The sequence below is a fragment of the Martes martes genome (genome assembly GCF_963455335.1).
Source record: "Martes martes genome assembly, chromosome: 14".
Lineage (NCBI taxonomy): Eukaryota > Metazoa > Chordata > Mammalia > Carnivora > Mustelidae > Martes > Martes martes.
In genome coordinates, this window is record NC_137902.1 from 71,257,311 (window position 1) to 71,329,399 (window position 72,089).

At 38.6% G+C, this 72,089-nt stretch overlaps 1 pseudogene across 1 annotated transcript; it reads left to right on the plus strand.

The window, feature by feature from the left end:
* Positions 1-36,353: 36,353 nt before the first annotated feature.
* On the plus strand, positions 36,354-37,262 carry LOC308355117 (ribosome biogenesis protein NSA2 homolog; annotated as a pseudogene). The gene is made up of 2 exons: positions 36,354-36,553; positions 36,703-37,262. The product of its transcript is annotated as a ribosome biogenesis protein NSA2 homolog (transcript).
* Positions 37,263-72,089: the final 34,827 nt, after the last annotated feature.

Here is a 72,089-nt window from a genome sequence, read left to right on the forward strand (position 1 = left end):
AGAGGGGGAAGCACGGTACAGGGCATTCAAGTAGGACCCAGAGTTAGGGATCTACTTTGTGATCAAGAAATTCTGGAAGCTGCAAAGGGAAGAGATTTTTATATATGTTGTTTGATGTATCCTTCAGTATCAAACACATAGTACGTGTAGATACAAAATGAGAATTAATGTAATGAATGAATAAATAAGCAAAGCATCTGAAAGACAGTTAAGAATATAAATATGAAGAACATTATTAATTTTAGCATAGCTGATATTCCCTGTTTTTAAACAAGGGGAACACATTTTTTTTGTTTTATTAAGCCATGGAGTTGTTAGGGATTTGGTTTTCTTGATGAGAGGGCTCTCTTGTTTCATGAATGTTAATCCTCGGTATCCAAAATGCCACTCTAAAGAAATACTTAGCACCACAACAATAAGACAAAAGCCCAAGTAAAGTAAACATTCCAGAGGCCTCCAGAGGTTAAATAGGAATCTGGAAATAATTATCCTATTGCTAAAAAATAAATAACATATGGAAAATACAAGCAGTGGGGGAGGACTTCCTCTTCGTAAGCAGGGTTTTATCCTTAAAAATTTTTTTTGACACAATAATATTTGACTGATATAGCCTAAAAAGTAAAACAATACTATAATGATTGTTTGGTGTTAAGATTATTGTTTTCACAATCTATCTTTTATTGTCGAAAAGTATTCCCTGTGTAATAAATGACAGTATTTATATGTCCCACTTTTTATTATGTAAAATTGTTCACATTGTTATATAAAATGATTTAATTTAATCTACAGAAGAAGATAGATTCACAAATATATAACCCATCACCCAGTCAAGAAAATATAGAAAAACTAGGTTTATTCTATAGCCTCATTTTCTGTCTTTCGCTCACTTTTATTATTTTCTGAGCTTCTTGAAGAAGGCGTCTAGACTATTACCACTTCCTCCCTTTGCCCTCCTCCCACAGCAGTCTGGTTTCTGTCCACACCACCCTACCAAAACCGCGCTCACCCAGAAATTGTTCTGGTCGTTAAATCAGAGGGAAAATTCTTAGTTCTTAATTTACTTGGCCACTAAGAGCATTTAGCACCACTGACCACTTCTTGAAACTCTACAATCTTGGTGCTCCCCACACTACTTTTGTTCCAAATTTCTTCCTAATTATTTGGCCCTATTGTCCCTATCTCTTTTTCTCTTCCTTCCTCCATTATCTTTCCAGGTCGTTAATGTTACGATGCTTTCATCCAGTTGCCCGAGTAAGAACACTGGGCCTCACCTTTGCCTGATGATTTCCCTTCTGCCCTCATATTCGACTAATTCCAAATATATCTCCACTCTATCCTCACATCCTTTCCCACCACTGCTATCTTAGTAAACACTCTCATTATCTCTCAGCAAGTGATTGTAAGAGTTTCCTAATTAGTCCCCCGCTTCCAGCCAGACCCCCCACATTCCATCCTTCATAACTGCCACCAGCACAATGGTACCCTATCCCTTCCCATTAACAACCTCTCTGTGGTTTCCCATTAATTGCAAGATAAAGCCCAAGTTCTTTGGGATAGCTGACAGACCAGATTTCCCTTTCTGAAGTCCTTTCCTTTCCCCTGTGAACTGGCAGGTCTCGTTCATGGGCCACGGTTCCACAAAGCTGGCTCTTCTGGACTCTTTCCAACTTGCTCTGAATAATCTTCTGCTCCCATTGCTTTTAGATCTCCACCTCAAACCTCTCTTCTGAATGTTAAAACGCTATATTTGACTTCTTATTGGACATCAGTAGGTATCCCGTATGTGTAAAACTTAGTCGTCTTTCTCCCCAGACCTACTCCAGTCTTTGTTATTTAGGTGAATGGCACCATCTGATTGTCCTCTGCAGAAACTGGAGCCCTCCCTGTGTCCTCCTCTTTCTTATTTTCTGTTCAGCACAGCTGATTCTACTATCAGATATAATTGAAACTGATTCCCCCGCAAGCATCTACACTGTTGGTGCCCTAAGTCAGGTGGGCACCATTCTCAGCCAGGTCCATATTCCACTTTGTTGCCTCTGCCTCCATCATATCGTGTGACTTCCTCAATCCACTACCCCTTCTCCTGCAGACAGAATTTTATTTCTAACCTCAAAACTTAAACACATTTTTCCTCTGCTCAAAACCCTTCAACAGCTCCCCATGGTCAACAAGTAGTATCTAAATTTATTTGCATGACCTTCACAAGCTTCTTCATGAGTTCTTGACTTACTTTACGACTTCTACCACAAAAGTGGGAATGGTTACACCTCTGCTCCTCTCTTCAGAAACCCATATTAATGGGGCTTTAGAAAGTTAACTGTTTCAAAATTGGCCAGTGACTAGCATTTTTGTTTGTGTCAACTGAATATGTAATAACATGAAACTTGGAAAAAAAATAGTGAGACCAGAAAATAATAGGGCTTTATATTTTGACTTATATGAAGAAAAGCTAGCAAACGGCCAGTAGCCCTTTCTACATAGCTACTTAAAACAGGAAAAAAAAATATTAAAGCCTCATAAATGTGGGTTAATAAATTTAAGAGCTACTGAAGTCTACTACTTTGCAATATAATTCAGGTCAAAAAGGACAATGGTCAAGTTTGTTTGTTTGTTTGTTTGTTTCCCTCAGTTAATTGTAAATTATTCCCCTAGAGTGAAAAATCTAAAATTGCATATAGGGTTTTTTTTTGTTTTTTTTGTTTTTTGTTTTTTTTAGTTTTGGGTTTTTTTGTTGTTGTTGTCAGGTTTTTGTTTTGTTTTGTTTTTGCACTAAGGATCCTCGAATTTTAACAGTTAAATTCTTTCCTCTTTTGCATTATCCTGTCTTCACTGGACATCATTTGAAACAAATTGCTATTTTTGAATCTTGGCAATATTCCAGGGAGAACATTACCAGCAATGAAATTTCTTCCAAAAATCCAGAGAATGCAATGAAAGCCTAATCTGGGCTCAGTTAATTACATGTTTGTAAAACACTCGGCTGGGTGTTTTTTCCCCTCACGTATTTATTTTTAACACAAACATATACACTCTGCTGACTGCAGTGCAACCACAGTCACATCCTCTACAGGCCATGAGAGTTTATCTCCTGCGTTTATTTATCAGCATTAAACAAGTGTTTACTGAACACCTGCATGACAGACCTGATTCCTACCCTCATGGAGTTTACATCTAGTTTACGGCATTTACTAAACTACGTTCTGAACTTTCGTTGTGTTAAATGTTCTCCTTGTATCACCTCCTTTAAACCTTCAAGTTCACCATAAGGAAGTGACTATCATTATTGCCTTTATCATTGTTATTATTATTATGCAGACAAGAAGACAAAAATTTCAGATGATGAACAACTGACTAGCGTCTCAAGGGAGGAAGTGGTGTGTATAGCTCAGAACACAAAAACAGTCTTCCTTGCAAGCAGTGTTGGCTACATACACAGCCCTGGCCAATGAACTGCAAGAAGTTTTTAGGTGATGTTTCTGGAAAGCTGGTTAAATAGTGCATGCATTAGCTGGCAAATGCCCTCCCATTTCCTTGGGCTTCTGTGTTCCTTCTGCTGAGACTGGACAAAAGCCTGGCGTTTGGAGCTCAGAGTGACCACAGAGAAAAACTAAAGGAATGGTAAGAGGGTGACAATTTCAGACTGCCCCCCTCTTTTCAAGCGCACACCAGGTCATAACACCCCCTCCTGCAGTGTAGTTCCACATTGCCCTGGAAGAGAGATCCAAAGACTCCTACTATACGAAGCCCAACATGAATGGTTTCCTGTCTCCTGCCTGTGTCTCTGGACTCATCTCAACTGGCTTCTTCTCTGCCTCTAATAACCAAGACAAGGAGAGCATTCTTTCTGCTCTAGAACACACCAATTATGCTCCTCAGGGCCTTCATACCACTTGCTGCTCAGGACACTGAGGTCTTCTGCTTCTCTGCTGACTGACCTTTCTTGTCAGGCAGATCTCAGCTTCTTGTCACTACTTCAGAGAGCTCCCCAATCACCTACTCTAAAGCAGCTGCCGGGAATTCACACTCATATCCAGCTTGATTCTTTGTGCAGGACTTTTGACTATCCTATTTTTCTGTGTTTTTTACTGACTTGTGTGTTGTCTGTATCACCTACCCTACTTTCACCAAAATATGAACTTTCATTTGTACTAAACACCTCTGGCACCTAAATAATGCCTAAATAATAATGACTGCATAGTCAAACCCACCAAATATTTATCAGTGAATGAATAATATAATAAACCTCCTCCTAAAAGATAAAAAACATTCTAATCTGAAATCTCTAAATTTGTCTCATGCAGGTTGTATAATTTATATTAAAAACCAGTATATTTCATCATATAAACTACGATTCCATATTTTTATCTCTTCAATTATCCTTCATTCTGATGATGTTGATGCCAGAATAATGAGAAGAAGAGAACTCAGAGCTAGACCAAGAGTAATAATGAAATGAAAGACATGATGAAAGACAAATACATGTCAGACACATGGAAAAATAAATTTTAATGTTTTTTTAAAGATTTTATTATGGGAGGAATCTCTACATTCTCATCTAATCTATATGATTCCCAACTGAAACTGTAACATTTGGGTAACTGAGGAATATAGAGTTTAAACCTTTTCTCCTAAGCGTCTCCTCCGTGCCTTGGGTTGAATGAAGAATATGCAGCAAGTTCTAAGTTTACTGGGGAGCTCTCTGATAGACACACATCAGGAGTCTGAACTGTTGAACACGCTATGTTGTCATCTTATAATTCCTTTTCAACATAGTGAGATGACATAGTATAGTGGTTAAGAGCCCAGGCTGTCAGTCCAAACTGTCTGGATTTGAATTCAGGTCCTGCCACTTACTAGCCATATGGACTTAAATATAGTACATAGCCTCCCTGTATTTAGTTTCCTCATCTGTGAAATGGATCAAAATAATATTTACCTCAAAAAATAATATTTACCTCATAGGTTGGTGTGGGGATTAAAAGAAGTAATTCAGGTGTTATGGACTGAATGTTTGTATACCCTCCAAATTTGAATGAAGCCCTAACCCCCAATATGATGGTATTTGAAGATGTCTTTAGGAGGTAATTAGAGTTAGATGAGGTAATGAAGGTAGAGTCCCTAATGATGATATTAGTGGCTTAGAGAAGAGGAAGATCTCCCTTCAAAGGGGTCATTTCAGGGACGCCTGGGTGGCTCAGTCAGTGAAGCACCCGCCTTTGGCTCAGGTCATGATCTCAGAGTCCTGGGATCAAGACCCACACCGGGCTCCTTGCTCAGCACGAAGTCTTCTTCTCCCTCTTCCCCTGCCTGCTGCTCACTCTGCTTGTGCTGTCAAATATATACATAAAATCTTTTTAAAAAGAAAACATAAAATAAAATAAAATAAAATAAAATACAGGAGTCATTTCAGAGACAAAAAAACAAATAAAATGGAGGTACGCATATTGGGGATATAGTAGAACTGGCCAGTGCAGGTTCATGAAAGAAAATGAAACTTGACCTTATCTAATGTTAGCTGCAGAAATTTACAGCTCTTCTCAAAAATCAACAGGGAGTGCCAACTAATGCCCAAATGCCAAGTCTGTTCTTGCCGACTCTGGGCTTCCTTGTTCCCCTCATATAGCTGCTCTGTTCCAAATAAGAAAGAAGACCAATAGCAACCAAACTGCTGAAAAAGCCAAATACTTCCATATTTGCCCCATAAAAACTCTTTAGTCTATAAGCAACACAGAAGTAACTGCTCCTGTAGACCTGAGTTTCCCATCTTACAGACCGAAACATTTGCAATAAACTCCTCTTTCTCTTTTTTTCTTGGTGGACAGAATTTGGTTTTTGACAGAGAGAAGATGCCTTAAATGAAGTAATGACATCACAATTTTTGTGAATCAATGGCTGTTACTTTATTTTTATTTCATGATAGTGTATTTTTAAAAGGCTGAAATGTCTTAAAAGTGGGACAAATGAAAACCTTAACTTCCTCCATCACGTCAACCAACTGTATACCTAAATTACATACTTTTTACTTTCCTTAATTTAGTTCATATTTATCCTTACTAAAATCTTACATTTTCTCCTGATTTAATAACAAAAAATGCCTTTATAATAGCTCAACACTTTGTCAGCCATATGTAATAAATCAATATTGTAGAATTTAGTTTCTACTGGCATTCTTTCAATTATAGCTTGCTTTTCTCATTATTGTGTACTTAGTAGTACCTTCAAAACCCTTAACCCTTAAAAATATAAAATCTGACAACCAAAATTATTAGTACTATTTTCTCATCTACTCTTTTCTCATTATTCTACCACAACCATCTGTCTACGGCATCTTTGTCTGTTAGAAATATGTGAGCCTCAAATGTGAACCACATATGCAATTTTAGATTTTCTAAGAGTAAAAAAAAAAAAGATGAAGTTAATCTTCATCTTTTATTTAACTCAGTATAATCAAAATGTTATCATTTTAACATACAATAAAATTATTAATGAGATATTTTACATTCTTTGTTTCATACCAGATCTTTCAAATCTGTTATGCACTTCACACTTACAGTACATCTCAATAGGCCTAGACACATTTCAAGTGCTCACCAGCCACATGTGGCCAGTGGCTACTGTAATGGATGGCACAGGTCTATCTTATATTTTCAACTCTTATATATCTTATATTTTCAACAGAAAGCAAGCACAAAAAACAACAGTGTTCTAGCACCTGACATTGCTGTATTAGTAGTGGCAAAGCCCCTGGCATGAACCAGGCACACAGAGTCCCTGTGCTACCAAACTAAGAAGCACCGAATGGTATTCTAAGAATTCTAAAATACACTGTATTCTGTGTGGGTGGTATGATCTGCAGCACAATTCCAGATACGACTCTATGCACAGGCCCAACTTCCAACCAATTTTTCTGAGCCAAAATTCTGAGTATATAGAAGTATCTCTGGAGGTAGTAAAAGTCGTAAGGCAGTTACATCCCTCCAGAATTTCCCACTTTTGTCTTTAACACAGCCAAGTTCAAATTTTCGGTCATTAGCAGGTTGTCTTTCACTCAAAAGCATCTCTGTAATAGATAGTACCCAATTATTTTATTATTAGTTCCTAACCATAGATGATTCACACCTTGCTATTCATAACATAGCACAGGAACTACTGCCTCACTTGGTAACCAGGTACTGTGTTCTGTGGGGGTCTGTGTATTAGAGGCTCAGCTGTGTGGCACCAACGTGCTTGTCATCTGATCCATCCATTTGTCAGTCATAAGGCTCTTTCAACCAGCTCAGGTTAAGTGAGTTTGCACAAATTATTGTCTTTTTCAAAAAACAACAGACTTTGCTTCTTTGAGATAAATACCTGATACTATCTGGTTCAATAGTTTTTACATATACTATACCCCCAGAACCAAACTTGCTATTAAGAAAACAAACAAAAAAAACCAACTATAAATGCTTATATACAACAATTTCTACAAACCACATTAGTTTCAGCAAATGGGAAACAAACTCTCATGGTTCCCAGTTTGAAGAATGATTCTCATGTGCAGAGAAGCAGACCCTTGGATGCCAAGTCCTCAGCCCACCTCTGTGTGTCCTGAGGGGAGGAACATGGGCTCTGACACAAGGAAACGAACTTGTACTTTTAGTGTTCAGAATAATTCATATGAAAGTCTAACATCTTTATGTTAAATCACACTTATTGAAACTCATACTGAGTCATCTTTATGGAAAATAATTAGAGAGCGTCCCATATAATACAACACAAATCAGTGTCTGCTCATGTACTGAGTACCTCCTTCCTATGACAGGAAACACTAGGTCTTGAAGACACAAAGCACCTGAAGATGGACATTGTTTAATATCCCTGGTGGCCTGAAGACTATCCATGGGTGTTTGGACAAGCTCAGTGTCTGCCACTAGTAGGCTATGAACACGTTTACTGAAATACTTCTTTAATTTACCCATACATTGTATTGCTGTTTTTGCTGTGTTCCTCTGCACAAGAAAATAAAAGAAGGCTGGGTAGAAATATCCTGTAAGATAGATTAAGGTACAGAAATGAGGAGAAAAAACTGCAAAACCAGAATTCAACTCTGCAAGGCAATACAACCAAAATAGTGCAAGATGAAACACCCCCAGGTTTGGAATAAATGCTAAGTCTCGCTACATAATTATATTTTTTGCAAGTCTGGGCATGCATGTAGGTGTCTTGCAATTTAAAATGATGATGTAAAATGTAGCAGAATCAGATATTTTTAAAAGAGAAAACTGGAAAGGTTTTTACTTAGCTGGTCTGACTTACTCTGAGCTCTAGAATCTTCAAAGTCTAATTTGTTGAACACACCTAATCTGGTAGGTTCTTTAATTCAGATATTATGCAGACAGTGAGGGATTTCTCGAGAAGGGTGGGATCAGAACTTGAGAATGAGACATCCATGGATGTTTGGCTGAGTCTTCTACCCTTAAATTCAAAGCCTTCCCCATATTTTCTCTAAATTCCTATGTTAGTCTCTAAAAAATTACAATTTTCCACTTCTGCATCTGCTGCCTCATTTCCACTGTTCTGATTTCCATAAAACACATCTGTTGGAGAGAAGGATCTTGTTAATTCATTCTACTGAAGATTCACTTGGTTCTCTTGAGAGGAGTCACATCACATAAATCAAAGTATCTCCACCATTTTTGTGACTTCACTGTCATGCTCCAGTGCCTCCCCAAAACCATCCCAACAAGCGACCCTGGGACCAAAGGGAAAATCGCCTGGGAAATGGTGCCTTTATCCCCTGAATTCTATTGAATACAATACAGTCAGCGTGAGTGTGTGTTCTTTACCCTAGGGTCTGAAGACAATTTTTCTTTTCTCTGTACTAAAGAAATCATGAAAACTATGACTAAGAAAATGTAACTGTAGTTAAGATTTACATTTCTCCTCATCCATCTTCTAATCTTCCAAGACCCATACTGTTCTGTTCAGGAGAATCTGTGCTTAACCTGCATCAGCCTCGCATCAGGGCCTCTTGACCATGCAAGGATTATCTATCTCTGTGAACAAAATTTCTCAGAATTCGCTTTCTGTTCCATATTAGTAAATGATTCTGTAAGGCTTTGCTTCTCTCTAGGATGCTGAACAAAATGCTGACAGCTGTTGTACTTGTCACCAAAGGAGACATTTCTGTCTGCTGCTCTGCCCTGTGGCTCTCTGTCTACAACCCTGCTCTCTTATGTGACAGCAGTCTGTACCCTGTTGTGGGGTCTCTTATGCTGAAGCAAAGGGGAGCATTACATTTGTTCTCTTTTTTGCCTAAGAGTCAAAATAAAAAATAGACTCCTCCCATCCTGGCACTAGTATTTCTTCACAACACCACTAAGTATCTCTGCACAGCAGGTTTTCAGATACAGTACTATCTAACCACTTAAACCTCCTACTTACATAGATTCCCTTAATTCACAATAGTTTCTGTGTCGAATCCCACTTCAACATAAGGTCTGAAATTCAGTATAGATAAAACACACATTCCCATTATAGGTGTCCTGTAACTTGCATTGCAAATATTTTTATCCTTGATAGAAATAACAATGCCATTTTATTTATTTATTTTCAAAGATTTTTTATTTATTTAAAAAATTAATAAGATTTATTTATTTTTATTTATATTTATATATTATAATATATAATATATTTTAAATATTATATATAATTTATTTATATTTATATATTATATATTTATATTTATTTAAATATTTATATAAATATATTTATATTTATTTATATATAAATAAAGAGAGACAGCAAGAGAGGGAACACAAGCAGGGGGAGTGGAAGAGGGAGAAGCAGGCTTCCCGCTGAGCAGGGAGCCCAATGAGGGGCTCGATCCCAGGACCCTGGGTTCATGACCTAAGCTGAAGGCAGACGCTCAAGGACTGAGCAACCCAGGAGCCCCTACAATGCAGTTTTAAAGTGAAAAGGAATATTCTCTGCGGAGTCTATGATTACTTTCAGAGACCCAAAATTGAGGATATATTGTAATCTCAATATGATGAGCCAAATGTATTCTGTAATGACACAGTAAAAGACTAGGTGAAATGATCAATCTTATAGCACAAGATGAAAAACCTTATGAAGTCTCACTTGAGAAAATTCAAAGAATTGACACTTATGATATTTGCACACATGTATCTTCCTCTTTTACTTTATGGTAAAACCCTCTGTCACAGACATTCTTCCCTTTGAACCCCTGCCTGAGCATAATGCCTTACAGACACTGACTGACCGGAAACATGGTACTGAATGAATGAATGTGCACATTATTTTTATCATGGACCTGGGGATAAAAGTGAGAGACCTATTTGTTTATGGACCTGATACTGTGGAATGGACCAAAATTAAAAATCATACCATAAGGCAAATACATCCTCTTATTGAACCTAGCATTGGGCAAATATTGACCCTACTTTTGGGAATGTATGTTAGAGAGGTCACAACTTTATCTTTTAATTTTAATTTTGTGGTTTTAGTGGTAAGAAAAAAACCGAGAAAATAATAGTCTGCCCATAGCAGAAGAGTACATGTTGGTAGAGAAGTAGTTCATGGTACTGCAATTAGTGAAAAAGAACATGATAAGCCACAGACTAATTGTTGTCTTAACTAACCGTTGAGGTTGCTTTTAACCTCAACCAGTGAGTCCTTGAGACCATAACTTCATACAAAATGATGATGATAACAAAACTAATAATACCTTTCTATATATTCAGAGATTCTTAATTAAAAACTAATACACTTCCACCATTCTTATGTTCTTCCAAAATCATAACGTACCCTATTTTATAAAGTTATGTTATTAAACAAAAGATTGCCAAACATTTTAGGTTTTATTTTTGTTGTTGCTGTTGTTGGTTTTTTTGGAGAAAAGTTATTTTTTTTCTCATCCATTGATTCCACAGCTCACTACACTTAGAATTACCATAATAGTAGGATGTGGTGGTAGAAATATATGACTTCATCCTTTATAATCACCAGCATGGCATTTCCCGGAACAACACTACAGGATATCAGTGGGGCTGAGTCTCTCTTCTCGGATCTAATGTTTTTGTGCATCCCAGTCTGAAAATGCTGACTGCACCATAACCCTGGCTGCCAACATTAAGCTTGTAAAACAACAGAAGAGCAACAATAAAGCTGCTATTTGTGTTTTATGGAACTGCATAAAACCAAGAAAATAGCAGAGTATCCAAGGGTTGGGTTTTTAAATACTTCCCCATAGTCCTAGTCTCTGTCCCAACTCATATGGCAAAACCTCCAAATTTGTTTTCTTTCTTAAGCTGGCTCTATTTCGAATACAATGAAATACTGATTGAAATCTGTCTATGCACATTCAAAACTTTGATCACTTGTCTAAATGGATGTCGTTCTTTTGATGATTCCCATGTTATACTATCATAATAGTTTATATGATACTGTGGGAAATAGTAATAGGAAATGTTTTAGAAATTCAGCAGATGGCTTAACTAAGTAAGCATTCTCAATTCTTAATTAGTACAATTTTTAGCTGTAATGTTTTCCAGTACCTACGCTTAGCTTTATTTATACTCCTCATTGCTGCACAATACTGTAATGATATAGCTAAGCACTTCATTAACTTTTAAATGTTCACTTGTTTGAGGAAATAGTAAATAAAGTTAGAAATTTAATCCCCATCTCCCAAAATATCTCAAGGACTTTTAGTAACAGTCATTCTAATACTAATTTCTGCCATGGTAGATTAAAGATAGCTATACACAATCTTTACTGCTCCTCTCACTTAGTCTGATTCTCTTCCCCTTGAAGCAGAGTCTGATTCTCTTCCCCTTGAATGCAGTGTGATCTTAGTAACTTGCTTCACAGTGTTACCTCCTGAGCCTCTGAGGCTGATAGCAAGAAAGCCTGCAACATCCTCAGGCTTCTTGAAACTCATTCTGGGTTCCTGAGCTACTGTGTAAGGAATCTAGCTACACTGAGACCATGTGCTGGTGAGACCACTGTGCATGTCACAGCTAACAATCCAGCTGGTTCTAACCTTTCATCCATTCTCCTCAAGTGGCCAAAGTCTAAAGAGGCCAGGCCAGTCTAAGTACCAGCTGGATACCCCCAGGAATCTTGGTTGATAACTTACAGAAAAAGAAGAATCATCCAACTGAGCCCTGTCCAAATTTCTGACCCACAGGTGTGAGGCAGAATAAAACAGTGGTTGTTTCAAGCTTCTTAAGGAAAACTGATCTCTACTCAACATTTCTGACACCAAATGTGTGTTTTATTTATATTTTTACCACACCAACCAATTTTCCAACACTCCAGATACCAATTCAATTAAATTCTTACACCAGCTATCCAGAATTAACACGGACCCCTCAGGTTAGGAGCACAAGACTGCCCCTCACTTTAGATGCCAATCACAAGTGCTGGGCCTCCTGTACTTCTAACTCAATGGCTTTAAGTTGAGGCTTCCCACAACTTCGTTCTTAGACTAAATAATTTGTGTAAACATTCACAGAACTCAGGGAAATACTTGGATTTACCAGTTTATGAAGGTTCATCATGTAGTCATGATTCATTACTAATTCAATCTCCAGCCCTTTTCCCCTCCCTGGTGGATGGGGAGTGGGGCTGAACTGTCAAGCTTCTAATCATGGTTTGGTCCTTTTAGTGACCAGTCCCCACCCAGGAGCTTACCATAAGTTGTCCCATTAGAACAAAAGATGCTCCTAACATCAAGAAACTTCCAGGGAGTTAGGAGCTCTGTATAAGACACTTCTATTACTCCCATTAGTTAGGAAATTACAAGGGTTTTTAGGAGGTCTGTGTCAGGAATCAAGGGCAGAGACCAAATAAATATTTACTATGTCACAGCTGCTAAAGTGTTGGCACTTATTAGCAGAAATAAATAACTGTAACCCATGTATTGTTGTATTGTCACTTACAGTCTTATAAACTCGATTGAATTTTATTGGAATTAGTATGAAACTCTATTTTAATCCTTTTTGTGTTAAGAAATTTCATTATTTTTGCTTTTGTTTCGCATCCAGCCTCTCTTTCTAAATGCAGCCCACACTTTCTTTTGGGAAATCCATCATTAAGAACAGTCTTGGGAAAAGGTAATTGCCTCCAGCAAAGGATTGGGTCTTTCTTCTACCTACCCTAAGTAGCCAGAAGAAAGCATTTAAGTCCTTTCAAATCAGATCAAATCTAAATTCCTAACTGTGTAGAAAGTACCTTTATGGACTGTTCCTAGTTTCACTCTCCCACCTCATCCCCAGTGGCTCCCGCACTAACCATTCTGAACTACTTACAGGATGAACTATGTCTGCCTAAAAAGCTATGTTGAAGTCCTAAAGCTTAACATATCAGAATGTGACCTTATGGAAACTGGCAAAGATTAATCAAGTTGAAATGAGGTCATTGGGACAGGCCCTCATCCCCCATGTCTGGCCTCATTATAGAATGGGGAAATGCAGGGGCACCTAGGTGGCTTAGTCAGTTAAGCATTGCCTTTGGCTCAGGTCATGATCCCAGGGTCCTGGGATCAAGCCCGGTGGCAGGGTGTCGCTCAGCGGGGAGCCTGCTTCTCCCTCTCCCTCAGCCTGCCTCTCTGTCTTCTTGTGTGCCCGCTCCCTCTCTCTCTCTCTGTCAAAATAAATAAATAAATAAATAAATAAATAAATAACTAACATATCTTTAAAAAAATAGTAAGATGGGGAAATGCGGACAGGGGAGACATGCAGAGGGAAGACTGTGACAACACTCAGAGAGAATGCCAAGTGAAGACAGAGTATTTTAGAGATGCCTCTACCTGTCAAGCTACGCCCGTGGCTACCAGAAGCTAGGAGAGTGGTGTAGAGCAGTTACCTCCATAGTGCCTTCAGAGAAAGTGTGCTCCACTAACACCATTACCTCAGACTTCCTGCCTCAAGACCTCTGAGACAATATACTCTGTTATCTTAATCCACCCAGCTTTTGGTACTTTTGCTCTGGCCGCCCTAGGAAACCAATACAACTGCCTACTGCTTCCTAAGAGTATCATACTTGTCCTCAAAAGAAATAAGTAAATATAAGAAAGGTTTATGTCAAACATCCCAAGATTTTGGAAAGAATAGGTAGAAACAACCAGGGACTATTTCATGAGAAAGAACGTATTTGACCTAGGCATTACAGTTCACGTGGGTTTCAGCAGGCACAGATGGGGGATAGCATTTCTAACTTGGTGAATACTTGAGTGCAGGCATCATGTTTAAAAGAAAAAAGAGGTTGTGTCTTTGCTTTTTGTATTGGTTGTGTACAGTGGATTCAAGAACTATTACTGTCAATGGCTAAGTTTAATTAAACTACTAGAAGCAAACACACAGAAAAATAATTCTAATGGTTCCTTTGGTATCCTTTATTAGTATTTCCTCCAAAAAAATCTCCTAATTACTTTAGGTTATTCTCTAGACAGAAGTCCCCAGACTTGCAGAATTTACCAAGTAGTAAAAAATGTAAAGGATGGACAGCATCGTAAGGATGTCAGCATCTTGTCCTGGGGCATAAGAGTACTTGATAGTATTCTCATCTTTCATTACCATAAGTTTATTAAAGGAATATTTTTTCACGATTTTTTATTTTATTTATTTGAGAGAGAGAGAGAGAGACAGAACACCAGCACAGGGCAGGGCAGACAAGGAGGTAAAAGCAGACTCCGTGTTGAGCAAGGAGCCAGATGTGGGGCTCCCAGGACCCCAGGATAATGACCTTGGATGAAGGCAGACACTTAACCCACTGAGCCACCCAGGCACCCCTAAAGGACTATTTTGACATAAAAAAAGAAATATCTTTTCAGAGTAAACTATCCTTTAAAATGAGAAAAAAGACAGTTTTTTTAAAAACTTTTCACACTGTCATTCTCATTTTCCCAAACCAGAGAAAACAGCGTGTTATCTTGGGGTGAGGAATTACCTCTTTAAAATTAAACACAACCAGGGGTTTCCATCAGGCATTCACTAAAAGGGGAGCTGAAGGTGCTGGGGATCATGGATTTTATTCAAAAGGTTTCCTTGTAGAGGGACCTGAGAAACAAAAGAAAATGACAATAGCCCCAAAGAGGTTCCTGAGGTTCCACCAAAAAATGGACTAGTTGTTCTTTTTAGAAGAAATGTTGGTTCACCTATTTCTACACAGGGTCTGTTGGTCTTTCCCAGAGACGTGATTTGTTTGCCAAAGGAACCACACAGGTCTGCAAGGTTAAAGTTGTCTGTCCTGAACTAACCAGAAGAAAAGTATACACAGAGACTCCCTATGGTCAAACATCCCCTATCTCCTCTCTTTGACCCTTTGTACACTCCTCATTTAAAAGATCATAGGCATGGTTTTAAAGGGAGTAAAAACAATTAATGAAAGGAAATACAACTGGATACGCACACTAAGACCTAAAGTAGATTAGTTTTAAAATCACCACAGTTTAAAATAAAAAGATTACTAGCGGTGTCTGGGTGGCTCAGTCAGTGAAGCATGTGCCTTCAGCTCAGGTTATGGTCCCAGGGTCCTGGGATCAAGCTCCACAATGGGTTTACTGCTCAGAGGGGGTCCTTCTTCTCCCTTTCCCTCTTCCTACTGCTCCCCTTGCTTATGCTCTCACCCTCTGTCAAATAAATAAATAAAATCTTTAAAAAAATAAATAAAATAAAAAGATTACTAAGCAAGTAAGAGTATTTATTACAATAAAAGTTAACAAATGTTCTCTGTGCAGTTACTTCATGGGAAAAACTTCATAGCAGTGGGCTCACAGCTAGGACTCATCATAAGCTGTCTACCTTCCTATCACGGCCGCAGCCTTACTCTGGAGACATGGACAGCATGCTCCAGTTCCCGTGAATTCTTCAATTCCTCAAACATTCCATGACTTCAGTGCCTGAGCCTGGCAAATACTGTGCCTCTTGGTCTGTCCTTTCTCTTCCTTTGCAGCAGGCAAACATCTATTTATGCTGCTCAGAAAGAATCACCTCCCTTGCTCACTATTCCTCCAGACATCATTTTAAGTACTCTACTCACATCAGTTCCCTGGATTTAGCACTCCAGCCTCTGATGCAGGCTGCCTGATCACTGAGCCTCCATCTTATAGATGAGGAAATCTAGGGAAAGAGAGATTCTTCACTTACTCAAGTTCTAGTAAGAGCACAAGCTAGCAGGAAACCTGTCAATGGAGTCTAAGCTCCTAGGCAGTACACTGTGCTCTAGAGCCCTCTGCAGAGACCTCATGATTCCCTCAGAACTCACCAGTCTTACGCACTCACCAAAGCATTTCTAGAGGTTACATTTATGTAGTCCTACATACACTAAATCTTAAGCTTCTTGAAAAAAGGAGCTGCATTTTGTTTTATTTTTCTTTCCACATGCAATTCTACTACAAATAATTTACAAAAATCCATTAGAAAATACATACAAAGTGAATTAAGTGAAAATAATTCTGTAAAACTCAGAATATATCAATCACCTTTTTTCTTGACTAAGACATTTCTCTGTTTCCTTTTTAAAAAGTTGTCAAGGGACTATTCTTTTTCTCAACTTGGGTTAACTTCTTAAAGAATGATGCTCTATTTTTTAATGACTTTTGGAGCCTACCTCTGTAAGTGGTATATTGAAAGAATAAATGAAGCATTGTTTCAATTCATTTGTTTAGTCATTCATTTACTAGTCATTCATTTATTTAAAAAAAAAAACAAATACTTCTTGAATACCTACATATGCTAGCTATTACGTTAGATAAGAGACAGAATTCCTGGTCTCTAAGAAGTCACAGAAACACCAATGAACAGTTGATCTACAAGAATATATACCATATCTTGGCAGAAAAGGACACAGAAGATGATGGAAAAACTGTAATGGTTTCATGGACAACAGGTAATTGTGCATCTTTTATTCTGGGAAACAGTAATTCTCATGGCCAACTGAAATTCCATTAAAGGTTGATGATTTGCTACAGGGCTATTGGTATGCAATTCCAATATGGAAAGAACAGTAAATACTTGTCTTTCTGCGCTGCCCAGTTTCTCCCTGTCTTTGTGGAAGACTGACAGAGAAAGGTGTGAACAGGTGGCACAGAGCCATTCAAAGGCTGCATTCCCTGAAATGTGTAGTTCCCCACAAACAAGACATATCTGGCCTAATAGAAATTTTACATGAGTCAAGATAAGCCTTAAAAAAAAGTACATAAGCCTTGGTGGATCCGAGTTCCAGTGGTGCCTTATAATTACCAAGATTGATCTGCCCAGTTTTCATTTCTAAAACTCATTGCTTAGTGTTTTCTCCCCACTCTGAGGGCACAGTGTCTCCAAATGAGAGCTTTTGGGAGAGCAGCATAAATGACTGGGAAAGTTATCTTGCATTTGTAAACACTGAGGAGACCACACATGAAATGGAGACACCAAATAATTAGTAAGACAGATCCTTTATTCAGACCTTGTTTAATATAACATTGATTCCATCTTCTGGCTCTCTAGTGTATTGAAATGGGGGGAAAAAAATCCAGAAGGCACTCACTTTGAATATCATGGAAAGTTTTAAAGTGAAGAAAGAAAAACTTTGTGTAATGCTATTTGGTTCTCTTATAACTTATATTCATGAACTGGTTCCGCAAATGCAGCCATGGCATAAATCATCTGTGAATTAAAAGTCAACAAAACAATGAATGAAAACCCCCAGTGGATGCTCTGCTCTTTTCATAAGGCACAAGAAAAAGAAAAGTATAAGGCATGAAAGAAGTTAGGCTTATAGATGTTTGGGGTTTTCCAATCACTTTATATTTTTGTGAAAGCAAATCTTCCTGATGGCTAGTTCCTGCCTCATGCTGACAGTTTACAAATAAGAATAGCAAGGTTCCATTTCAGAGCAGACAGTGTGGAGCCCTCCTCAAAAGCATTTTTAAATTAAGAGTGACAGAGCTTCACAAGCATTCCTGGCAGTAAAGGATGAATATTAATGCTTGAAGAAAACAATAAACTAGATCTGGATCTATAGTCTTTTGCCTCCCCAACCCCCACTGTAAGAAGATAGGCCTCCTGCAGTTGGATGTTTTGTCTTTTTGATTTTTACACTCCGTAAGTGGAAAAGGCACAGTAAGGTAAACCTATTGTTCTATTGATATACTGCTTCATTCGAGAACATTATCCTCTGGATTCCTCCAAATCCAGACACATACACATACATACATAATGTACGTTGAATAGGAAACCTTTTTATTCCAAATGTTATGGAAATGAGGAATTCCAGGTGAGATAAGATGGCATAGCTTGAAGACATTCTGGCCTACTTTGTAGGACAGTTGTTTGTTTGTTTTATTGAAGTCTAATTAACATACAGTGTTATGTTACATTCAGGTGTACAATATACTGATTCAACAATTCTGGAGGTTGCTCACTGCTCATCAGGATAAGTCTACTCTTAATCCCTTCTATCTATTTCACCCGAGCCCCCACCCACCAGTTTGTTCTCTGTATTGAGTCAGTTTTTTGTCTCTTTTTTGTCTGTTCATTTGTTTTGTTTCTTAAATTCCACATATGAGTGAAATCATACTGTATTTGTTTTTCTCTATGTGGCTTGCTTCATTTAGCATTATACCCTCTAGGTCCATCCATGTTATTATAAATGGCAAGATTTCATTCTTTGTTATGACAAAATAATACTGTTATACACACACACATACATATTCTTTACCCAGTTGTTTTTAATTCCTCAAAGAATTTGGTTGCAACATGAGTGTTATCAGGAGCTGATTCCCCCATCCAATACATTATGTTGAATTTGCTTTTTTATATCAGGGAGATCTTCAACTAGATGGAAACCAAAAGATTTGTGTTCTAGATTTAAAGTTGTTTGTCTTTGGAATGTTTCTCTTTCCCTCTGGATATATAATTTCATTTTAGCTTCAGGGAGAAGGCTCTAAAAAAGTTCCCATCAGGCTCTGAATATCCCCTTCAAATTTGTCCAACTTCTGGCTCTAGAGCTACCTAAGTCTTTTCAACTATCTTGTCAGGTTTTAGCCATAACAAACAGTAAACATTCCCAGAAGGACTGAATAACCTCATTGATGAAAGAGGCATCCCCAAAGAAGATTCAAAAGATATTATCCTCCCTATATCCAGAGCCACTCCCAAAGATACACAAAGAAAGAAAGAAAGACCTAGACAACCTCCTGGGAGGTGGAAACACTCAGCGGAATCTTAGCTACAAATGGGGGTGCAAGCCATATTTCTGTGGAGCCATACTTAGCCACAAATGGAGTGCAATGTACATTTCTGTCCGGTTATATATGGGTTCCCCAACCTCTCAGCTGAGCTGCCTACACATGTAAGAACAGATAACCCAGTGCCCCAGGCAGACAGAAAGCCAAGCCAAGTTCCCAGAGCACAAAACAAAACAAGAAAGAACGTGATGAGCACTGAGTGTTATGTACAGTTAATGAATCATTGAACACTATATCAAAAACTAATGATGTAGCACATGTTGGTTAATTGAATTTAAGTTAAAAGAAAAAAAAAGAAAGAAATCCTTGTACCTGGGAGAAAATGATCGACAACCAATGGGTATCTCAAAATCAACTTAACAAGAGTCTGGATTTGAAAAGGAATCAGCCAACATGAAATGTCATCCTCCTCTCTTGACAGAAGAGATGTGAGACAGCTGATGCTGGTAAGAATTCTCAACCTTTGCTGGCTTCTGTTAGTTTTCTCAGGATCCCACCTGCAGGCTCCCAAACAAGTGGGGTTTTTGGTGTATCTACCAGAATTTGGCGAGGTCTTCTGCCATTAGTGTTAATTTCAGTTTCTGCTGGGCTGTTAAAGGGAATAACTGGTAGTGATTTACCAGAGAATCCCTCAGAGTCTTGCCAGTGCTGGGAAGCACCTACGTAGGGCCCACTTTCCAGGGTACATATGGGATCATCTGAGTTGGAGTGAAAGGATTTGACAAAATATTTGAGGACATTCCGACTGCAAATGAGACATCAATTTCTGGTCTAGCATATTAACGATGGACCCCCAGAAGGGTACAGTGCAGGGGGCCCAGATGTCTTAGGTTTCTGGCTCTGGAGCTGTTGCAGTTGTAAGGAAACTCTGATGACAGACTTTTGTTTATAGTTTATAGTCTTTTCAGAGTGGACTGAGTACTCTGGTAAAAGAAGGTAAAGGGGAGTAGTAGGAGCCACATCAGTGCTTTGTTTGAGGTAGCTCTTGTTTCCTTAATTTTTCATTAAGCTTTTGCAATGCATCTTTCAGTAAAGCTATTTAGCTTCTGAGATTCCCATTAATAACAGAGCCTATGATTCCCTCATGAGAAGATTTCTTATGGCTTTTAATAATCTAATTGAGATTTAGATTTAGATTTGATGGTCAAAACTGTACAACTTCTTGTCTTAATTATTTCTCAAAGTCCCCAAGCTGAGGCTAAGCAACTTCCCCCATTACAGAATTGCAGTTTCTGGTTTTTTAGTCCTTTTAAGGCTGCCACCTGCTGTGGACCCTAACATAACTATTCCAGAGCCTTTTCAGGACCCCAGAATTTTCTGGGGATTTTTTTTTAAAGATTTTATTTATTTGAGAGAGAGAGAGAGAGAAAGTGCACGCAAGCATGAGCAGGGGAAGAGGCAGAGGGAGAGCAGACTCCCCGCTGAGCAGGGGAGCCTGATGCGGGGCTCCATCCCAGGACTCTGAGATGATGACCTGAGTGGAATGCAGAGGCTTAGCTTAACTGACTGAGCCACCCAGGCACTCCTTTTCTGGGGATTTGAATAAACCTCAGAACCTTTCTGGAGTCTTGAGAAACTTTCTGGGAATTTTAACAAATTCCAGAACCTTTTCAGGAGACAGAACCATCATAGAAACTTTAACAAACCCCAGAAAGGGGTCCCAGAACCTTTCTGGGAACTATATATGTATACACACACACACATATACATATGTATATGGTTATATATCACTCATATTGTTATACATATATGTTGTCATATGTATACACACGTATATTTTAAATAACGTCAGTTTGGATCAGGGAGCTGCACACAAGGGAGCAGAGCTCCAGTCTGAGAGGGACTTACCCATGGCCTCTGGTAAGGACAAGGAATGCTTATCTCGAGGGTTTTAGCAGGTGCCTCACCTGTGCGTCTCCTTGTCCCAGAGCCTGCTCGCAGTCAGCTTCAGATCTCATTCTTCATCACCAAAAACTGTTAAAAGAATGATGAAGACAATTTAGTTGATGTAAACTTTATTTAACACTCCAGGAAGTGGGAAGTCTCTGTTTTCAGGGGTCCTAGGAACAGCAAATGGGGCTAAGACAAGAAGTTGGGTTTTTTTTTTTTGTTTGTTTGTTTTTTTTGTTTGTTTTTGACAGAGAGAGAGAGAGATCACAAGTAGCCAGGGAGGCAGGCAGAGAGAGGAGGAAGCAGGTTCTCCACGGAGCAGAGAGCCCGATGCGGGGCTCGATCCCAGGACCCTGGGATCATGACCCCAGCCGAAGGCAGAGGCTTTAACCCACTGAGCCAACCAAGCGCCCCAAGAAGTTTTTTTAAGATAGGGAATAAAGACAGGAGACAAATGGAGAGTATCTGATTGGCTTGGGCCACAAACTCAACTTTGTTTGAGTGAGCAGACCCAGAATTGCCCTGCTGTTTAGAGAATGACTGACGGCATACACCACAGATTTACTGTGTAAATGTAGGACATTTACAGGGTCTCAAAATCATCTAAGTTGTTGGTTTGCTGACACAGCACCCTGAGCAGGAGGAGCACCATCTCGGGCCTAGAAAGTTATTTCAGAACCTGTTAAAAGATAAACTTTGGCATACAAAAAATTTAAGCTTATTTAAGCAAGACCAGGAGTGGTTAGATGTGCGGGGGAAAGGCATACATGGAGAAAGTGCAAAAGCAGAGAAAGAAATCATTTGATTGGCTAGAGCCTAAAGCCCGGTTATCTTTTCATGACTGATTGCCCTTAGTGTTTTGCTTTTGTAACATAAAGGCATTTACAGGCTTAGAGTGTAGCCTGCTCACGTGGGCTCCCCCCGCATGAGCGACAGCTCAATCCGATGGCCTCCTGGTATAGCTAATCTAACAGGCATAAGCAGGAACAGGCACCTGAAAATAGCAGGCTCTTGGGGAAGAGTAGCTATTTTTACTGTCACTTTGCTAATGTTAGTGTCATCATCAATAGCGGTAGCATCTTCCTGGAGGTAAACCAAGTTTTTTTTCTCTACCTGTGCATTAAACACGGTGAACAGCAGGAGGAGGGTTGCTTCAGAAAGCCTCAGACAACCCAGCTCCTAACCCGGCTCTGCCATTATTTGTATGGCCCAGGAAAGTGGCTTAATCCTTCAAATCTCCTATTTAAAATGAGGGTAATAGCTGTATTTATTCTATAGGATTTGGGGAAGTTTATAAAGAAGACTTTAGGTACAGTTCTTAATATCATTGCTGGTTCATAATAAAGGGCTCAAATAGTGTTAACAATTATCAACATCATGACATTTTATCATTTAGTCCCAATGAAGGACCATCCTGGCAAGAGAATCCTAAATGTCTGATCCATTAAAGAGGGGGAAATTATATATTTAAAAAGGTCATTTTAAATCTATTACCAAAAAACCCAAAAGCAATAAAATATGAATGGGTGGGCAGAAAAAGACACAAACATGCTCTGAAAATATTGAGAGGTAAGAGGAAAGACTTAAGAACGAATGTCCTTATTTTATTTAACAACTTTTTATTATACTCACTAAGGGCCAGGCACTATTGTAAGCACTTCACAGATATTAATATATATAACCCTAATAATCCTACAAGGGAGGTACTATTTGTGTCCCAAGTTTACAGATAAGGAAGGCCAAAGTTAAGCAGTGTATCCCCAGTCACACAACCAGCCAGTAGCAGAGCCAAGGCATGAAGCCAGATAAGTGCTCCAGCGTCTGTGCATTTACTCCCTTTACTATTCAAAGAAGCGTCTATTCCATACCGATTTTTGAAAGACCAGTGCGGGGTGCCTGGCTGGCTCCGTTAGTGCAGGGATGCCTGGCTGGCTCTGTTAGTAGGGCATGTGACTCTTGATCTTGGGGTCATGAGTTTGAGCATCACATTGGGTATGGAGCCTACTTTAAAAAAAATAAAATATGAAAAAAAAAAGGAAAAAGAAAAGAAAAAAAAATCAGCACAAAATCACTGCAAGGGGGACTTAGGAAAAAGACAACACTGAAGTCTTGTATCAGTCACTGACTTTGGGGAAGGTATGGGCACTAGGGTTAATAGTAGGCCAAGAACCCAATAAACAAGACTTGAATAATTCCAGTGTGAGAATGACAAAAGTGTATCATCTTACTAGTAAAACATGAAATAAATGCAGGAAGTTAACTGGAGATTTAAGTCACGTAATAAAGGCCTAAAGAGGTAGTAAGATTCTATTTTCTCCCCATATACCATTTTGGCCCTAGGAATCCAAGAGTATCAGAGTTGGCACACGCTCAAAGATGATGACTAAACATGTCATTTTGGAGAAGAAGCACACCCTGCCTCCATTCTGGGGTGATGATGGGGTAGATTTTACCAGTTGTTGATAGCAAGGAGCCCGTGTTTGCAAAACACGCTGACCCTACCTTCCTAACACACCAACATCAAATTATGCATGTATTCCATTTTGAGCTCTCCATCCCTGCTACTGTCACAATTTGACCTTGACTATTTACTGAAGGAAACAAGTAAGACAACAATGCAGAATGTAACCATTTTTCCTCAAGACTTTCCTGTAAACATTTTACAACTTCATGCAGCTGTTGACTAAAGAAGACTTATTTGGGTCTTGGCCAAGATAAATCCCTGGGGCATGATGACTTATTCACTAGCTATCATGTTAAGTTCAGAACCACTGAAATTGTCACCAGTTAGACCCCAGGACCTCACCTTGACTGCCCACCTGCTTACACTCACCAACCTTTGTCCCACATTCTTTCCTGAGCTCTTCTCTCCAGCTTATCTCTTAACTCAGACAAATGGAAAGCAAAATCTCCCCTCACGTGAGCAACTGCCCTGACAAGACCTTCAGCTAGTCCAGACCACCCTGACCAGTTTGAGCTTAATCTCTGACTCATGCCTGTGCAGATGGACCACAGCGTGACCTCTAGAGTGACTGATGACATTTACCTCATTATAATACTAAAATCTCTGCCCAAGGAAGAGCACACATACAATGCATGTGCAGGCACGTTTCCTTAAGACATGCATGATCTTATGCCCGCCTCTACATACAATGACAAGGCTCCCCTAACCCTAAACAAAGGAACCCAACCACCCTTGCTCAAAGAGTCAGGGCTTTAGAACTTGCCCCCATGATCTCCTTACTTGCTGCAAATAAATTTTATTTGTGTGACACCCCCACCTGGTGTACCCGTGTCTCACCAAGGAGCAAATTCATGTTGATTTCTTTACAAAATGTACCTCTATCACCTTCCATGAGATGAGCTCCAAAAGTAACAGTTAAATACAACTCCTGTTGTATTATGCTTATGTGAGATTATTCTTCTGGTAAAAATTCAGTGGATAGACATGAGATAAATATTAATATAGATGGTAGATTTGGCAATGTGCATCTAAAAGACTTAAATTTTTGCTTATAATTTGATCTAGAATTCTCAACTTCATAACAATTTTAAGGATGTACACAAAATTTTGTGTAAGGATCTTTACTGTATGAGTGTTCATGAAAATTCATGGCATCAAAAATAAATTAAGTAGCCAATGACAAGAGACAGTAATTTATAATGTAGTCACCAAATGTAATAGAATGCCCTCATTAATAAGATATTATTAAGGAATGTTTAAGAACAATGACATGCAGAATGGTTCTTAGTGTATTGCATTTATCAAGTAAAAGTACATAGAAAAGAGAAGTATAGTCTAAAACATAAGGGATAACCGATTTTAATTTTTACACTTTTATTTATTTTCATTTTCTAAATTTGTTTCAGTGAACTTTTACAAGAAAAGAAAAGAAAAGAAAAGAAAAGAAAAATTTCACTTTTTTTTTTTTTTTTAATATAAAAATTTTTTCCCAGTCCTGGGAGTTCCAAAAGGTTGAGCTCAGAATCACCAGAACTTAATGCTGGTAAGCAGAGATTGGGCTGAACAGGGGACGTGCTGAGGACCTCTCTTACCCTACAGCTTTCCCTTTAAACAAGTAGATTTGGTTTTCGCTGTGGTGTAACAACACATGATGTTCCCCAACCAAATGCATATTATATTCAAGAACTCTCTTAAAGCCCTGGGGCCATGCTCACTTTCTTACTTGTGATCTGGGATGGATCCTGTAATGAAAAAAACCTTAAAGACATCCTTTGCTTTTTATTCCTTAAATGTTCTAGTCTACAGAAGCACTGCCCAATACAACTGTCACTATTAATGGCAATGTTCTGTATTTACACTGTACCTTATGGTAGCCACTAGATACATGTGGCTATTGCATGTTTGAAATATGGCTAGTGAGGCTGAGAAACTGAATTTCTAATTTAATTGGGATTTCATTAATTAAATGTGAATAGCCATGTGTGGCTGGAAGTTGCTCTAGTAGACAGTGCAGCAGAATTGGTCAGGAATGGTTGGCTGGCATTTCCTTTCCTGAATTCCACTCTGGAATGTCAGTGTTGGAGTGTCTGGGTTCAAACCCTGAGATTCCCACTATGGTCAAATTACTGAGCTCCCCCTAAGCTTCATTTTCTTCATCTGTAAAATGGAGATAAAACCTGCTTTGTGTGGATAATGCAAACATTGAAGATAAAGTGTGAACAGGGCCTTGCACTGTGCCTACTTGTTAACAAGCATTTAATGCATTCTAGATTGATCTGGGAAATAGTTTTTGAGGGATTATTTATTGCTAACTTCAAATACATAGACAAAGCTTTCTATCGTAGCCTTGGAAAGTAGCTCTTCTCCAACACAGGACAATTAGTAAGCTCTCACATGGTGTGAAGAGCGAGGTAGATGGCATATGGCTTTCTCATTGCTGGTTGGCTAAGGCCAAAAGAGCACCAAGCGGTGAATCTTTCTCTGGAGAGAAAATGGTGGGCAATGCAATCTTACATAATCCTACTAAAGTTACAAGCTAGCTGGGCTTTTCTGTGTCTTCCGTGGTGTCTCTATGTATCTCAAACCTGGAGAAAAGATAACTCCAGATCGTCAATGCTGAGCCTGAGGCATTGATGGTCAACCGGTGAGATGGCACCACCATCTCCACTTCATGAGTCCTGAGAGATAACATGAGAGGGTGCTGATGGCCTGGCACCCTGTTCCTCAGGAGTGAGGGTGATCCTCAGGAGTGAGGGTGGGAATGATGCACAGGCCCCCATACTCCTTCCTACAATGCTGTGCTACACGAATATTCTCTCTGCCCTGGAACACCACTTGCCTGTTGTTAGCAGCTACTAGTGAAGACACTCATGTTAACCACATCTCCCTTGCCATCATATTTACCATGAAATGATGTGATGCTGCACTTTCAGGCTCTTCACATGAAGTGTATTAGCACTGGATGTCACTGTTGTTCCATGCAAACGGAGCACAAATGTGCCTCTCCCTCAGTGACTTTCAGAATGGCTGGGAGCCTCAGGGAAGAGTTCCTCACATCCTCTGGAAGAACCACACAATACTCCTCAGCAGCCTAGCACTGATATTGCTATTTCCAGATTCTAAATCTAGTCTATCCCAAGCGCAAGAGTCCAGGGAAAAAGGCCAAAAAACCTCTGAGGCACAGAATTTATATAGACTTAGCCTCCACTGAGATTACTGGAAAAGTCTATTTGTGAGCAAGAAATTCTGTGTTTGCTGTACCTTTCCTGAAAACAGCCACACTTAATACCCTAAATACATATCTGAATCAGAACAAATGACGTCATCAACCTATGGAAGAGTTCCAGAAGTATTTCTTCGATAAATGAGACACAAATATTAACTATTGCTTCTTACTCCGGTTACTTCATCACCAAGTAACAGCCAGTAATCAAGGCTATCAAAGCACCCAGGCTGACCTTTTAAACTGCTCTTGGACATACGCAAGCACAGCAGGCAATGCATTTTAGGGCAATTACAGGCATAACTCAAGTATTTACAAGACACAGCATTGTAAGAGAACAATCTTTCTGGTATTTCTGAGGTAACAGTTAGATCCTGCCACAGTGGTGGCCATCAGTGGTGGGAAAAGAGCAACTGCTCCTGAGGGTGGAAAATAATTTTGTAGTTCAAGCTAGTGAGGGATGGCATTTCTTCTTCCACTACATGCAAAGTTGAATGAGAGTGCTACAGCATTTTTTTTTTCCATCATTTCCCTCACGACAATGTTGTGGTTACTCTAGCAGGGGGTGGAAAACAGATAAGTGTAATTGCTGAATCACAGGATGTATAAGATGTAAATGTTTGCAGGGCAATTAAAAACTATTTGCCTCTTTTCCTTCTTAAAAGGTACAACTCAACAGCAAATGAATGTTTTTTTTTTTTTAAAGCAGACAATATTTTAAGTGGCAAGAATATGAAATGGTTTATTGAACGTTGATTTTGTGGTCTGATGTAATGTAGGAGGAAAAAAGCACAGTATTGTGGATTAGAAAAAATGTGTCATCAAATAACTAAAAATAACTTTCAAGAGAACACCCCCGGGTTATAAATGATCATAGTGTGTGGTGCTGTCAATTATCTTCCCAAGCAGGGGCATCATCATTTGGGGGGATGTCTAACTTCCAAGTTTCTATTGTAATAAGCCATGGGGTTTGCTTCATTCACACCACCTGTAGGATGGGAGTTAAAATAGCCATGTCAGTAAACTCGCATCCAATATTGCCAGTTTTTCTGTATGAATAGTTTTTCTTTTCCACTCTATTCTGGTCCACATGTAAAGATGTCCTGTGTCTCAATCTATATTCTAAGTAACATTTTGATTACATTTAACTCATCAGCTGAATTTCTAACATTCTGATCTTTACTACCAGCAGAGATGGAGAAAGATTACACATTCTATATATGTAGAGCTTGTTGGGCTTGCATGAGGGAGGAAAGAGGAGGATTAAACAGTACTCTGATACTCCTACAGCAAGGTTAAAATTTACACACTACAATTTAGATGTACAAAAATAGTCATTTATTATGTTCTAAGACGGACCTCATTTTGTCCTTGATCCTCTATTTCTCTAATTAAAAGTAAATATTATATATATGTATATCCCAGGCAAACAAAAAACCCTTAAATCTGAAGATAAACAGTAACTTTTCTCTTGTGGTTATAAAGGCTCTCAGGTTAATTCAGTCTCTTATGAGTAAATAATCATTTTGGAGTTCTTAACTTTGTGTACCCCTAGGAGAGTACCTAAGGGCATGCAATCTCATGAGCATAAGGAAGAGAACTCTCTAGCTCTGCTAGCCATGCTGACTCTGGCCAAGGAATAACCAGTAAGTCTTAGCATTGGTCTTTGTCCTTCCAGAGTAGATTTGTTGACCTGTCCAGAGATGATGGCGCTAAAGTCTACGTTCTCAAGGTAGGCAAGAGTGATTGTTCCCATGAAGCTCAATAAACTCCTTGTGCTAGTTAGGCTCCACGTTTTAATTTTTGCTGGCAGCATGGCTTTTCTGAGACTTCACGGCCTTTACTTGGGCTCTTTGTCTTTGCACAGGTTTCCTCACTCTGAACCATGGTAACTCTTTGGCAGTTAAGCCTAATTTTATTTAGTTATGCTTACTTTCCCCCCCTCCAAGATTTGTTTGTTTGTTTTAGAGAGGCAGAGAGTGGAGCAATGTTGAACGAAGAAGCTCCATCCCAGGACCATGAGATCATGACCTGACCCAAAACCAAGAGTGGATGCTTAACAAAGAGTCCACCCCAGTGCCCCACAGTTATGCTTACTCTTAATTCTCACCCACCTACTTCTTCCTTCACACAGTCATGCTTGGACACCCAGACATTTTCCATGGCATGCATGGGCTATAGACCAGGCATTTGCTGCCCCAAGGTTGCTATGCTTCTAGACCTTCCCTCTGCCTGTAGTGATCTAACACTCCGATGTTACGTTGCATGAAGCCAAGGGAAGCAGAGAAGAAGCTTGGATGTTCTTTGATTTGCCTTCAATCGGTCAAGAATCCCAATCAGAGTTTATCAGATTGCCTTTCCTTCTCCCCAACCCTCACCTAAGTGTCCCTGGGCAGCATGCTCATCCTTACCTAAGTCACCTGATTTTTACAGCTCCTCATTTCCTAATATCAGAGATGGAAGAGCTTTCTAATCCTATCTCTACCTGAAAAGAAACAGGCTCTTATATACATATTTCACACACACACACACACACACACACACACACAAAATTGGAGAGCAAGGCTCTCTGCCTTGATTCCAAATTCCATTCTTGATATCAAAAGGAAGCTTTAGGATGTAGAAATCCTTTTCTTGTTTCCTCACAAAATCCTGACTTGGTAGGTATTATCTTGCTCTGAACCAGAACCAAAACCAAAACCAAAACCAGAAGAAAACCAAAAAAAACCTTGAATTTGGAACTTCAAAGTGAACATGACTTCATTCTTTATTATACCCACTGAAGCAATACAAGCACTTGATTCTTACTTTGACAGTTATGAGGCAACAAAATTTGAGGAAAATCTTTTTATTTTCATTTATTATTTAAGATTTTATGTACTTGGGAGAGAGAGAGAGAGAGAGAGAGCGCGCAAGAACACCAGGTGGGGAGATGATGAAAGGGAGAGACAGAATCCTCAAGCAGACTCCCTGCAGAGCAGGGAGACTGATGCGGGGCTCTATCCCAGGACTCTGAGATCATGACCTGAAGGGAAGGCAGACACTTAACCGACTGAGCCACCCAGGCACTCCGGGGGGGGGGGCAGGGGGGAGTCTTTTATAAATCAGTTTATTAGCTACTTTTCAGTCACTGTTTCTTATGCAATGCGTTTTGCAGCACATTGACTTTTAGGGGTATGTTTTTGTTTTTTGCATTGACTCTTTGAAGTTCAAGCTCTAGGTTTCTTGAAAGATGTAAGGTCTTTACATTTACTGTAGTGTCTCCTCATAGAATAAATGTCAAGCTTAGCTTTGAAAAAAAAATCAGTTTAATGTTGTAGTTTAACATCATCGGTTTAATATCATTTCAGTTACATTTCTTAGTCAAAAAATCTCAGTAGTTGCCAATGTTTTTTGAACATGTATAAAGCTCCAGGACACTAAAGGCCTATAGGATCCTTCCAGGCTTCCCTCTCATTTCTGTGTGGGAGAAGAGGAGACTTAATGATTCTAAGCTAAGACACAGTCAATGAAGAGAAATTGCCAAAAGGTAGATTTTGCCCAGTTCTAGCAGAATTAGGTTCTGAAATTAACACTTAAGGTAAATACTACATTTATAAACATCATCTGTGAAACTCCTTAAGTTACCTAGAAGTACATGTCAGTCTCTGAAAAAGTAAAAATATATATTATCTTTTGGTTACCTCAATAACCAGGTTTTACTCCCCAATAACCAGGTTTTATTCCTGAAAGATAACCAGGTTGTATGAAAAAGATCTCTCTTCTTGGTGATACTCACATTATAAACATGGGACCAATGGATCAATAAAACTATTCCTTCTCCTTTCCCCAAAGGTTGCAGAGTTCAAGCTGTCTACGATAAATCTGATTATGGTGTAAGGTCACTATGTGAAGGGACATGTCCTGATAAATACTGCAATTTGATACTGATATGGATGAGTGTGCTGATAGTGATGAGGTAATGATAATAAGAATGAATGACAATAACACTATTTGTTTATCTCTGTGCTAGGCGGGTCATCTCATTTAATCCTTGTCACACCCCCAGGAGGTAGATACTATTATCATCCCTATTTGAAGAAAAGAAAACTGAGAGGTTTTCTCAGAGAGATTGAAAGGGCCAGAGATTGATATCTTACAGCCTTAAGTAATCAGCCTAGAGGAGAGGCTAAATATGTTTTTTAAAGTACCGGTAATCCTAGACCTATCATTTTCTGATTTTTTTTTTTTTTAAGATTTTAGTTATTTACGTGACAGAGAGAAATCACAAGTAGGAAGAGAGGCAGGCAGAGAGAGAGGGGGAAGCAGGCTCCCTGCTGAGCAGAGAGCCCAATGCTTGATCCCAGGATCCTGAGATCATGACCTGAGCTGAAAGCAGAGGCTTAACCCACTGAGCCACCCAGGCGCCCCTCATTTTCTGATTTAAAAAAAAAATCACAAAAAGGACAAATTACCCTAAATAGCATAACATAAACATGAATATTTACATGAAAACTATTGCAAAAATACTTATTTCTGCTAGGAAAGAAAAAGAGAGAAACTAATTCTAGGATTAGAATTTGCAGTTACTAAAAAGTTGTATTATTCCCTTGCTTGAAATTCTAATATAAAATAATTCATAAAATTCCTGGGTGCATTCAGAATTGAATAGGTATACTTTCTACTTGATGGGTTTCTATTGTTTCCACATGTACACACCAATTAAAACAATTTCAGACTTAATTTGTTATAACATAACATTATTTCTAGTTTTGCAGAGCATGTTTTTAACATTAGACTTTTTCCCGCTATGCATGTTAATCTTCAAAAACACTTTCTAAATCACCCCTTGCCTGATAAATGTCCATTTGCTTTAGCTTTTTGACTCATGTTCCATAATAATTTTGATTTTTTTTTTTTCTGAGCCATAAATTGGAGGCAAGGGAAGAATGAACCCCATGGGTTTTCTTTCTTCTTTGTAAGTTTATACGAAGGTGAGGAGACATGTCTTTCATTAAGTAGATAGTAACTCCTTAAAGTTTTTGGAACCAGATGGACGAAATGATAACCTCTCTGTTGATTAGAATGTCTGATTCCTTCTAAGAGACCCTAAAGGAAGCCAATTAGCATCAGCAGATGTGTGTGCAGTAGAGAAGAGGAAGGAGAAGAGGGTAATGGTAGCTTTTTGGGGGGACTCAGATGGATAAAAGACAGGATTACTGGAGGAGGGCAAGGCTAAGGTTTTAGTTACGAAGTCAAAGGACACAGTGCAGGGTGGGGGGCAGTGGAGGGGAAGAAAGGGGAAGGATGGTCCCAGATTTGAGGGACAGCTGCTTAGTATGGGTTTAATGGGGATACTGTATGCCCAAGGTGTCTGTCAGGGAATTTATCCTCAAGAGGTATGAGAAACCAGGAAAGCCCTCGGCTAGCACACTGTCTTTTGTTCTGAGACTGTACTCTGTAACCAAGCATTGTAAGGATGTTAGGTCAAAATAGGGCTCCAATATTCCTCAGGGCTAAGCCCAACTCCCCCAGGTAATCCTGAGCACAGCCCAGACCAGCACTGCTCAACACAAGGATAATGAGAGCCAGAAAGATAAAGTTTTATAGTAACTAATAAAGAAAAAAAAGGGGGGGATTAGTTTTAGTATTATACTTTAGCTCAATGGCTAAAATATATTATCATTTCAACAATCAATATTTTAAAATGTAAATTATCTATTTTACATTATTTTTCTTGTACTAAGTTCTCGGAAGTTAGTGTGCATATTACACTTAGAGACTACAGCACATACTGTGTGGGAGCTAAATTTTTACTAGGAATATATGATCTGTACTTAGATTTCAGAAAAGTTACAGCTGAAAAAGCAGATTCACCTACCGATTTTCCAAACATCTTTAAGTGCTTTCCAATAACTAAGGCAAGTAACAAAAAATCATTTTCTATTAATATTCACATCCACACTGACAAAACTAATTCATCATTCTTTAGAATGAACACCTTGTCTTTGAAACAAAACTACATAAGTTTCTATGTCTACCCAAATTAAGTAAATTTGTTAACTCTTGTTTCAGCTCAATATTATTAACATCAAATTCAAAGAAATTCATAAATTGAAAAGCAATTCTAAAAGTTTATCGATATCAACAGCATTCCTCAGATTTTTCTCCTTCTTTTTGCAGCCATTTGCATAATACTGGCAATTACAATTAAAATTCTCTTGTATATTGGTTCACATTAAAAATGTTCAAAATAATTATTACTGAATTGAACCATGAACAGTTTCAATTTTGACAAATTCTTGTACCTGTCTAGCTAGGTTGCAAATACTTCCTTTTCTTAGAGCTTCAAATATCACTTGTGTGTGTGTGTGTGTGTGTGTGTGTGTGTGTGTGTTTATACAGTGTGATATAAGTGAGAAAACATAAATCCCATTGCCATTTTTCATCATTATCGTTTTTGTTTCAAAAAACCTTGATATGGAGGTAATAATACATCTTTATAAAATTCTCCCATGATTCACCTAATGAGCACTAGCAAAGAACACAAGATTTAATGACTCTGTTGTCTTTTATTTCAATAGTTCCCTAACTAGCAATAGTTCATGAGCTGTGAATATATGTATATCTATGGCCTTTACATTTAAATTTGAATAATTTTAACAGTTGCATTCATGATACTTCTAAGGTTCATGTAGTGAAGTAATAAGGAAAGCATGAGTCTCCTGTTTTTAAAATTCCAGTGTATTTGAATTTTTGACATAATGTAACTAGAGTCTTTTGTAACAGAAAGAGATTTTTTTGGAGACATATTTGAAATTCTTCTTAACTGAAGTAAGAATTTACAATATCTACAACACAACTTAATTTTCTAGGTCATAAGCTGCTAACAGTTTTTTTATGAACTTGGAAGGCCTTCTGAGACAAATGTAACTAAGGTATTAATTGAGCAACATCTCATACTGCATGACTCATCTTAAATCCTAAAGAAAATATTTCAGTTTCTTGAACTTTCAATCAATTGATCCCTAATATTTTTAGAAAGACTTTTTGTCTTACTGGTAACTGACAGTTTCACTGAAGACCTTTAATTTTTTATAAAATTTTTTATAAAATGCATTTTTTAATCTTTTTCATGTAATTATCTAACAAAATTGCCATAATTTAAATAATGACTTATTTTATCATCTATCTAAAAGTGATTTTCTTTTTTTTGTGCAAGTATCCAAGCCATTTTATAGCATGTCAAGATTATAAGCCCAGGTCCTATTAAAAAACTTTCAAATGTGTTAGATGTTTACTTATCAAATTTACTCTGCATTTGCTAAAAATATCTCTGAACATCGCCCACTTTATTATCTTTAAAAAAGTTTTTCGGGGTGCCTCAGGTCATGATCCTAGCCAGGGTCCTGGGATACAGTCTGGAATTGGGCTCCCTGCTCAGAGGGCAGCCGGCTTCTCCCTCCGGAGACGGCTGCTCCCCCTGCTTGTGTTCTTGCTCACTCTCTCATACGTGTTCTCTCTGCAGCAAATAAATAAAATCTAAAAAAAAAGAAGTTTTTACACAGCAAACAAGGAGCCTTTTTGATTTGCCCTACAAAGCGTAATTGCCTCTTATCATTACATTTTCACATATATTCTTCCAGTTTCTTTTTTTCTTTACTGTTCCCATCAAAATACCAGACTCTTCCTTTTCAACTGGCTGCATCAGACGTATGCCTTTATTATAAATTTGAAAATTTGCCCACGCTAATATTAATGCCAAAAATAAGTATATTATTGGGGCGCCTGGGTGGCTCAGTGGGTTAAAGCCTCTGCCTTCGGCTCAGGTCATGATCCCAGCGTCCTGGGATTGAGCCCTGCATCGGGCTCTCTGCTCCGCGGGGAGCCTGCTTCCCCCCCCACCTCTGCCTGCCTCTCTGCCTACTTGTGATCTCTGTCAAATAAATAAATAAAATCTTAAAAAAAAAGTATATTATTATTTAAGTGTTTCAATTTAATTACCAATTACAATTTATACAAATAGCACTATAACTTAGTCTGTCTAAATAAAAAAATCACATAAACATATTACAAAAATCACCCCAACTGAACCTATCCTTTGAAACTGATACAACTGGTAGTGTACATATTTTATCTGTAAGACCAAGAAGGAAGGGCTATTCATCACACCCATTACAATGCAACAGTACCTATCTAATGCAATACTAAGGTTAAAGAGAAATGAGTCCTACCAAAACAATAAAACTATGCTTAACAGAAAAATATTTTATACTGTTTGTTTTTAAGCTGAAATTAATTAAAACCAAATCAAATCAAACATTCAGTTTCGGAGTCTCACCAGTTTCTCAATAATACTTCCAAGTGCTCACTAGCTCCTGTGGGCTGATGGCTTCAACTGTGTAGCACAGCCCTACAAACCAGATTTAATGCATCTGTTGTCTTTTATTTCAATAGTTCCCTAAACTAGCAATAGTTAATGCACACTGTTATCTTTATTTGTCTGTATGGTGGAGATGATTCTCAATTCTCCCCCTACCTCCCACAGTGTGGAGCAGTTATCTTGATAGGACTGGCTTCCAAAATAGTGGTTAGGCCATGTCTGCTAATCTTTGATGGCTGGGCACCAAGAGTTCTCATGGTTCGTGTGGCTTTCTCTCTTGGACTTTTCCCCTGTGTTTTCTGCTCTTCTGCTTCCAGAATAAAGTGACCCAGGACCCAGCTCCTTAACGCAGACCAGCCATCCTGAGCTCTCAGCTGTTCAAATAGCCTGGGGAGAATTTCGACTTAAAAATAAACTTACTTCTTTCATCATGCAAACCATTTGGCAGTAAGAAGAGGGCGCTAAAAGAAGGAAGAAGCTCCACTTAGTGCTTGAGCTCAGATCATCTGTGAATGTTGCCTTCCAGTAAGTTCCAAATGGGGCAGTTAGTAGGTAGTCAACCCCCAAAGAAGGAGGAACTAGTTCATCATGTTTGCCTCTCCTTCTCAAGAACTTTATAGGCTAGAGTGGTTAGGCTCAGCAATCCTAGATTTCCTAGCTAAATACCACTTGATTATAGCCCAATGCTACACGTATTTCTTTTTTTTTCTTTTTTTAAAGATTTTATTTATTTATTTGACAGACAGAGACCACAAGCAGGCAGAGAGGCAGGCAGAGAGAGAGAGGGAGGAAGCAGGCTCCCCGCCGAGCAGAGAGCCCAACGAGGGGCTCCATCCCAGGACCCCGAGATCATGACCCAAGCCGAAGGCAGAGGCTTTAACCCACTGAGCCACCCAGGTGTCCCAATACATGTATTTCTAATAATTACCATTTTACTTTAATCTTGAGTTACACTGTCATCTTTGTGATAATGACCCTGGAGAAAAAGGTTGGAGTCTTTTTATCAACTGATAAATACATGATACTTGGTGCAGGATTGTGTCCTTATCAAAACAGTGATACTGGTCTCTTTCCTGTCATGGCTTGCAAGGAGTCAGCTCATGGATCTGGGAGACCCAAAAATTGAGAGCTTCTTTGCACCCTGGCAGCTGTACCCAATGGCTCTGCGGCCATCATCATGTCACAAAATGAATATACTGAGTTACACCAGAAGCGCTATGGCTATTGTTTGGATTACCATGAGAAAAAGAGAAAGAAAGAAGTTTGAGAGAGGCTCATGAACATTCAAAGAAGGCAAAAAAGATGAGTGGTCTGAAAGCTAAGCTCTACCATGAACAGCGCCATGCTGAGAAAATACAAATGAAAACAACAATCAAGATGCATGAAATGAAAAAAAAAAAAAAGATATAATAAGGGATTAGTAATGTTTCAGAATACAAAGTTAACATTAAGCTAAGTTATATTTCCATATATTAACAAAATATTAAAGCTGAAATTTAAAGATACTGTTTAAAAAAAAAAAAAAGATGCATGAAAAGAGAAACACCAAACAAAAGAATGATGAAAAGACTCCAAAAGGAGCAGTACCTGCCTATCTACTGGACAGGGAGGGAGAGTCGCAACCTAAAGTATTTTCCAATATAATTAAACAAAAATGAAAAGAGAAAGAGGGAAAATGGGAAGTTCCTTTACCCAAAGTTCGTGCCCAGGGAGAAACAGAAGTATTAAAAGTTATTCAAACAGGAAGGAGAAAGAAGAAAGCATGGAAGAGGATGGTCACTAAAGTCTGCTTTGTTGGAGACGTGAAAGATCCATTAGGCCGATAGGCTTATGTTTCAAAAAGGCCCATGGAACACATCCTGAATTTAAAGCCACCTTTTGCCTGCCAATACTTGGTGTAAAAGAGAATCCTTCATCCCCACCATATGCAACTTTGGGTGTTACTACCAAAAGTACTGTAATTGAGGTGAATGTGAGTGAGTTGGGCCTGGTGACACAAGGAGGCGAAGTTATTTGGGAAAAATATGCCCAGGTTACCAACAATGCTGAAAATGATGGATGCATAAATGCAGTCCTGCTGGTTTGATAGCAGTTTCAAATAAGTAATTCCTTGTAATTACTGAAGCCTACACACCAATCAGGAAGAGTACCATTACTGTGGTAGTTCTGAATACTAGCAAACAGCCTTACATATCTGCCAGTCATCAGGAGAAATATTTATTTTATTGTGAAAAACATTAAAATAGACATTTATTAAAATAAAAAAAAGACAATGATATTAATTGTAGTGACCAATTTAAGGTTGATAGAAAGAATTAATGAGAATGTAAATAGATAATATTTCAAGCTTAAGCCAGAGTCAAAGAGGTCCCTTTAGGGGTCACATTTGATTTACGAATATCTCATAACATTGAATGAGGTTGTACAGTTCCTCATTCCACATCACCCTAAGGCCTATGGTTTAACCCTCTGGATCCCAAAATTAAGGTGTCCTGGGACACCACTGCCACCTAGTGGTAATTAAAGGAACAGGTTAATCTAGTATTGATTCCTTATCATACCATTTCTTGTATACATTCCACTCTCTGCTGTCTTTCCATTCCCCCCCGCCTTAGTTAATGTCCTCTATGCTAATTTTTACTACATACACTGAAGGAGGAAATCTGATATGGTGTCTGGCAGTTCACATCTAGAGCTAGACTTTCAAGGTTCACCTCTCTGCTTCACCCCCTCCAACACTAAGTCCTTGGACAAGCTGCTTAGTGTTTTTGTCCCTCAATTGCCTCATTTGTAAAATGGAGTAATAATAACACCAACCTCTTAAGAGTTGTTTTGAATACTTAATTATGTAATTTATGTGAAGTGCTAAAATTAAGAGCTGGAATACAGAAAGTGATCAATAAATGTCAACTCCTACCTACACATATCCTTATAGTCCCTTCATATTTCCCCTTTCTCTTCCTATTTTCGTTCTTTTTCCAACCCTCTCAAATCAATCTAAATCACATCTGATATATTGTTATAATAAATGATTAGAGATATTACCATGTAAAAGGAAAATAAAGTATTTTGAGATGAAATTAGACGTGACTAACCCAACTTGTAATTTCTTGGCAATACTCAGAAGATCCTTTTAGAGTCTCAGTTAAAATTTTCATTTGCTTCCTATTTTATTCGGTTCGAGCTGCTTTAACAAAGTACCGCAGACTGCTGGTATATAAGCAACAGAAATTTATTTCTCACAGTCCAAGGTTAAGGAGCTGGGAGATTCAGTGTTGGGGGAGAGCCTGCACCCTGTTTCATATGCTGCTGTCCTCCTGCTATGCCCTCAGTGATGACAGGGATGAGAGAGCCCTGTGGGCTCTCTTTTTTATAGGGGCACCAATACTACTCATTGAAGACCCCACTCTCATGATCTCAATACCTCTCACTGAGGCTCCACCTCCATATGTCATCACATTGGGCGTTAGGATTTCAATATATGAATTTGGGGGTAACACTTTTTAAACTTCCTCTTTTTAAAAATCATCAGCTGTCAAGAAAAAATTTTAAAGTATTTTATTACAATTTCTATTTTTTAAAGTCAAATCAATGATTTAAAATTATTTGAATAACACAAAACATTAAATGAATACTTTCTTGTAAAACCTTTAAACCAGAGAGTATTCAAAACTTTTCCTTGGCTCCCACCTCCTCCAATTCTACAAAGGGCCCCAGACATAAAGACCACCCCTTTCATTTCTTCCTGTAGGTCTTTCCCAAACATTTTTCCATTGCCTCAAATATTTAGAAAACTCCTAACTGACTCTGGACCCTTGAGTTCTGGTCATGGTATCCAATTCTCCAACCCTGTGCTGGGGGGCTTACAAATGTCAACCCCGGGAATGGATGGCAGGGATCTGTTGTCTACACTAACAAAAGAGCAGCCCAAGGCCCCTCTACCTTACTCCCTGTTCCTATCAAGAAGCTTCCTCTTCTCCAGTAAGGACCCTGGTCTATCTGCTCCTTTCTCTTTGGACCTGTTTTCACTAGTCTTATGAAGAGAAAAATTGTCTCTTGATGTTTTGGACACTGAAGCAAAATCTTTCCATCTTAGACTTAGGTCAGGACTTTCTTTAAATTTCTGCTTCTGCTTCCCCATGGACTAAGCGTGACCTCAGGGTTCAAACTAAGAGAAAAGAGAAATATAGAGAAACCAAAAAATTAATATGTTGACATGTTAATCTGTCACATATTTATTTATGCATATAAATATATATGATTTTATCTTGACTTACCATTTTCCCCACAAATACAACCACTGTGTAGATATCATTTTTAGACTTTTTTAAAATTTAACAATCCTCTTGACATAAATTTAAAAAATATATATATATATTTAAAGATTTTATTTATTTATTTGACAGAGAGAGAAATCACAAGTAGGCAGAGAGGAGGCAGGCAGAGATGGGGGAAGCAGGCTCCCTGCTGAGCAGAGAGCCTGATGTGGGGGCCTGATCCCAGGACTCTGAGATCATGACTAGTGCCGAAGACAGAGGCTCAACCCACTGAGCCACCCAGGTGCCCAAATTTAAAAATATTTATGGAGCACTACTACATCGAATAACTAATGAGTTCATGACTTAGGAAATAAATACTCTAATGGTACTTTAAGAATATCTTTTTCACTGTTTTGTAGTTCTAATGTGCCAAACTTAGCAAATTTTTTCAACTTTGCTATCTCTAAGCATGTGCACTTTCAAAGTATTAACTTGCAAATGAACTTTATCAAAATAGTCTACTTCTAAAGAGGCGGCCTGTATTTATATTAGAATTTTTCTTAAACCTAGCTATATTTACTTATTCCCTCAAGAAATTAATTGCTTCTAAAACTTCTCTTGTGGTATGGTCCTAAAACAACAACCACAACAAAAAGACACTTAGAATATCCAATCATATTTTAAATCTTTCCTAAGTGCCTTAAAATATAATTTGATCTTTCTACACAAAAATTTATATTATAAATTTTTGAAAGTGTTTTGCCATTTTCTCTTGTGGTAAACTCTATGTAAAGATTTTTCTCATGCAGAATCATTTGCAAATCAAAGGACTATTTGTCTAAACAAAAGTGGAATTAAAAGTGAAACCATATCATAGTTAATGAATCAATTAGGATATATATTTAATTCTTACTTCCTGTGCTCAGTGCTATGCACAGAGCAAGTAGCTGAAGAAAACTCATTATCATAGACAAATAGTAAGAGGCAAATTTTGTTAAGTTCTAAACAACATAAAAAGCTCACTATAATACTGTGTGTCTTTTGGCTAATTCACAGACACATTTTTCTTTTGCCTAAAATAATTCCCACTTTTTTATTCACAATGTATACCTATGTGACTACTATTGATAGCTCTACAACCCTTGGATAAATCCTTTTGGAATAGTATTTTAAATGACATACAAGTGCCTATTCCAAGGGTGAACTTTTGCCAAACCAAAAAGTAAAAAGCTTTAGAAAATTTAACTCAACTGTATTTTAAAATATTTAAATATTTTTTATAGAAAAGAGAAGTATAAATCAAGTCATACTTTAAGTTGTACTGGGTTTGTAAAGATGGAGTCAGGGAAGGAGATTTTAGGGTAGCAATTGCTATGCTGATAACAATAAGTAAGTTGTGTTCTTCTTCTTATTAACTTATCAGTAAGTACTTCACTATTCATTAGTTTTCTAATAAACTCAATGCTACACTCAAATTACAAAGTATAGTTAAAAGTTTGGATCCCTTGCATTTCACAAAAGTCTTTGATCATCAACCTGAAAAATATTTGTATAGAACCGACTCACCAAAAACCTTACATACACAGCCCTCGTCTTTGCTACAGACATGTCTTTGGCCTCGGAGCAGTGGAAGAGAAGAATGAATGAAAGAAAACGAGAAATATGGTTTTCTGTTGCTTGGTCTTTATACTGTTGTAGCACTGAAAATACCACTGTACTTACAGTGGGCAAGAAAATTATTTTTAAGCTAGTCAGTAATTGGATATTCATCTAGGATATGAAATCACCCTTTATTTTTATTTTTATTTTTTATGCTTGGCACAGTTAGCACTATGCCAGCATCTCCCGATGTGGTCTCGGGGTAAGCATTTTCACGATCTCATTTTTGCAATTACTATCTCTTTTTCCCAGGTAAGTGGTTAAAAAATGCATGCTGTGCATTTGTGGATTTTTTGTCTTTCTTAAGGGCTAATTGGTTTACATGCAGTTTTCTGTGGTTAGCCGCTGAACTTGGAAGCTGTCTTTTACCTCATGATTCATGGCATCCTTCTCACTATATCAGTTCCTAAAGCAACTGTTCTGGTGTGGTTAGGCATGCAATGATTTTCTCATCATTTCTGTTTTTGTCTGCCATTCTGCATCATTCTGGGTTCTTGCCAAGGTGAAAGGAAAAGCTTAAAATTAATGTAAAAGTTGTATCAACAATGTAAGCTGAAGGACCAATGCCTGAAATCTAAATATTCACCGCTTGGCTTTTCTGGAACTCTCAGATATCACATAAATGCAATAGTGCAAAGGATTTAGGTATACTCCCATGGCTACTCTTTCCTATTTCCTTCCAGATTTCAAAATAATTGTAAAATAATATAAGACTATGTACACCCAAGTATAATTGGTCTTTAATTTTGACATTAAATTGGTCACTATTTAGTGATACACATACACACACACACACACACACACACACACGCACCCCTTTCTGCTGGGTACTACAGAAGATATAATACTTATAAAAGATAAACGTCTTCACAGAGGAACATGGTGGCAAGACCACAGGCACATCTTTGATTGCTGGGCAGGGTCCCAGTCTCTGCCCCTCCTTTTCTGAAAAAAAAAAAAAAAAAAAAAAAAAGAAAAAGAAAAAGGTCTGCATTGTATGATTCCTGGGGAGATTAAGGAACATTTGTTTAGCACCTAAACAGTGTCTTCAACATAAATATTATAACATTAGGTACTGTTAGATCATTACAGAGCATTTCATTGATAAGTACTGAACTTCATGGGCTAGACTATGTGAGCATAGACATTCTGAGTGCAGTGACTATCAAGAAAGCTTTTATGGCCTTTAGGCTGGGCTTTAATTGAAGAAAGTAGGGACTAGGACAGAGCAGAATGAAAACAAAAGTAGAAGGTAGTTTATCAGGAGAAACCATGAAGACCCACTTGACAGGGATGAGTGATGTGATGAGAGCAATGCCATGTAGGATTGTACAAGGTGAAGACGAAAATTGGAATGTGTCGAATTTTGTGTCCTTGCCAGTGTAGTTTTTTAAATCTTTAATATAAACTTAGAAACTCTTCAAAAAGCCTTTTCCTTTCTAAGGAGAACCTAATGTGTTTAAACCAGAGACTCAATCCCAGGATCACAGATGATTTCTACACATTTTCATTGTCTTTGTCTGGACAACAGTTAAATTACTTCAACAACCAGTCTGCTAAGATGAGAACTATTTAAGAAAAAACACTTAGCTATTTGAGAGCAATGGTCTTAAAAACACAGGAAAAAAGAAAAACCGCTCTGAGGTAGGAGGAGGAGAATTACAGAAAAAGTGGGGTGCTGAATATTCACAGATACATTTACATCATCACAGTGGTGGAGCCTAAACAGAATGTGAGATCTATAATAACTAAGTCTGTGTGCTACTTTGCAGGGCTTTCTTTGTTCCTAATGTCCGACTTGCTTTCAAGTTCAGTTTTTCATTCTTTTCTTTTTTTTAAATATACCCTTATCCTCTCAAAATTTCAGAAAGATTGAAATTAAAAAAATATATTTTTTTAAATTTAGAAACATTAAAAAAAAGAAAGATTGAAATTAGTTACCTCTGCACACTTCTTTTTACATTTGTATACAAATTAGATCTTATGGAGAAGATAACACCCAGTACCTTCTTGCTGCTTGGCCACTGCCTGGTCTAGGGTTCGGGCTTGATTCACTGCTTGCCCAAGGACAGACCAGTGCATACCTGGAAGTCTTCCACTAATTCAATGGCATACCTCACTAATGACTGGCTAGACAGGCTGGTGTTTCTTTAAAGTGCCAGCCATGTATGCAGCATTCTTTTACTCCCTGAAACACAGAAACCCTTGTACAAACATGGGCCAAGTCCAAACTCCATGTGATGTGTGTCTTATGTTATTCAAACATCCATTAGTTGGACAGAGTGGCCAAGAAGTTCTGGAAAATTATCCTACCCTCTACACATACTTACGTCAATTCTCTCCAGAGTAGATCAATGTGTAATAAATGCCGAGTAGCAGCATAATAGAATATGACTCAAAAAATAATAAACCAGCTTACCTGCTCAAAGCTCTCTTTTCAACTGACCTGAAAAAAGTCTGAAACTTCTGCCCACTTCTTACATGAAAGCATTAACTTCAAAAAATATGTAAAAATGTGTTATTTATGAGTATAATGTGTCACCCATAATGACTTTAGCAGGATGGGTGACTAAGGGAATGGGACAGAGGACAGGTTACTTTTGTTCAGACAGATGGAAACATGGGGATCTAGAGCATGATGAACTTTCCAGACTTTCCAGGAGAGACTTGCCATACACTGCAGTCCCACAGAGAAACAGGAAGCTCCTCAAAAACATTTGGATGGGAAAAGGATCAATAAAAATGTATTGGGCTATTGAAATATTCTGTATTTATTTTAAAAATTGTATGTGGAATATATTTATAAAATATTAATTTGTCACTCCCAAGCTAGTAGCACTTTTGGATAAATCACTCTTACGTTGTACTGATCCATTGACATACGGATACCAAATACTATAAGATCTTATTCAAGAACACACTTGGATATACCATGAATACTGTTGACAATATATCCAATGTACTTTTAGATTTCTAATTAACAATGCACAAATTTGAATAACTCAATCTTATAATATCTATCTTTAAGAATACTTTTAGCTCCTAAAGGTGTATGTTTATCCAGATAAATTAGTATGACTGAGGTAATTATAAGATTTTACAAAAAGTTATAATGGACTAATCGACCTATCAAGAATATAGGTTTACTTCACTTCCCTAAATACTTAATTGTTTTAAGTAAAATAGGTAGTACAAGGGACCGGATTTTAGAATGAAATATCCAGGGTTTGGGGCGCCTGCGAGGCTCAGTGGGTTTAAGCCTCTGCCTTTGGCTTGGGTCATGATCCCAGGGTCCTGGGATTGAGCCCCACATCGGGCTCTCTGCTCAGTAGGGAGCCTGCTTCCTCCCCTCTCTCTGCCTGCTTCTCTGCCTACTTGTGATCTCTGTCTGTCAAATAAATAAATAAATAAAAATTTTTTAAAAATAAAAAAAATAAAGAAATATCCAGGGTTTTTTGGTCTATCTAAACACAAATAAATGTCATTTTATTTTATATTCAGAGGAAAAGAGTTTTATTTTCATCCATTTGTCCAGGAGTTTATGAAAGAACTTTGTATTTTATTAATGAATTAATTACCAATAAATACCTATCCAGTGCACAACTCTTGCCAGTCTTGAAGTAAGATATATACATTTAAGTCATTACAGGACACAAAGACATAAATGTAAAAAACTGACCAAAGAGCAGGCTACAATAAACAATACTAAACACTACAAAAATAATGATGTTGTCAAAATATATTTCACTGAGGGTTCTCTCATACCACAGTCAGAGACTTGGTATGAGTTTAAACTAGTTTAAACCCTAGTTTAGGGTTTAAAATATTTTTATGGATGCCAACCCACACTCACAGCTAACCACATCACTTAGTGCTCTCAAACATTGGGTCAAAGGGAACCAAGAAAGAAAATCTTTAGTTCACTCATCATAAATCCCTACAGCTTTCACTAAGGCATTTTATCTGAAAAAACGAAGGTAAGTGTGAAAGTACAGGTCCAACCCATCAGAGTTGGTTGGTAGACCTAGTCAGAATTTCAAAAGAACTGTTTGACGTCCCTCCAGAGATGATGCTCCAAAACCAGACAAAACTGGACAGACTTAAAAATCCAAAGAAAGCACATGCAAATTAGAGGTTTTACCAAATGTTGTAAACTTAGCCAAAGAGTTTGCTGAAGGTTACATAACTTGTGCCTTGTATTTTTCTCCAAGTACTGAAAGACTATCTGGGACATCTCTTTTTCTCTACCCTTATTAAGTTTAAAGGGAACTAGAGGTTTTCTGGGTAGAATGTGGTAAAGCTGACAATTTGCATTAGCTCTTGGGCTTTAAACCTGATCAGTAACATTGTATGTGCTGACCCTAGGCCCCAATGTGCTAGAATATATACAAATTTGTTGCATATAAGAATTCCTGGAACCCCCGTGAAAAGTCTGTGAAAGCTGTTAAAATCATTATATTCACTTTTTGTTTGATAATAAGTGGGCACTTCTTCTAGTGCACCTTTAACAGAGAATCATATGCCATATCCATATAACTGGACAAAATGACAAAGTTAGCTACTACCCAGCTTGAGTCTAAACCATGCACATCCCTCCCTAAATTCTCTGAATGCACTTTCCACTATTTTAGATCACTTCTATCATACACTATTTTCAATAGTGGGAAGGGAACCCTGTGCAGATAACTGAAGAGAAATTATCTAATAGATCTTTCAGATCACGTATACCTTGCCTTACAGTCATAGAATTATTAGCTTTTAGGGCCAGAAAGGGCATTACTGACAACTTAGCCCAACCACCGTATCTTGTTTAAATGAGATTGTCGAGGCCTAAAGATATTACTGACTTACCCAAATCAGTTAATTGGTATATAGAAAATGATATTCATAACCCCTGTCACAGTAAATATTGATTAGCATTTTTCTGTTTTTCACTATTGCTGCAAATGCTTCACACGCATTAACTAATGTAATTTTTTTCCAACATCTTTATAACACATGTCTTGTCCCCATTTTACAAATGGGGACACTGAGATGCAGAGATACCAAGTTACGTGCTAATTATGCTTATGGTGGATATAAGGCTCACATTCAGGTTTATGATCCCAAAGAATGCTCCTGATATCTATATTACGGTGTGGATTAGATTATCAAAGTTTCATGAAGATTTAATTGAATCTTTATTGTTCACAAAATGCAGAGAGAAGACTGCCCTAAATATGGACAAAACAACTGAACTCAAAGCAACCCGATTTAATAATGCATTTTAAATACCACTTCTGCAGATCAATTTTGTAAAGATTTTTTCAATTGACAAGTACTTCTGAGTGAAATTGCTAGAAGCACGATGCAATTCTTGGCAAAGGAGATGTGAAGATGATCATTGTCCTTGGATGTAGTCAAAGTTACTTTGTTTTCCTAATGACTCAATGATTGTGTAGGAAACATAACTGAGAAGATGAGAGAAAAATATGATACAGGGAAGCCTCATAGGAAAAGTTGAGAAATGACACTAGTTATATATTCACATGGCACTATTTATACACTGATACCAAAAATATTAAGAACTAATTACATTTTCTATTTCATATGGTCTTAAGTTAAGGTGACCCTACTTTCGAGGTAAAATCTTGATGTAACTATATTTTTCAGGATGCATCACCTTATTTAGAAAAATAAAAAAAGGAATACCATTTCCCTTTTGAGAATTAAGTTTGACAAAACGTATTAAATTCAACCCAAAATACCGTCACTTGACATATATAATTTCTGTGTATCTTGACTCAGAATGCCTTTCCCAGTGTACATTTAAATGTAATATTTTAATCTGTTTTATTGCTTGAAAGGCAGTGATTTTTCTTCTTCAGAGTGATCTTTACTACCCTTTGACTTGGTTCGATTTTACAGGAGACTCCAGTCAACTTTAATTTGTGCTATTTTAACATTTTACTACAGTTCTCACCCCTTTTGAGAAAGAATTTATTCCTCCTTCAAAATTTATGGGATTCCTTTACAACTTCTTTCTGAAAGAAAAATCAGGCAGCTTGCAATTAATTCCCTAACAGATAGTTTATGAAATTAGTGCTGACTCTGTCCCTTCCTTTGCCGTAGTTTGTGAGGCCCTAAAATGTCATTTAAGAGGTGAGATTATAAGCACTTCCTCCTTCAGGAAAAAGCAAGAGGAAGTATAAAAGCCTCGGAGAACGGCTCTTCCCCCGGCACTGTGAGGGGAGCGGGCGCGTCCCCTGTGAGTTGTGTTCTCTCAAAATAGACGGCGGCAGCTCGTTAGGTTCTAAATTCGAATGTGGTCTCGCGAAGGCGAGTCGATTCACATTCCGGAGGAATCTTCTGGAAGCCCTGTCCCCTGCCTGCCACTCACTCCCTGGGGCGCGCTGAACAGCAGGGCTCCTCGTCAGGGGGAGCCCTCAGCCACCCGCAGTGCTCAACAGGGACGACTCTAACAGTATGAGCGAAAGACGTCCGCCGGAAGGCAGGAGGCTCTGCCACCTTGCATTGCCCCGGCCCGGGCCCAGCCTCAGTTTCCTCAGTGAAGAACACCTACCTGTCCCAGGGGCACGGCACGCAGGGCCCCGTCCCCACCTCTCAGTTTTGCCTCCGCTCTTCCACAGCCTTGGGGGGCTTTGGCACTCCTGAAAACGGAGGATGGCGGGCAGTCCCAGCGCCTCCATGGGTTCCCTGTCTGTGCTTTCAGTCAGCAGCACCTTCGGCTCTCCCACCTCCCGGTCCGGGGGTGTGGAAGCCCACTGACCCCCTTCTGACCTCACGTCAGAGGTCGGTGGTAATGTACCCTGCGTCCCACGCCTGTGCCACCACGCCAGCGTCACTCACCTCACATCAGCGGTCTGCAGTAGCGCATCCTGCGTCAGCACGCCTACGTCACCACGCCTGCGTCGCTCACCTCACCTCAGAGGTCAGCAGTAGGCTGTGTCACTCGCCTCACCTCAGAGGTCTGCAGTAGGCTGTGTCACTCGCCTCACCTCAGAAGTCAGTAGTAACCTAACCTCGTGTCACCATGCCGGCCTCATTCACCTCCGGATAGAAGTTAGCAGGATTCCATGGCTGCTTCGCATCGCCTGCGGCCTTCGCATCATGGCAGAGGTCAGTCGTAGCCTGTCCCTACCTCGAGTGCCCACGCACCTCGCCTCACTTTCTCACGTGGGCGTTTTCTCATCTCCCTCCATTTTATCATTCCCGCCATGCACAGAAGCGTGAGCGCAGTGTAGTAAAACACTTTGAGAGAGAGGAAGAGACCGCACTCCATCATTTCTATTCCAGGTTGTTGTTGTATTATTAGTTACGGCGGTGAATCTCTTACTGTGCCTGGTTGATAAACCCCACTTTCCCGGGTAGCTATGCAGGAGCAAACACCACCTACAGGGCTCCCTATTATCCGTGGTTTCAGGCATCTGTGGGGGGCCTTGGATCTTACCCCCATGGATAAGGAGGGACTACTTGGGCCAAATTATTTAAAGATCTCTTACAACTCATACAGTTCCCTAAGAAACCTTTGAAAGTGCGGGCGAAAATGGACAACAAAATTATAAAGAGAAATATATATGACCCCCCCAAAAAAGTATTATAGCTAGCAGTGAATCATTCTTGATTTTTTTTTCTTGCTTTTCAAATTTAAAATTCTGAAAAAGAAGTTACCTAAGTTGTGATAACTTTCTGTGATAGCCAGTTTCAGAGATTATCTCTATGCAATGAAGGGGGAAGGGGGGGGAAGAAACAAAACCATGACATGACCCCCCGGACCATAAACAGACTATTTGAATGTAGGCATCCTCCAACGTTTGCAAGTGCCCCACCGCCATTCTTCCCAAAGCAATACCCATTGATTCATTTCAAGACTCTCTCTGAGCCCAGACTTGAATATGGAACTGCAAAATGTTAATCACCCCGCTAACCATCTACCTACTTCACCTCGCCACCCCTTTCAGAAGTAATTAATTTCACTTTCTCCGAGTTGCCTGAGGCTCATACAGATGACTCTTACCCAAGACCAACCCTTGGCAGATGGTGATGGTGTACACCATCCCTGACTAATTCTCTCTGCCTCCGAGGCCCGTACTCCCGACCACTGCTTATATTCTCCCCAGAATAAGAACAAGAGAACTTGGAAGAACATAATCCAAACTGACCCAAACATTTCTTTTATTCATTTCATACAGTCCTTGCCCCTTGCCAGGAAATGTTCCAAATGGAGGGGCAGCAGGGGCTAATAAGACAGAGATCTAGTATGTGCGCTTGTGGGGAGATAATAGGATCAGCAAATAAGTTATTAAGTATATTGATTAAAAAAATAAAGCAAGGAAGGTCAGCATAGGGGACTATCTCTGAGAGAGTTAGTCAGGGATCTCAGGAGGAGGTAATATTTCAGTGAGGAAGAACTGAATGAAGGGAGAGGGGAAGAGCACTGAACGCAGTGGGAGTGTCCATGTCCCCAGCTGGGAAGCCTGCATAGTGGCAGAGACACTGGTGTAGAGAGTTCAGGTGAGAGTAGGGGAAACAGACAGAGCAGTGAAGGGGTTGAGGAGAGCAGATGGAGAAGAGTTTTTTAGGGCATGATGAAGACTCTGTATTTTGATTAAGTCAGGAAGTGACTAGAGGGCCTTGTGTCATCTGGGCTGTGTGTTTACTAAAATTGTTGAATTGTTGACTCTTTTCCTGGGAAGAAAAATTAGAAATATATAACTCTAATCTCCTTAGAATAACTATAGGGAAGCATGCTGTTATAGAATGAATAGCATGCCCAGCCGCTCCCCAACCCCCCACCCCTGCTGCCCACAAAATAAATAAATAAATAAATAAATAATCGTATTGTTAGGTCCTAACTTCCAGTACTCCAGAATGTGACTATGTTTGGAGACAGGGCCTTTAAACAGGTGACTAAGTTAAAATGGAGCCACTAGAGTGGGCCCTAATCCACTATAGCTGGTGTCCGTAGAAGAAGAGATCAGGACACACAGAGAGACACCAGATGGGAGCCCACAGAGGCCACAGGGAGAAGGTGGCCCTCTGCAAGCCAAGAAGAAGGCCTCAGAAGAAAACATGCGTGCTGACACTTTTGTCTTGGCTCTCTAGACCCCAGAACTGTGAGAAAAGCCCCCTGGTCTGTTGGTGTCTTTTAACAGAGAACTAATAAACTAATACAAATGCCTTAGTAAATCCCATGATGAAATGCACGTTTTCTTGGGGGGAATGAGCACACTCAGACCACAAAACAACAGCAAAAGTACTTTTTCCTCCTATTCTTACCCCCATAAAGATAAATATACTTAGTATGTATTCTTTAATATACATACCTGGGCAGAGGTTATCCTACCTTACTCGGTGTGCCAATCAGAGACATACTCAGGTCTTCAGCTTATTTTACACATGCATAATCTTAAAATGAACCGCTTCACCTTAATGCCAATAAAGCCTATCTGTAAGGAGGCTATTGTAAACTACCAGAGTTTTTACTAACCATTTTCTTACATACTCTCTAAAGAAAATTCTAATTTCTAGATTTTTTCATAATGATTGACTTTTGTTTACTTCTATATGTTTTCAAAAGTGCTGGAGTTGAGTTTGGCCAAAGTAGAAATCCTCTTGAAATAATTTAGAATTTAAAAAAAATTGTTCGTCTTATTACTTAGATAAACAACTTGGTCAATCCTGATGTAATGCAAAATGAAATATACAATCTCATTGATGACCTATTCTTGTCAAAATGTTACCCTGACTCTAATCAAGCTGTAGACCTAAATTTCAGTTTATAGAAAGTACAAGAGATAGGGGGACGTTTTACACTCCACAATGAGGAAGCAATTAAACAAATGCAGAATATGGAACATTTTATGGATAAAAGGGTCTAGACTTTTTTTTTAAAGCATGTCATAAAAAATGGGTGTGTAGAGGGAACTATTTGCTAAGAGAAACTGAAAAGATGGCAGCACATACAATGTATGAATTTAGGTTGAATTCTTCAGATAAAAACAAGACCTCAAAAAGACATCCTTGGCATACATGGGGAAATCTGAGTATAGACTGAATATTATATGCTAGCAAGGATGTTAATTTTCTTAGGCATGCTAATGGTATTATACTTATATAACAGGTGGTTGAAGAATTTAAGGATGAAAGTATTAACACTATCTGAAATTTATTTTCAAACATTTCAGAAAACAAATATGTGTGTATTCATGAGAGAAATATATAAAACAAATATAGCAGAATGTTAGTTGTTAAATCTGTGCAGTATGAATACAGTTTCCATTGTATTCATGTTTCAACTCTTCTGGTTATTTGAAAATATTCATAATGAAAAGTTGAGGGTATAAAAGAAAACAACAGCATTGGATATTGAACAGGCTCAAAGATAGCAAACACTGGTACAAATGGAGAAGCAGTGGTTATAAAGAAAGGAGAGATTGCTAAAAGTTTTGTGAGGACTGGCCAGTGGGCACTAGATTGTCCACTAGAGAGAAACCAGAGTGACATTTATTTATTTATTTTTTCTTTACTGGGTATGTAATATAGTCTTATAAAATAAGCAAAACTTTCTAAAGTCATCCAGAATTTTAAACAGGTTCAAGGTCTTGCTATCCCATTGATCACCTAGAAAATAGGAAGCTCATGAGATTAAATTCAGTTGTAAGAATGCAAGAAATATGAATTTCTTGATATTTCTCAAACAACCTGATTTCTATTTCAGCTTCCTTTTGTTCTTTTTCTCCCCAAGTTGCATGTATATTCCAGGAGCTCTTGAAATAGCAGTCCACACTCTCCATCAGAAGAGGCTGGCCATGGCTTCTTCACCCTCCACTGAGATGTACGTAATCTGTCTGTTCCTGGTTCTCCGCCAGCAGTAGTTGCTCCTTTGACATCCCTCACCCTCATGCATAGGCATGTCCAACTTGTCCAACCCTTGTCCAACCGTCTTCTAGTTATTTCCCCGCTCCCTCTGAGGACACAGAGAACATGATGGTGCTCTATGTTATGACCCCATGGGGCCCCTGGATGCCTATCTATTCATTTCTGTCCTACACCTCAGCATCATGCTGGTTAAAGCCATAACTCTGGGACCTCTACCATGTTTGCATAAGATTTAGGTCCCTTGTTGTGAATTCTTTTATTTCCTGTCACCACTTGGTGGCCTTCATGAAATGCAGGGCACAGGTCCTTTCTCAGGGACCTGGATGACCCCATCTAAACTCTCTTGGATTTTCTTCCTCTTCTTCCCCACCCTCCCCCAGCTGGGGAAAGCTTTATCTGCTTTTGGAGATAAGACAAAATCATTTGGAATGCTTAGAGTATCCTCCCAAATCTTTTGTTTATGTCCCAAGTTCTAGACTTTTAAAACTCAGAAAAAATAATTACTCTTTTTAAAAAAATTAACATATAATGTATTATTAGCCCCAGGGGTACAGATCTGTGAATCACCAGGTTTACACACTTCACAGCACTCACCATAGCACATACCCTCCCCAATGTCCATAACCCCACCACCCTCTCCCTACCCCCTTCCCCCCAGCAACCCTCAGTTTGTTTTGTGAGATTAAGAGTCTCTTATGGTTTGTCTCCCTCCCGATCCCATCTTGTTTCAATTAAATAATTACTATTGTTCTCTGGATTCTACTGGGTCATCACTTCCATAAGGTTAAGTATAGTAAAACCCAGATGCTAGTTTAATTAGATGAAGAAGGACAATATAACAGGCATATGGGTAAACTAAGCCCTTTGGTTTTTTTGTTTGTTTTGTCTTTAAGTTGTTCATTCCTGTAAATTTATGGGTATTTTATTTAATTTTTTAAAAGATTTTATTTATTTATTCATGAGAGAAAGACAGAGAGGTGGAGGGGGAAGCAGGCTCCCCAATGAGCAAGGAGCCCAATCCCAGACTTGATCTTGATGCAGGATCACCTGAGCTGAAGGTAGATGCTTAACTGACTGAGCCATCCACGTGCCCCTAAGCCCTTTGTTTTAAATATCAACACAATATAAACTGTATTTATAAAAACACTATCATTTACTTACCCATGATTCTGCCAGAGTACCATCCTCCAATAAACATTTTATAATTCAGAGTGTACCAATTCTTTCTAATCACTTTTGATATCAGGATTTTGTGTGGAAACAAACTGAATTCTCTAACAGAGGGCAATGCAAATATAATACAAAGTATACACGAAATTTTAAATTTTCTAGTAGCTACGTTAAAAAAGTGAGAAGAAACAGGTGTAAATCATGTGATAGTTGTTTCATTTAACTATGTCCAAAATATCATTTCAATGTGTAATCAACAGCAAAATTTAATATTTTACATTTTTATGCTAAATCTTTGAAACCCAGTGTATATATTTGCAGTATGTATCGACTTGCATTTAGCCACATTCCTAGTGCTAAATATGGTAGCTATTGTATTGAATGGTGTGACCCAGCATTGGTTTTCAGTATACAACAAAATATCACTTATTTTTTTAAGTGGATTAAAGGCTTCCTGATGTTTATAATATTTTCTTTATTTGATTCATGGGGTCAATGAATCAATGATAATGATAATAAAATGATAATAAAAATGTCTGTATATCACACATAGAAACCATAATCCTCTATCTTGGAAAATTATGCTTTTAGGTTTATGCAATTTGTTTCTTATTCTTTCTGTGTTTATCTGTAGTATGTGTGGTTTGTTAAGAGTGATAAATAACAATTGTAACCTAAGTCTATAAATACATAGGGTCATTTTTGATCAGATGATGGAACTTCCTGGAAGAGAACACTAGGTAGGCGAAGAGACAGAAAATGTCAAGAGTAGGAGAAGCAGAAGATATTTTGAAAAGCTGGATTTTAAAAATTTTAACTAGTGCTTCCTGATGACACTTAGCTGTAGGGCAGGATCAGCGATAATTTTTGTGAAAACTGGAAGAAAGCCTAGCAACTAGGAAGGTTCAAGTGAAAGTTTCAGTATTCAAAAAGGAAATGAAATATGTAAGGAAATATGGCATTGCCATTTTTAATGTAGTGGAGATGCCATCTGTGGGGATACAAGTGAAAGGCTCTCTGGATAGTGCATCCCTAATGCTCCTATAGTGTTTCCCACATGTCTTAGGAACATAACATTTTTATATCAAAGAACATAACAAAAGTGCAACTTGTTGAAACCTGGAACAAGAGTGAGATACTAAGTAACTAGAACATAGGGTTTTTTTAAAATTTTTTTTATTTTAATAAACATATAATGTATTTTTATCCCCAGGGGTACAGGTCTGTGAATCGCTAGGTTTACACATTTCACAGCAGTCTTCATAGCACATACCTTCCTCAATGTCCATATCCCCACCACCCTCTCCCATCCCCCCTCCCCCCAGCAACCCTCAGTCTGTTTTTTGAGATTGAGTCTTTTATGGTTTGTCTTCCTCCCAATCCCATCTTTTCATTTTTTCTTTTCCTAGCTCCCCCCAAACCCCCCACATTGCATCTCCACTTCCTCATATCAAAGAGATCATACAATAGTTGTCTTTCTCAGATTGACTTATTTCGCTAAGCATAATACCCACTAGTTCCATCCACGTCGTCACAAATGGGAAGATTTCATTCCTTTTGATGGCTGCATAGTATTCCATTGTGTATATATACCACATCTTCTTTATCCATTCATCTGTTGATGGACATCTAGGCTCTTTCCACAGTTTGGCTATTGTGGACATTGCTGCTATAAACATTCGGGTGCACATGCCCCTTCGGAGCACCACGTTTGTATCTTTAGGATATATACCCAGTAGTGCAATTGCTGGGTCATAGGGTAGCTCTATTTTCAGTTTTTTGAGGAACCTCCACACTGTTTTCCAGAGTGGTTGCACCAGCTTGCATTCCCACCAGCAGTGTAGGAGGGTTCCCCTCTCTCTGCATCCTCGCCAGCATCTGTCATTTCTTGACTTGTTAATTTTAGCCATTCTGACTGGTGTGAGGCGGTATCTCATTGTGGTTTTAATTTGTATTTCCCTGGTGCCAAGTGATGTGGAGCACTTTTTCATGTGTCTGTTGGCCATCTGGATGTCTTTTTTGCAGAAATGTCTGTTCATGTCCTCTGCCCATTTCTTGATTGGATTATTTGTTCTTTGGGTGTTGAGTTTGATAAGCTCTTTATAGATTTTAGATTCTAGCCCTTTATCTGATATGTCATTTGCAAATATCTTCTCCCATTCTGTCAGTTGTCTTTTGGTTTTGTTCACTGTTTCCTTTGCTGTGCAAAAGCTTTTGATCTTGATGAAATCCCAATAGTTCATTTTTGCCCTTGCTTCTGTTGCCTTTGGTGATGTTCCTAGGAAGAAGTTGCTGCGGTTGAGGTCAAAGAGGTTGCTGCCTGTGTTCTCCTCAAGGATTTTGATGGATTCCTTTCTCACATTGAGGTCCTTCATCCATTTTGAGTCTATTTTCGTGTGTGGTGTAAGGAAATAGCCCAATTTCATTTTTCTGCATGTGGCTGTCCAATTTTCCCAGCACCATTTGTTGAAGAGGCTGTCTTTTTTCCATTGGATATTCTTTCCTGCTTTGTCGAAGATTAGTTGACCATAGAGTTGAGGGTCTATTTCTGGGCTCTCTATTCTGTTCCATTGATCTATATGTCTGTTTTTGTGCCAGTACCATACTGTCTTGATGATGACAGCTTTGTAATAGAGTTTGAAGTCTGAAATTGTGATGCCACCGACTTTGGCTTTCTTTTTCAATATTCCTTTTGGTATTCGAGGTCTTTTCTGGTTCCGTATAAATTTTAGGATTATTTGTTCTATTTCTTTAAAAAAAAATGGATGGGATTTTGATAGGGATTGCATTAAATGTGTAGATTGCTTTAGGTAGAATAGACATTTTCACAATATTTGTTCTTCCAATCCATGAGCATGGAATATTTTTCCATTTCTTTGTGTCTTCCTCAATTTCTTTCATGAGTACTTTATAGTTTTCTGAGTACAGATTCTTTGCCTCTTTGGTTAGATTTATTCCTAGGTATCTTATGGTTTTGGGTGCGATTATAAATGGGACTGATGCCTCAATTTCTCTTTCTTCTGTCTTGTTGTTAGTGTAAAGAAATGCGACTGATTTCTGTGCATTGACTTTATATCCTGACACTTTACTGAATTCCTGTACAAGTTCTAGCAGTTTTGGAGTGGAGCCTTTTGGGTTTTCCACATACAGTATCATATCATCTGCAAAGAGTGATAGTTTGATTTCTTCTTTGCCAATTTGGATGCCTTTAATTTCTTTTTGTTGTCTGATTGCTGAGGCTAGGACTTCTAGTACAATGTTGAACAGCAGTGGTGATAACGGACATCCTTGCCATGTTCCTGACCTTAGCAGAAAAGCTTTCGGTTTTTCTCCATTGAGAATGATATTTGCAGTGGGTTTTTCATAGATGGCTTTGATAATATTGAGGTATGTGCCTTCTATCCCTACACTTTGAAGAGTTTTAATCAGGAAGGGATGCTGCACTTTGTCAAATGCTTTTTCAGCATCTATTGAGAGTATCATATGGTTCTTATTCTTCTTTTATTAATGTATTGTATTACATTGATGGATTTGTGGATGTTGAACCAACCTTGCAGCCCTGGAATAAATCCCACTTGGTCGTGGTGAATAATCCTTTTAATGTACTATTGGATTCTATTGGCCAGTATTTTGGTGAGAATTTTCGCATCTGTGTTCATCAAGGATATGGGTCTGTAATTCCCTTTTTTGGTGGGATCCTTGTCTGGTTTTGGGATCAAGGTGATGCTGGCTTCATAAAATGAGTTTGGAAGTTTTCCTTCCATTTCTATTTTTTGGAACAGTTTCAGGAGAATAGGAATTAATTCTTCTTTAAATGTTTGGTAGAATTCCCCTGGGAAGCCATCTGGTCCTGGACTTTTGTTTGTTTGGAGATTTTTGATGACTGTTTCAATCTCCTTACTGGTTATGGGTCTGTTCAGGTTATCTATTTCTTCCTGGTTCTGTTGTGGTAGTTTATGTGTCTCTAGACATTTCTTCCAGGTTGTCAAATTTGTTGGCGTAGAGTTGCTCGTAGTATGTTCTTATAATTGTTTGTATTTCTTTGGTGTTGGTTGTGATCTCTCCTCTTTCATTCATGATTTTATTTATTTGGGTCCTTTCTCTTTTCTTTTTGATAAGTCTGGCCAGGGGTTTGTCAATCTTAATTCTTTCAAAGAACCAGCTCCTAGTTTTGTTGATTTGTTCTATTTTTTTTTAGTTTCTATTTCATTGATTTCTGCTCTGATCTTTATGATTTCTCTTCTCCTGCTGGGTTTAGGCTTTCTTTGTTGTTCTTTCTCCAGCTCCTTTAGGTGTAGGGTTAGGTTGTGTATTTGAGACCTTTCTTGTTTCTTGAGAAAGGCTTGTACCGCTATATATTTTCCTCTCAGGACTGCCTTTGTTGTGTCCCACAGATTTTGAACCGTTGTGTTTTCATTATCATTTGTTTCCGTGCATTTTTTCAATTCTTCCTTAATTTCCTGGTTGACCCATTCATTTTTTAGAAGGATGCTGTTTAGTCTCCATGTATTTTCGTTTTTTCCAAATTTCCTCTTGTGATTGAGTTCTAGCTTCAGAGCATTGTGGTCTGTAAATATGCAGGGAATGATCCCAGTCTTTTGATACTGGTTGAGACCTGATTTATGACCCAGGATGTGGTCTATTCTGGAGAATGTTCCATGTGCACTAGAGAAGAATGTATATTCTGTTGCTTTGGGATGGAATGTTCTGAATATATCTGTGATGTCCATCTGGTCCAGTGTGTCATTTAAGGCCTTTATTTCCTTGTTGATCTTTTGCTTAGATGATCTGTCCATTTCAGTGAGGGGAGTGTTAAAGTCCCCTGCTATTATTGTATTACTGTTGATGTATTTCTTTGATTTTGTTATTAATTGGTTTCTATAGTTGGCTGCTCCCATGTTAGGGGCATAGATATTTAAGATTGTTAGGTCTTCTTGTTGGACAGACCCTTTGAGTAGGATATAGTGTCCTTCCTCATCTCTTATTAGAGTCTTTGGCTTAAAATCTAATTGATCTGAGATAAGGATTGCCACCCCAGGTTTCTTTTGATGTCCATTAGCATGGTACATTGTTTTCCACCCCCTCACTTGAAATCTGGAGGTGTCTTCGGGTCTAAAGTGAGTTTCTTGTAGGCAGCATATTGATGGGTTTTGTTTTTTTATCCATTCTGATACCCTGTGTCTTTTGATTGGGGCATTTAGCCCATTAACATTCAGGGTAACTATTGAGAGATATGAATTTATTGCCATTGTATTGCCTGTAAGGTGACTGTTACTGTACATTGTCTCTGTTTCTTTCTGATCTACTACTTTTAGGGTCTCTCTTTGCTTAGAGGACCCCTTTCAATATTTCCTGTAGAGCTGGTTTGGTGTTTGCAAATTCTTTCAGCTTTTGTTTGTCCTGGAAGCTCTTTATCTCTCCTTCTATTTTCAATGATAGCCTAGCTGGATATAGTATTCTTGGCTGCATGTTTTTCTTGTTTAGTGCTCTGAATATATCATGCCAGTTCTTTCTGGCCTGCCAGGTCTCTGTGGATAGGTCCACTGCCAATCTACTGTTTTTACCCTTGTATGTTACAGACTTCTTTTCCCGGGCTGCTTTCAGGATTTTCTCTTTGTCACTAAGATTTGTAAATTTTACTATCAGGTGACAAGGTATGGACCTATTTTTATTGATTTTGAGGGGCATTCTTAGCATCTCCTGGATTTTGATGTTTTTTCCCTTTGCCATATTAGGGAAATTCTCTCCAATAATTGTCTCTAATATACCTTCTGCTCCCCTCTCTCTTTCTTCTTCTTCTGGAATCCCAATTATTCTAATGTTGTGTGGTCTTATGGTGTCGCTTATCTCTCGAATTCTCTCCTCGTGGTCCAATATTTGTTTGTCTCTCTTTTGCTCAGCTTCTTTATTCTCTGTCATTCGGTCTTCTATGTCACTAATTCTTTCTTCTGCCTCATTTATCCTAGCAGTAAGAGCTTCCATTTTTGATTGCACCTCATTAATAGCTTTTTTTATTTCAACTTGGTTAGATTTTAGTTCTTTTATTTCTCCAGAAAGGGCTTTTATCTCTCCAAAGAGGGTTTCTCTAATATCTTCTATGCCTTTTTCGGGCCCAGCTAGAACCTTGAGAATCGTCATTCTGAACTCTAGATCTGTCATATTACCGATGTCCATATTGATTAGGTCTCCAGCCTTCGGTACTGCCTCTTGTTCTTTTTTTTGTGGTGAGTTTTTTCGCCTTGTCATTTTGTCGAGATAGGATTTGCTTTCTCCTCCTCTAGAATTCCGCTGTTCTTGGTGAGTGAAGTTGGTCTTGGCTGGGTTTCTTGTTGATCTTCTGGGGGAGGGGCCTGTTGTGGTGATTCTCAAGTGTCTTTGCCGCAGGCAGAATTGCACCGCCCTTGCCAGGGGCCGGGCTAAGTAATCTGCTCGGGTTTGCTTTCGGGAGCTTTTGTTCCCTGAGTGCTTTCCGTAGAGTTCCAGAGGACGGGAATGAAGATGGTGGCCTCCCAACCTCTCGGCCCAGAGGAGCCGAGAGCTTGGGGTTCCGCTCCTCAGTGCGCCCTCAGAGAAAAGGGCCCAACCGCCCCACTTCCCTGGCCTGCGGTCGTGCCTGTAGGAAAGCGGTCAATTGCTGGCACTTGGAGAAATATGCCCAGTTGCTTCTGTCTCCGTGGCCTCCGGCTGCGCTCCGAGCCCTCCCAGCCTGCGACCGGCACAAGGTAACCCCGGGCTGAGAGCTCACTCCTCGGCTTTGTTGCTGTAGCCGGCTTCCCCGCTCTAATACCTGCGAGCTCTGCGGCACTCAGACGTCCCCGGTCTTTCTGTGACCCCGCGGGACCTGGGGTTACGCTGACCCGCCTGGGTTTCCCCCCGGTTTAGCCTCTGGAGCGATGTCCCTCTGTGGAGCAGACTTTTAAAAGTCCCGATTTTGTGCTCCGTTGCTCTGCTGCTTGCCGGGAGCCAGCCCCTCCCCCCGTGATCTGTCTTCCCGTCGCTTTGGATTCACTTCTCCGCAGGTCCCACCTTTCAGAAAGTGGTCGATTTTCTGTTTCTAGAATTGTTGCTCTTCTTCTCTTCGATTTCCCATTGGATTTGTAGGTGTTCGCAATGGTTAGATAAGCTGTCTAGCTGATCTCCTGCTACCTGATGTTGTCTCAGCCTGCTACTTCTCTGCCATCTTGACTCCTCTCCCTAGAACATAGGTTTTATGAATGGAATTCTTTATATACATTGATCAAAAGCCAAAAGTATGACACTCAACATAATTTTTCTCACATTTAATTTACATTACAGTCATTCTCAACATAATGGTCCCCACGAAATTCTGGAATTTGTGCTTTTTGAAAATATCCTGTGTTCTGCGTCCATCAGTTTTTAAATTCCTGGTTAGTTATGGTGATCTCTTCCACTGGCACTGATATTTGATGACTAGGCCATTCTTTTTTTTTTTTTTTTTTTAAAGATTTTATTTATTTATTTGTCAGAGAGAGAAAGAGAGAGAGAGCGAGCACTGGCAGACAGAGGCAGAGGGAGAAGCAGGCTCCCTGCCGAGCAAGGAGCCCGATGTGGGACTCGATCCCAGGACGCTGGGATCATGACCTGAGCCGAAGGCAGCTGCTTAACCAACTGAGCCACCCAGGCATCCCTGACTAGGCCATTCTTATAAATATAACCAGTGTCTAAATAGTTCCTTAAACACAATTACTTTATAACTAAAATGGTGGCTTAGTAGTCATATGGTATGCAGCTAAGAATTACACTGGGAAACAGCAGGTCAGTTTAGTCCTTTCTAAAATCTCTAGGTTCTTCAGTCATTTATAAAGAGCTGATCTGATTAGTTATATAAAATTACTCATAGAGTCATTCCGTTTTTAAATCCAGCACTATATAAAGTTCCTGTACCTAATGCATCAAGTATTAAAAATTATAAATTTAAGGGCACTTGAGTAGCTCAGTTGGTTAAGCATCTGCCTTCAGCTCAGGTCATGAACCCAGGTTCCTGGGATCGGGTCCCACATCGGGCACCTTGCCCAGCGGGGGGTCTGTCTCTCCCTCTGCCCCTGCTCATGAGTGTGTTCTTGCATACACATTCTCTCGCTCACTCTGTCTCTCAAATAAATAAGATCTTAAAAAAAAATTATAAATTGAGCCAAAAGCTTCTAGTCTTAAAGAGGTATAGGAAATTAATTTTAAGAGGACCTGGCTGGCTCACTTGCTAAAGTGTACAACTTTTGATTTCAGGGTTGTGAGTGTAAGCCCTAGGTTGGGTGTGGAGTCTACTTAAAAAAACAAACAAACAACAACAACAACAAAATATACACACACACACACACACGTATATATATTTTATAATGTATATAAATATATATTTTTATAATATATATATCACAAAATTGGGGAAATTTTGATTCCATTTAACTTGGGCAGACTTCTAACAATCTGGACAAATTGCCCAGGGAGTTTTAAAGATATAAAAGGGGGAAAAATCTGAAAAGAATCTGACATTCTTTTTCTGAAAGTTGGTGTAACTTAATCTCTTTCAGTAAAAGAACACGTCTGTGACTCTTTCCCAGTAAGGAATCTCATAAAATTTGGAAAATATCATTTGAAGTTATGTTCTGACTCTCTAAGAGCACTCTTTTGAGAAAGCATAATGGAAGCTTTAGATTTCAGGGCATAAATACAGTTTGAAATGGCTACTAAGGTGTATTTGTTATATTTATTATTTCCTTTAAATAAAGAACTCATGTAGCTGCCCAAGATTTATCAAAGTGATGGATGCCAGGAAAATAATCTGTGGTCTTAATTACTAAGTTCCCAAACCATAAAGAATGATACTAGGAACAGAGGGTAAAATCGCTGCTTTGATCACATGGAATAATCATCATAGAATCTTTACTGTCACACAGTGCATCTCTATGAGGAATGGTGGGTTTGTTTTGTTTTGTTTTTTATTTTTTTTGTTTTGTATAAATAATACACAACAAAACATTGTTTAGGGTTTGTTCAGATACTTAAAAGCCCAAGCTAACTTTAACTCTAGTGGTATTGAGAAGTACTCTGTACTTAAAAATAACCAGCAGGACCAATAGATGATATCTGAGGTATCTCCCTTGTGAAGTTCCACAGTCATATGAAGATTTTTCAAATTTGGAAGAGGAATGAAGTTTTCATTTCAGCTTAGGAAAATCTTGTGTTTTTGAAACCAATATCTGTAACTTCAACTCTGAGCCAGTAAGTCTTGAATCTGTACCTAAAGCTTGAGTTTCTCCTTTTGAAGGGACAGATACAAAGACCCAACTCATCTCTGAACACCTTCACCTTGTTCTCCCAAAAACATCTCAAACTAAACATGTCTAAAATGGAAGACAAGGTTACCTATCCTTATCCTCATCTTTTTGTGTCACTTATCCTGGTAGATGATGACATCACTCCTTCAGTCTCCTAGGGCAAAAACAGCTGGAGATATTTTAAATGGCTCTTTATCATCCACATTTAGTCTTTTCAAAAGTTATGTAACAAAATAGTGGTCGGTAGGGAATTGAAATCATTTCCCGTGTCTGTTAGTAATCAAAAGAGTAAGGCATTATGGTGAGGACCACTTCAACTTTCTTTAGGTGTAAGACCCTCAGTTTTTCCAAAGTACAAGAGAAGCTACTTTGGTGGTCTTTATCAGCTAGAGGCACAAGAATCACCTAGGAGAAGAAAAAGGTCATCATCTTCTGGGACAGGCAGAGCTTGGATAATGGTAACCCTCCCATTCAACTCTCATTTATCTCTATAAAGGAGAATATTCAACCCTTCTGTCATTCTCCTACAAGATTACAGGTTTCAAAACCTCCCTTTCTGTGTCACACTGAGTGGGAACTGGTAAACATGCTTGCCTGAAAGTTGTTGAGCCATCAAACTGGTGAACCTGATGGTGTTGGGTGTGAAGAAAGGGTCAAGAGAGAACAGGGCAGCCATGACAGGGAGCACTGGGATGCATTTCCCATACAAGGATGTGTGAGTCTATATCTCCCTTGTTTAGACTGGAGACTGTGTCTTATGTCATACTTCCGGCTCCATCACTACGACTCCACAAAAATCCAGGGGCATTCCGCCATTTAGGGGTCCTTGTCAACAGGAAAAGCTATGGGATGAATAGATCACCTACTGGGAATCTTGAAGGGAAGGAGGAACTGCCTAATCGCCAAGCCAGATCTGCCAGGTCAGAAGACCCCAAGGGATAACCTTGTAACATCCTCTAGATAAAAACAAATGTACCCACAAAAGAGGACTGATACTTGGAAGTCTGTTTGCAGATAGTTTTGCCCTGAAAAGTAGTAGCCAAGACAAGGAGGAAAGTGTGCCTGTCAGTAGCAGCTTGTGTTGTTCAGGTAAGCCAGTGCCACCCCTCCCCAACGTTCTGTCATTGGTAGGTGGAGGACTGGAGGGTATAAGAGGAGGTAAAGTAGAGGGAGGGAAACAAAAAGAACTGACCAAGAGCCCCTTCCCACAAGTCTCATCTGTACTAAGGGAGAAGAATTTTGAATAACAGAAAAAGCGTTTTTAAGAACACTAGTGAGCAAAATATTATGACATTTTACTGAGATGTTATGGAAAGAGTCTGCTTCTCAGAAGAAAAAGAAAGTCTATAATTAAAAGGAGTTTGGGAAAGATGAAACTGTCCCATGTTTAACATCAGGATGAGCAGACTTCTCAATCAAAACAATGCATGAATATCTGAGCTCCTAAATGTTTTCTAGATTACTCTTAGCGTTCTTGCCCTGTTAAAACTACCACCGGCCAAGTTCTGCAAGATCACCTCTGACCTTCGCTGTTATACTAGTTCTTTTTTCTTCCTTCCAGGTTGTAGTCTTTCCCCAACTTTTGCAGCACCTTTTTTTCTCTATCTTTTTTCACTTACAAATCTGATTGTCACTCTTCAATTGCTCTCATTTACAGAAAATCAAATTTTATTCATTTTGGATGACATCCAAGCCAGTTGATGATCTTGCTTCCTGCTTACCCATTCATCTTTATCTGTTGTTCAAAATTTATACAAATGAAAACCTGAACGCTAAGAAGCTGGCTGTGAACATTCCTTTCCTTCCTATACACATTTGTGTGGACTTTTTCTTGTTGCTTGGAATGCATGAAAGTCCTGCTAGGTAATTCACCAGTTTTCAAGAATGACATGAATGCTAACTAGCCATGAAGACTTCTCCCATTTTTGCAGGCTGACTCAAATGTACTTCTCATAGGTTCCCTCTGAACTCTGTACACATCACTAAAACTCCTTCATTGGGGCGCCTGGGTGGCTCAGTGGGTTAAAGCCTCTGTCTTCAGCTCAGGTCATGATCCCAGGGTCCTGGAATCGTGCCCTGCATCGGGCTCTCTGCTCAGCAGGGAGCCTGCTTCCACCTCTCTCTCTCTGCCTGCCTCTCTGCCTGCTTGTGATCTCTGTCTGTCAAATAAATAAATAAAATCTTTAAAAAAAAATAAAACTCCTTCATTGATTCATTGCAATTGTTCGCTATTGTGCAATAGTAAAAATTAACGACTTGTTTCATAAAGATTCACAATAGGATTTTCCCTTAGCTCTTAATATTAGGAAAAGACATGCTTCTCTTGAATAATGTGTTGGACTTTAATGTAAGAACACCTAATACTGTACCTGTCTTTAGAGGATTATACTACGCTAGGTGCTAGGTGCTAGGGCACCTAGCAAATACTAGCAGATTAATTTATTTTTCTTGAATGAATAAATAAATGATAATATATTGCTCTTGCTTTGGTCAGTGGGAAACTCAAAGCTAAATTTATGGCCCATCATTAGCAATCACACAGGACTTCATGGCATGGGATTAGTATATTAACCTTAATTTTGATTTTACCTTATTTTTCTATATGTTTTTGTTCTTTATTATATGTATAACCTCATCAGTTTTTCTTTTTAGAATGTATTCATGCCTCATTTTCCTTCTGAAAGCAGAATAGGGTATAATCATAAGTTGCGATTATATTCATTATTTAATGAAAAAAAGAATGGATGCAAATACAAAACCAACCAAGTTTTGGCAGAGTTTAGTAAAAAATATTATTGAATTTAGTTTGCTTTTAGACACAGTTACAGTGGAAAACAAGAAAGCTTACCAATCATTTTTTAATTCACTTTCACTGTTCCACATGTCTAAACTTACATAGTCTAAACTGTAGAGATGATTGCTTCTTTTAAGAAGATGTAGCTGATTTTATCAGACTTTCAGCAAAATATGTTTCAGTGACAGGCATGAAATGATCAGAAATATTATATCACCCTAGTTTTACTATACCAGATAGGTTTTTCCATAAGCACATCCTTGATAAATATCTAAAATTACAATGAAATTTTCTATTTTGAATTTTCCCAGTGATAAAGGAAATGTTTGTAATGGAGGGACTGTTCCAGACTCCCTATGTGTGGTTCTTGTTAGGTTATCTGTATCTTCCATTCCTCAGCCCTTAGATAGAAAAATGTTTGCTAATACCACAGGGAGAGAAAGTTTGTGCTTTAGGAAAAAACTGAACAGAACTCAAGCCATGATTCTTAGTGCTATTTTTGTATTTAGCTATATATATATATATATATACACACACACCCACACATACACACATACATACACATATGTACATATACATACATGTATGTATATAACTGAAGTATAGACACACAGTGTTACATTAGTTTCAGATGCATGGCATAGTGATTCAACATCGCTCTAGGTTATACTGTGCTCACCACACAAGTGGTGTAGATTATGTGTTACTTGAATCCTGATGAAAAAGAAAAATTAAATAATAATATTATTGAGGTTTCTAGTATAAAAAGAAATGTATGTGGGCATGATTCAACCGAAATGTACTTATGTGTCACATGACATTTAATTTTTCGACACATAGGATAATGACACAAATGAGGTAACTGAATGGTTGGGGACTTCCCCAAGGGCTTCCTAATTAATATATGGCTGAAACAATAGGTTAGGGACCATGGGATGAAAAGTTGCCTGGAATAAAGGAACAGTTATGAGCCAGATATGGATTTGAAACCATTGCCACCCACTAGCAGCATAGCCTTGGCAAGTTGCTTACCCTGAGGATCTGTAATTGGTGATAATTACACCTACCTCTTAGTGTTGTGAGAATCAATGGAATTGCATATCAGAGATAGAAAACATGCTAAATAAATGTTTTTAAATATATCAACAGATAATTGATTAGTGAAAAGTTCTAGCATGGCTTTTAATGAAGATTATAGGGATTAAAATAAATTATTATCTAACGTATAAGTACTAATAATTATTAAGTAATATATTATTATTTTATTATTATTATTGAGCCTGTAAACAATAATTATTATTAAGGTCTCTAAATAAACATAGCTGTTATTATTGTTGTTGTTGTTTTTATTATTATCATTTTACCAAGTTTGAATTTCAGTTCTTAGCTCTAAATTACTTATTATCCTGGTTAGAAATTAAAATTATCCAGCCTGTCCAGAGCAAAACAATCTCTCTTCAAAGTGAGAGCCAAGAAGAGCCAAGTCTTTTATGTTCTCCTCTCTGACCTGGCAAACCTACTTGTATTCCACATCTTGCCTGTTCTTTCCTTGCTTGTTTTTCTAGTGTCCTGTACAGTACTTCATGAAAAACTGCCCGTGAACATGGCTACTTTGCTAAACTTGCTCCCTAATTGGAGCCAGCAGTAGCCCCTGCTCCCCTTCTGCTGGCCAAGGGCTATTTCCTTGCTTTAGGAGAGATTTGACACTGCCATTTCCAATTCACAAACCCACATGTCACTGTCACTGACCTGGTTTTGATCTTTGAAGCACCTCTTCCTAAACTGGTATCCCTGCTTTTAAGGAAGGGAGACCTGGTGCCTCCATCACATGTTATTAACCTGAGGAGAAACACAAATCCTGCCGTGACAGATGTGGCTTGTGACATAAGCATGCTGTTGTCTCCAAGAGTCCGGTATAGACACACAGTCTGACAGTGACAGCCCCATGTGCTGACTGGCATGGCATGCACAGGAAACTATCTGAACAAAGGGCTGAATCTGTTTCAAATTAGGCAAGCAGAAATACAGTAAGATGATTGCACTGTGATTAAATAACTGAAAACTATTTATCAACTCAATAAGTTGTCACACCATTTGTCACATAAATGAGACAGTAAAACAGATTTGGCCTATAACACAGTCTGATGAAATGCAAACTGGATCAGATGATTCCGCTTTAGATCCCCTGTTTTTATTACCTTTGTGGAATGAACTTCTGACTTTTAGTAGTCACTCATCAAGACTCAGTCCTCGTTGTGAGGTCCTTGTGTTTTTGCTCTTTCATTTTCTGAAATCGTATTTTAGGAAGCACAGCTTGAAGACTGTACCAAAATCTGTTGTCTTTCCATTCATTTTAAGAATCAATGAAAACTTAATAATAGCTATGATTTGTTGAGGAATTGTTGGGTACCAGCCTGAATGTTTACGTCTCCCCCCCCCATCACGTGTACTTTTAAGAGTTTTAGATAGGTTTTTTTTTTAATCCTTGCTTCAGGGATCCAAAAGTTTTGCCTAAGAAAAATTAAATAATGTACTCAAGGTCACACAAAACTTGAGTGAAAGCTCTGGAATTTAGACTCTAAAGACTAGTTTGCATCACCTACTCTTCATTTGGACCCAGTTCAACTTAAAAAAAAAATCATGAGAACCATTAGCCAAATGTTGAGAGGAATTCAGAGTAAGGGTACAGCAGATTCCGGTTGGGAGGTACAATTGATAAGGCAGTCAATTATTAAAAGTGAAGTAGATTCAGTTCCTACTGGATGGCATCAAGCCAGTAAAATATAACTAAGTCATATAAAACGTAACTATGTAAGCCCTATGGAGAAATTCTAGAAGTGTGCCACACAAGGAGCTATGGATATAGCCTGTACCTTAATGAGATTTTTGGAAAACAGATTTTCCGCTAACTTCAGATAACTTGTATTCTGATTTTACAGCCTGAGCTGGAGCATAGGTAATTTTCCCAACATTTTGAGATATATACACATACAGAGCCAGTTATCAATTTGTTGCCTCATGGCTCCAAATCCACCTTTCTTTGCCCTGTAATCCCTCTCTCCTTTGCCAGCTGGCACAGTGCCCTATTGGGAGCTTCTGGACTTGGGGCATACTGCAGGAGGAAGGGCTGTCTCTTTCCTGCACTGGTGATTTATCTCTCACTCCAAACATTCAGCTGCTAGTGGACAGATTTGTGCCGGCAGGTGGGTGAGCGGGCAACTCCCTTGCCACTGGTGTGATGGGGTTCTGTAGCACACCCTCTTCCAAACAGTGTCACCAGTATAGCCATGGGCACCTTTCCAGGGAGTCTCACCAACTGGCAGCTTCTCAGCAAGCCTGTCTGGTACCTCCAGTGTGTTGTTTTCTTCTTCACAGCTTCTGTCTGCAGTCCTGAACACACTCCACCATGCAGTGGGTACAGTCATACTCTCTTCAGAGAAGTCTGGATCCCAGCCTTGGGCAGGGAAGGTGAGGGGCAGTTCTTCCAAGTTAGTTTCTTCCTTGGGTTCCTTCTCAGCCCCGGGAGCTAGAAGCTCTTCCCTCTGTTATCCCTTCACTTCCTTTATCTTGAAAGCCTGAAGACAACCTCCTCCAGAAATCCCTTTAGGCTCCTCACGTCATTACCTCTGTTCTCTCAAGTTCTACTAAAAATTTATTTAAACCTCTCAAATCCTTCTTGGCTCTTTCTCTCTTATATTTTAGGTGTAAAAATATGGATTGTTTCACACCACTCAGAATATGAATGAGACCGTACTGTTTACTTCTCACATTAAATTAGAATTATGTTCTAGAAACAAAGAACAGGTCTAAATTAGCAAGAAGTCCAGAATCATATTCTTGATGTCACCTACTTGCCAACCTGGATCATTCAGGAAAATTAGTCCAGAAGATAGGTTCTGAGTCTTCCCCTCTCAAGAGGTGACAAGTTGGTGCTTACCCTTTGTACAGAGTAAGTAAGCAAAAGCTTACCAGCAGCAAAAACAGGACATAGCAGGACGAGGAAAGTTCACTTTTTTTCTCATTTTTTCATATTTTTTAAATCTGAAAATACAGAGTAAAAGGTGTTTGAATTTTAGCACACATACAAGTTTTACATTTTATGGTTTAGTGTTGACTTTGATTTACATATGGGGTAAGCAGATGAGAGTTTTTTAAACTTTTCAGAGCTCTGAACCCTCAGGGACCTGCCTAGGAAGAACACTGGCATCTCAGTCTGCACCTGACATCACCTGCTGGGATAGTGCCACTGCTGAGTTGTTGGGATCTTCCTTCCTCTGCCAATTGCTATTGTTTCATGCTGAGTCCCTGCCTGGGCCAGCCTGGTCTTTGGAAGAAGGGTGGCTTTGAGCATGATTTCATTCTCTCATTACCAGCTTGGTTATGACTCACCCTTTTGCTCAGCTTCCTGAGGCCAGAGCTCTAATGCCAGTCCATCTGGGTGTACCCACACAGCCATCCTTATCTTAGGCCTTTCCACATCAGAGCCTCTGAATCCAAGTAGGACCAAATACTCACCCCCACAGAACCTGCAAACTATGTCTTCCATCCCCTGAGAGATCATCCAACACAAAGGGTTCCTTCTGCACTGACGATTCATTTGCAAACACTGATGGTCTCTAGAAAGGACTGAAAGGGGGCCTCTCTCCCTTCTGGGAGCATGAGTCACTGCCCCATTTCTTCCAATCAAGTCATTCTTTCCAAGGATGACGTAGAACCTCTTGTAGCAGTAGCAACACACACACACACACACACACACACACACCCTCTGAATGGTCATCTTGATACTTTTTATGACACCTTATCTTTTCTACTAGACTCAAAATTCCAAATATGAGCTCAGTGCCTAATTTATTTCTGTCCTTCCTGCAATACATAAAGTAATATTTTTGTATGTGGTAAGTGAATGAGGTGTTTGTTGATTGAGAGAGTGAATGAGCTGCGTTATTTTTAATTCCAAGAAATTAGGTTGAATAGCATAAATCACATAATTAACATTTTCATTTAAAAATAATGTAACATTGAGAGTAACAGAAAAGGAGCTCAGAAATTGCTTTCCTAATAATTAGAGACTAGTTATAATAACCAATCATTCGAAAAACATTTATTAGGCACCTATGATGTGCTTAGAAATATGTTAGTTTCTAGGGTCATGAAAGTAAGTAAAATGCCAGTTCTCAAGAAGTCCATTGCCTAAGGAGGAAAGCCAGCACATACACAAATATTTATTTTTCAATAACGTCAATATTGGTGAATAGAAAGTACTGGGGATGCAGAGAACAGTTATGTGGCACCTTGTAATTTCCCCAATATAACACTGGGTGTGCTTGCGGGTAGTGTAACTACCCACTGGCTGAATCATTGCCCTTCTGAAAAGACTGTGAGCTTGGCAAGGTATATGGCTGTGTTTGCTACAGTCTTCAGATAGCTGGCGGAAAGTCTGGCACATGGTGGGCGCCAAGTAATCTTTTGAATGAATGAATGAATGATGATACTACTATCACTGCTACTACTACCACTAGCTGGGGGAGTTCAGGGGAGTATAGGATTTTACTCTAAGAGATCAGACACTGGTGTTGGATGGACTTGATTTTAAACTTCACTTTGCTACTTCCTTACTGGGTGGTCTAAGGTACTGGCTTTCTATGCCTTTGTTTTTATATCTGTGAAATAAGAGTCAGTACTCTAAGTCCTAGCTTTATTGTGAGGGTTAGACAAACCAGGAAACATGGTCACTCAGCACACTGCCTACTAAGAGTAATTACAATAAATATTACTGTTTCCTGTATTTTATCTTTGTGTTACCTATAATAAAAGTGGAGGAAAATAGTGGCAATATTTCTTCTCAATGTAAATCTGATAACAATGCTTCATATTTGTTGAAAGTTGGGAAAAAGGAATCCCTGAGCCCTCCCTTGAAATACTAGTAATTAGTTGTCCTGATACACTAATAATTTTCACAATTTGAGAATTTGGCTATGTCCTTATTCAGAACTTCTGTATAAGGTGATGATGACAAATAACTGACAGAGCACTGGTTTCAAAGACTAAAATGATTCTCATTTCATATTGGAAAACTTAAAAATATGAATATCCTTTGTCCTGACAATTTTTCTTTCAGGGATTTATCCTAAGAATCAATCACAGGATATATGCAATGATTTCAATACAAGTTTGTTTATGCCAGTGCTATTTAGAGTAAAATTGGAAATCCAAATATCCAATTAATGAGAAGTGGTTATATTATGACTTAAAGTAATAAAGGAACACTCTAATACCATTAACTATAATAGTATCAAGAATACTAGTGATAGGAAATGGTGCTTAATATATTAATCAAGCAGGCTTAAAACTGTACATTCAGTAAATATACATAAATGTGAATGTGTCAATGTTTATAAATATCCCTTTATTTATATGCATATATATATGCATATATACATGTATATATATGTATGTGTATGTAATATACATATATATACATACATACACACACACGACAAAGTATATAATCAAGGTATTAACAGTTGGTATTTTCTTTAATAGGAGTAGAGCCATTTTCTGGTGTCCTTTTCCTGATTGACTTATAGATACTTCAGATAAATATCACTTTAAAAAATGACATAGCACTGCTTTCAATTTTATGACTTCAAAGAATTAAAGGTTTTATTTAGAGGCTTCAAAATAATTTTTTCCTGGGGTGCCTGGGTGGCTCAGTCAGTTAGGCGTCTGCCTTCAGCTCAGGTCATGATCCCAGAGTCCTGGGATCCAGCCCTGCATTGGGCTCCCTGCTCAGCAGGGAGCCTGCTTCTCCCTCTCCCTCTGCCTGCAGCTCCCCTGCTGTGCTCTCTCTCAATCTG